The sequence below is a fragment of the Engraulis encrasicolus genome, unplaced genomic scaffold (genome assembly GCF_034702125.1).
Source record: "Engraulis encrasicolus isolate BLACKSEA-1 unplaced genomic scaffold, IST_EnEncr_1.0 scaffold_121_np1212, whole genome shotgun sequence".
Classification (NCBI taxonomy): Eukaryota; Metazoa; Chordata; class Actinopteri; order Clupeiformes; family Engraulidae; genus Engraulis; species Engraulis encrasicolus.
In genome coordinates this window covers 1-67,212 of record NW_026944702.1, presented here as the reverse complement: position 1 = coordinate 67,212, position 67,212 = coordinate 1, and the positions used below count along the sequence as shown (strand labels likewise).

At 42.6% G+C, this 67,212-nt stretch overlaps 2 protein-coding genes and 2 long non-coding RNA genes across 4 annotated transcripts; 2 read left to right on the top strand and 2 right to left on the bottom strand.

Annotated features, from left to right (window-relative positions):
* The first annotated feature begins 20,360 nt into the window (after positions 1–20,360).
* Positions 20,361–21,792, top strand: LOC134442156 (uncharacterized). Its single transcript, XR_010033327.1, has 3 exons — positions 20,361–20,613; positions 21,261–21,288; positions 21,656–21,792. It is a non-coding gene; the product is annotated as an uncharacterized LOC134442156 (long non-coding RNA).
* Positions 21,793–23,983: 2,191 nt separating this feature from the next.
* On the top strand, positions 23,984–57,234 carry LOC134442154 (fibronectin-like). The gene is made up of 20 exons (XM_063192438.1): positions 23,984–24,038; positions 24,320–24,413; positions 24,755–24,940; positions 28,459–28,572; positions 28,684–28,794; positions 40,968–41,078; positions 41,198–41,281; positions 41,592–41,907; positions 42,522–42,561; positions 42,919–43,182; positions 45,476–45,629; positions 46,309–46,454; positions 46,911–47,189; positions 47,382–47,684; positions 50,974–51,375; positions 52,512–52,763; positions 53,476–53,748; positions 53,944–54,078; positions 56,234–56,368; positions 56,593–57,234. The coding sequence occupies exons 3-20, from the start codon at positions 24,828–24,830 to the stop codon at positions 56,874–56,876; spliced, it is 3,516 nt and encodes a 1,171-aa protein (XP_063048508.1). The 5' UTR covers positions 23,984–24,038; positions 24,320–24,413; positions 24,755–24,827; the 3' UTR covers positions 56,877–57,234.
* Positions 57,235–59,020: 1,786 nt separating this feature from the next.
* On the bottom strand, positions 59,021–65,680 carry LOC134442153 (ubiquitin carboxyl-terminal hydrolase CYLD-like). The gene is made up of 5 exons (XM_063192437.1): positions 65,576–65,680; positions 64,659–64,767; positions 63,552–63,670; positions 61,521–61,779; positions 59,021–60,460 (listed from the first exon to the last, which is right to left on the bottom strand). Exons 1-5 carry the CDS (start codon positions 65,642–65,644, stop codon positions 60,276–60,278), a joined length of 741 nt encoding a protein of 246 aa, XP_063048507.1. The 5' UTR covers positions 65,645–65,680; the 3' UTR covers positions 59,021–60,275.
* Positions 65,681–65,707: 27 nt separating this feature from the next.
* Positions 65,708–66,937, bottom strand: LOC134442159 (uncharacterized). The gene is made up of 3 exons (XR_010033328.1): positions 66,848–66,937; positions 66,622–66,685; positions 65,708–65,780 (listed from the first exon to the last, which is right to left on the bottom strand). It is a non-coding gene; the product is annotated as an uncharacterized LOC134442159 (long non-coding RNA).
* Positions 66,938–67,212: the final 275 nt, after the last annotated feature.

The following is a 67,212-nucleotide window of genomic DNA, read 5'->3' as shown; positions in this document are numbered from 1 at the left end:
TGAGTCTGACATGCAACTCTTAACATGCGACTCTGAATCTGACTCTGACATGCGACTCTGACTCTGACATGCGACTCTGAGTCTGACTGTGATATGCGACTCTGAGTCTGAATCTGACATGCAACTCTGACTCTGACATGCAACTCTGACTCTGACACTGACACTAACATGCGACTCTGACTCTGACTCTGACATGCGACTCTGAGTCTGACTCTGACATGCGACTCTTAACATGTGACTCTCTGTATGAATCCGACATGTGACTCTGACACTGACATGCGACTCTGAGTCTGACTCTAACATGCTACTCTGAGTCTGACTCTGACACTGACATGCGACTCTGACATGCGACTCTGAGTCTGACTCTGACATGCGACTCTTAACATGCGACTCTGAGTCTGACTCTGACATGCGACTCTGACACTGACATGCGACTCTGACTCTGACTCTGACATGCGACTCTTAACATGCGACTCTGAGTCTGACTCTGAGTACGAGGATGTCCTAAAATGGACACCGTACCCTCGTGCTTTCAAACAAAGCTGTAAGGTGTAGGGCTTGAAAACAACCGCTATGAATTGGGACACCCCTTCAACAATCATGGAATGACACTCATAGCTGTCACTAATTCCATGCATTAGGTTGACGTTAATAGCAATTTTTTTTCATATGCGTTTCACAGAGAAAAGGCAAAAGGGCCATCAGTCATTAGGACAATGTTAAGCTTAGTAATGGAATAATTATTACCACTTCAAAACTGGTGTTGGAAAATCTCCGCGCGGAGGGGTGGAAAGGCGTTCGCCGTACCCCTACCCATCTGTCTGAACGTGAATCGGGATGCCACTACCCCTACACGTGGACGCGCAAAACGGAGGCAAAGGGGAAAGGTGTAGGGCTAAGGGGTGTAATGGGATTCACCGTTAGTCTTTCTGCCTTCGTTTTGTGGAGTGCCCGCAATTCAATTTCTGGTCACTAGGGGCGTCTAGATATATAAGAAGAATGAAAAAAATGTCTACTGTTCTCCCCTTTTATTAAGCAACGCTATAGAATGAGGGAGAAAAGAGTGTTTGTATTAAAGTTTTTGACAGCGGGGCATTCTGAAACGTCTTCCAGAAGGAAGGAGCTCATACTCCTGGTGTAGCACATGCAAAGGTCCAGAGCAATCTTGTCCACCATTCTGAGAGTATTAGTCGGGGAGGAACGGTAGCCTACCATGCACCCCCCCCACAACAAAATGCCATGTGATTTTTTTTGATCGTCAAGATGTCCTGAATAAGAATTTGAGTGGTAACAGTAATATAACTCACTCCCACTATACTTTTTCACATCATATTGTATATGACCCCAGAATGCTCAATGCATTCTAGTAGTACACTGCCAAGTCCTCTAGAGCCATGATTCAGTTGGTTATCATAGCTTATGATATACCATATGAAAGCTTGGAGTCTGCAGTATACATATATTAAACTGTATTTGGTGTAGCTTTTTGCATAGCAACGGTTGCTAGGCAAAGCATCTTCCTTAGCAACCAACATCAGTGACACAGTTCCTCTGTGATTACATTGTGCTATGATGTCTGGATCTAGACCACTTTTCCAAGGTTCAACATGACTTGTTTGAACCTCCAAGATGTCCTTAATAAGAATTTGAGTGGTAACAGTAATATAACTCATTCCTATTATACTCTTGTACATCATATTGTATATGACCCCAGTACGCTCTATACGTTTTAGTTCTATGTAGTAGTAAACTGCCAAGGCCTCTACAGCCATTTTGCAGTTGGTTATCATAGTTTGTTATATACAATATGAAACATTGGAGTGTGTAGTTTATGAACATTGTCATATTTTTGGTGTACTTATAACATTTGGGAAAATATACTTGGTGTAGTGGTATGATGTCTGAGAGCTCTGTTTTTTTTCCTTGATTCTTTAAATGACCAATTCTTACATATAAAGACCTTAAAAGGAAATATATTAACAATTTGGAAAAGTCCAAACCCTAATGTGATGTAAGCACTAACTACTTGAACTATTGACAATGTTGCAATCTGTACGGTCTGTGTCACTGTCACAGTCCATGCAAGTTGGTGCGCAAGACCACAAGACCCCAATAGAAGGAAACCAGTTGAATCATAAATAAAGTTTATTGAACATTTGGGGAAAGGTATAGTCCAAGGCGGAAAGTTCATTTACTGCTACTGTCAATGTCTGTGCTTGACCAATCACTTTCAATTTCACTCTCACTGCTACCACCACAGTGCACTTTACAGTGATACAGCTGGTGATGATGCTCTCAATGGTTCCTCTGTAGAAGGTGGTCATTATGGCTGGTGGGGCACTGGCATGCCTCAGTTTGCACAGGAAGTAGAGGCGTTACTGGGCTTTCTTGGCCAGTGATGCAGTGTTGGTGGTTCAGGAGAGGTCCTCGCTGATGTGCACTTCAAGGAATTTTGTGCTGCTCACCCTCTCCATAGCAGCACCATCGATGGTCAGTGGCAGGAGTTGGTGGTGACCTTTCTGGAAGTTGACAACAATCTCCTTTGTCTTGCTGACATTCAGTAGGAGGTTGTTGTCACTGCACCACTTGGCTAGGTGGTCCACCTCTGTCCTGTAGTGTTTCTCATCAATGATGGTGATGAGACTCGTCAGGGTTGTGTCATCTGCAAACTTCACCTGGTTGGTGCTGTGGGATATTTTGCAGTCGTGTGTGAGCAGGGTGAAGAGTAAAGGGCTTAGCACACACCCTAGTGGAGCTCCTGTGCTCAGCGTGATGGTGTCCGAAGTGTTGTTGCCAACATGCACTGCTTGTGGTCTCTCGCACAGGATGTTTAGCAGTCAGTTGCAGAGGGAGGTGCTGAGGCCCATGTTGTCCAGTTCGCATATCAGCTGTTGGGGTAGTAGAGTAGAGTAGAGTAGAGAGTAGAGAAACTTTATTGATCCCCAGGGGGAAATTCAGGTGTCAAGTAGCTACATAAAAACAAACACAGACACACACAGACACACAGACACACACACATATGAAGAGGTTCCAGATCTGGGCCAGCTCTGGCATCTCAGGCAGTCCAATCCCCAATAATGATGTCCTTCTTAGTGTCCTTTTGTATACTGTTAAACAGTTGAATGGCCCAAGGGACAAAGGACCTCCTTAGCCTGTCTGTCCTGCAGGTGAAAGCACGGAGTCTGTGACTGAACAGACTCAGTTGGTTAGTGAAGGTGGCGTTAAGGGGGTGATGCTGATTGTCCATAATAGAGTCCAGTCTGCTCAGTGTTCTGCTCTCAGCTGTTGAGGTGAGTGACTGCAGCTCCATGCCCACCACTGACCCCGCCTTCCTCACCAGTCTGTCAAGGCGTGCAGCATCTCTCTTCTTAATGCTTCCACCCCAGCAAGTCACAGCGTAGAAGAGCACACTGGCCATGACAGACTGGTAGAACATAAGCAGAAGTTGGCTGCAGACATTGAAGGACCTCAGCCTTCTTAGGAAATAGAGCCTGCTTTGGCCTTTCCTGTAAAGTGCTTCAGAATTTGTGGACCAGTCCAGCTTATTGTCAAGGTGCACTCCTAAGTACTTGTAAGTACAGACAGTCTCCACATTCTCTCCCCCAATAGAAACAGGCACCAAGGGCGGGGTGGAGCGCCTGAAATCGATCACCATTTCCTTGGTTTTGGTGGTGTTCAGGTGCAGCTGATTGTTTTGGCACCATCCTACAAAGTCATCCACCAATCCCCTGTACTCCTCTTCCTGACCGTCTCTTATACACCCCACAATTGCAGTGTCATCTGAAAACTTCTGCATGTGACATGTCCCAGAATTGTAGCTGAAGTCATTGGTATACAGGGTGAAGAGCACGGGGGAGAGAACCGTTCCTTGTGGCGCTCCTGTGCTGCTAATCACTGTCTCCGATGTTATGTCACCCATCCTCACAAACTGGGGCCGCTCTGTGAGGTAATCAGTTATCCAGGTCACCAGGCTAGGCTGCACTCCAATCCGCACCAATTTCTCTCTCAGCAGCAGTGGTTGTATGGTGTTGAATGCGCTGGAGAAGTCAATCGTTGAAGCAGGATGGAGATGACTTCTTTGGTACCCATATGATGGTGACGGCTTTGAAGCAGAAGGGGACAATGGCTTGTTGTAGTGAGGTGTTGAATATGTCAGTGGAGACATGCTTTAAAGTTCCTCAGCACAGTCTTTCAGCATCCGTCCAGGAATGTTGTCTGGGGCTGTTGCTTTGTGTGGGTTGATCCTGAGAGCCCTCTTCATGCTATCAACAGGTAGACACAGGTATTCTGTGGGTGGGTCTTGTTTTGTTCCTCGAAGTGTGTGAAAAAGCTGTTGAGGTCGTTCAGCAGGGATGTGTTGTTTTTGCACCTCCGAGGTGATGGCTTGTAGTCAGTGATAGCTTGGATGTCCTTCCATAGGCTCCGTGCATCTTTGCTTGTGTGTATTCTTGTTTTGCCTTTCTAATGCCTTGTGACAAGTTGGCCATAGCTGTTTTCAGGCCCGCTTTATCCCCAGCTCTGAAGGCTATGTCTCTTGCCCTCAGCAGCCTGTGGACGTCCCCTGTCAGCCATGGCTTCTGGTTGGCTCGAGTGATTATTGTTTTTGTGTCTGTGACGTCGTCTATGCATTTGGTGATGTAGGATGTGACTGTATCTTTATACTCCTCGATGTCTATTTGGTTGTTGTTGGTGGCAACTTGTTTAAAAATATCACAGTTATTTCAAAGCAGTTTTGGAGGGCGGATAAATCCCATCCCTAATTATGATGCGCTAATTAATTCTCAAAACCCTTTAAATAATTAAAAAACTACAATATTTTAATATATCATAATTGGCTAACATTGTGGAAGGGAGTCATTTAAAGAATCGAAAAAAAGCAGAGCTCTCAGACATCATATCATAAACCAAGTATATCTTCCCAAATGTCATAGGCCTACACTATACATATGTAATACTCATAAACTACACACTCCAAGCTTTCATATGGTACATAACAAGCTATGATAACCAACTGCAAAATGGCTGTAGAGGCCTTGGCAGTTCACTACTACATAGCAGTGTTAATTTTGTCAGCTTTTTTTTATTTAGTCGTAGTCTTAGTCACAATGACGAAAATCAATTTTAGTCTTAGTCATATTTTAGTCATTGCCTTCCCAATTTAGTCTTAGTCTTAGTCTAAATGACGAAAATCAATTTTAGTCTTAGTCAATTTTTAGTCATTTTCGTCATTTTAGTCAACACTGTACATTACAGAACTTCTCCACACACTTTTAACATATATCATTGACTGTAGAGAATAAACCTTCTCCACACACTGCTTCTCTTTTTAACATAATCACACTGTACAGAATAAAACGTCTTCACACACTGGTTCTCTTTTTCTCTATTTTATTTAATACCAGTGTTAATTTCGTCAGCTTTTTAAAATTTAGTCTTAGTCTTAGTCACAATGACGAAAATCAATTTTAGTCTTAGTCATATTTTAGTCATTGCCTTCCCAATTTAGTCTTAGTCTTAGTCTAAAAGACGAAAATCAAAAAAGGGCATTGACGAAATATTTTAGTCATAGTCATGGTTGACGAAATTAACACTGCTACATAGAACTAAAACGTGTAGAGCGTACTGGAGTCATATACAATATGATGTAAAAGAGTATAGTAGGAATGAGTTATATTACTGTTACCACTCAAATTCTTATTAAGGACATCTTGGAGGTTTAAACAAGTCATGTTGAACCTTGGAAAAGTGGTCTAGATCCAGACATCATAGCGCAATGTAATCACAGAGGAACTGTGTCACTGATGCTGGTTGTTAAGGAAGATGCTTTGCCTAGCAACCGTTGCTATGCAAAAAGTTACACTAAATACAGTTTTATATATGTATACTGCAGACTCCAAGCTTTCATATGGTATATCATAAGCTATGATAACCAACTGAATCATGGCTTTAGAGGACTTGGCAGTGTACTACTAGAATGCATTGAGCATTCTGGGGTCATATACAATATGATGTGAAAAAGAATAGTGGGAGTGAGTTATATTACTGTTACCACTCAAATTCTTATTCAGGACATCTTGACGATCAAAAAAAATCATATGGCGTTTTGTTGTGGGGGGGGTGCATGGTAGGCTACCGTTCCTCCCCGTCTATATGTTCCTTGCAACTTTCCAAGAAATGTCCCTCCAGGGTATGGCCTACCAGTTTGGAGCAAATGTTCAGCAGTCTGAGTATTTTGTTTTTCAGTTGGACAGAGAGGCCGCAGAACCAGACCACCCCTCCATACTGTAGAACGCTTTGGATGGTGGAAGTGTAGAATTGGTGTAAAATCTTCTTACTGGCACCAAAGGATCTCGGTCTTCTCCAGAAGTGTATTCCCTGCTGAACTTTGCTGCAAATAAAATCCACATGCTGTGCCCAGGAAAAAACACTGTCCACGTATACTCCAAGGTATTTGAATGATGCTGACTGTGTTATGGGTTTGTTTTGGATTATGACTGGTGCTGGTGTGTGTTGAACTGTGCCAAAAATGACCTCCTCTGTTTTGATGGGATTCAAAGTGAGGGCAGTCTGCTCACCCCATTGGACCACTCTCCTAACACTCTCGTGGTCTGGCGTCATCCCCTTTGTCATCAGTGCCACAAGTACAGCATCATCAGAGAATTTGATGACATACTGGTCAGGGTTATTGATGGTACAGTCGTTGGTGTAGATCGTGAAGAGCAGAGGAGAGCTCACACATCCTTGCGGTACTCCACTGCTCGTTGAGACCACAGGGGAGAGTGTGTTGTTGATTCTAACCAGCGGCTGCCTATGGGTTAGCAATGAGTGGTACCAATGGATGAGATACGGATTAATGTCTAACTGCTGCATTTTTGAGAGAAGTAGGTCTGGTCTGATGGTATTGAATGCAGAGGAGTAGTCAATGAACAGTGCTCTGGCATATGGTTTGTTATGGTTTGAGTCCAAATGTTTTAACATACTCTGTGTCAGTGTAGCAACAGCATCCTCAGTATTGCGGCCACACTTGTAGGCAAACTGGTATTGGTCTAATTTGCTCTGCACTGACCTGGAGAGTAAGGGGCAAATGATTCGTTCCAGTGATTTCATCAGGATCGACGTCAGGGGCCAGGGCCACAGGGCGGAAATCATTGCACTCCTTTGGACATGTTTTCTTTGGAAGTGGGATCACATGTGATGTTTTCCAAGCAGTGGGGACAGTGTGTGTGTCCAGTGATTGTTGGAAGATGGGCTGCCATGCAGGAGCAAGCTCATTGCTGTATGTGCTGTATGTATCTAGCAAGAGTTGCTGTTCATACAAGGAGAATGTTCAAAATGTGATGACATTGTAGTTCATAATAGCATTGTACTCTTGATGCTACTGATATACCCACAAATTCATGCACCATCAAAAGCCTGCAGCCAAGTATTAAATACACCACCACCACCATCCATGGGCCGTTCAGTGGAGCAAAGTGTTCAACTTTATAATATTTTAGTGCATAAAAGCCTTGTACTCTGAACAGCTGTTCCAAGCCCAGAGAGGCTAAGAATAGAATCAGTGACCACAACATCTGTTATTATAAAGTGGAGATCGCCAGATGGACTGCAAGGGCTTGTGCCCAATTAATATACATGTAGCATTGCATTCTATCAGTTGTTCTAAGCCTGGAGAAAACTAGTAATTTCAGTACTATAATCAATGGTTCAAGTGTAATTGTCCAATGTTTTCTAGGCATCCCCATCCCTGTGAACCTTGAAGTGGTGTCTGTGACTGCAACAGCTGCCAGTTTGAGATGGAGCATGCCCAGTGAGATGGATGGGATTCCACACAGTTTCCTGGTCTCCTGCCACAGCAAAGGGGCCGAGCCCCAGACCATCATCATCATCACAGAATTCTGCAGTGCAGTCATCACAGGCCTGACACCAGGCATTGGACATACTGTGTCCATCTTTACTATAGTTCAGGATGGGCGAAAAGGACAACCAGCAGTTAAGTCCATCATAACAGGTTAGTAATTGTGAATAAAATTACTATATCACCTTAACAATTTCACTGTATTACCTTATCAAATTGACCTGAAAGAACACACACAGAAACAGAGGTAGCATTTAAAATCTGCGAGCGACGATGGGTTATCTGCCCTTACAGATGGTACATTGAAAATGGCAGCCCACTCCACCCGAGACGTAGCCATGCTTTTATTTGGTCCTAAAAGCTAACGTCATCTTTCAAAGTTATCAATCTTCATGTCAACCTGGAAACATCTGGCTATCTGCCAGGACAATTGTAGGAAAAGTCCCTCTGACTTGGAAAGCAGGAAGGGCCAGCATCGCAGGGCCAGGAAACCCACAGACGCAGAGTCAGACAGAAATACAGAGAGGAAAAGCAGACAAGACAGAAAACAACTTAACTAGAGACCTATATCTATGAATTCAAATGGATATATTTTCATAAAATGTATAAATGCAGTCAATTTATTCACATATCCCTCCTGTTTATGAAAATTTAACCATTATTACTTAACAATCACCATGGCTTTTACGCATGGTGTGTAGAATGAAAATGTTAAAATATAAAGGTCATAGCCATTCAGAACCATTACACTGCGTTAGTCTGCTCCATATTAGTTAGGCTGGAATTTATAAACAGTTCCAAATTGTCTCAATTCTTTAACAAGGCTGTACCCATGCTTGTCCAGCAGTTTTTTTGTCATTCAGACAGAAGCACAAATACCTCCTCAACCTTGTTGTGGCAAAGATTGAGCACTAAAATGTACAACAGTCAGTCAATAAAATATGAAACTTCCTTCAAAGTTGACACTCTCGTTTACCCAAACTTTTTCCCCAAAGAAATTATGAATGGCCCCTTTATGGAACCACCCACTGTTTGCAAACCCATGTGAATGTTATTCAAACTTTTGTATGTGGCAAGACAGCCTTTAATGAATTCACTCCTGTAAAATCAGCATCAGTATGTTCCTCACTAAACGTTGAATGCAACTGTATGCAATTCACTTCAAAACCTAAAATCAGAACATATTCTGAGAATAATAAAGTAATCAGCCAATTAAATCAATGAAACAATAAAATAATGGAAAAGATTAACTCAGTGAAACAATTAGGTGTGCAGTATACCCCTAACCTGTCTTACTTGCAGAAGTGGTCACTAACTAATGTCCATAATGTCCATCTTGTTGTTGTTGTTGTTGCCAGACCAGTCTCTCTCTCTCTCTCTCTCTCTCTCTCTCTCGTGGCCACCCTTATGGGCAGCTGTCGTTGCTCCGTCAGATCCAGTCTTTGCATGTGTCCATAGCACCCCTCCAGATGAGGACTGTCCGAGCCTTGGAAACACTCGGCCGAGCCCTTTGAGGAGAAGGTATCACGAGACACCCCCTACAAATCCAGTACCGTTCAACTCAGTCTTTCAGCAATCTTTCGACGATCTCTGGTACATTTCTTTGGCACCAGTCCGTGGATGCTGGCATCAGCTCCTTGCCTGCATGGCACTGTGGCAAACCCTCAGCGACTCATTTGCACTCCTCCAGCCTTTCTCTAGCTGGCAGGATTCAGTCCTGGCATTTGTGCCCACACCTGCCATCAGGTCCAACTGACCTCAGCTCCTTGAACTCTGTCCATCGAAACTCCTGGAACGTCTCCTGACGCCCCTTTGTCACTTGAAACAACTCAGTCCACTTTCAATCAGAAAGAAACACCGTCCATTAATCCACAAAACTTTCAAAACGACAGTCGTTGATCCTCCGGAAACAGCAACAGATCATCTCAGCAGAGACAACCCTTTGATGACATCAGTCCAACTGTCCATGTGGAACTTTTTTCTCACTTGAGAGACAGCTCTGTCCTTGAGAGAGATTCTCAGAGAGGCAGAGAGATCATCCACTGGCAACCTTCCATGATGATTTTCTCCTCTTCGACCACTCCTCAATTTCCACCTGTAACTACAAACCAATGTTAGCACACACCCAAATTATTTCTCCGCTTTCAACAATCAGTGTCAGTGTATACACTAAACCTCAACCTATATGATGTTGTATGCATGTATGGTGCATTCTAGTGAACTTGTTCATGACCTATAACACTTCTTTTGGCAAAATAATTAAAATTGGACAATTTTTTGAGTTCGGCTATCGAAGGACCAAAACATGTGAATAAAATTACTATATCACCTTAACAATTTCACTGTATTACCTTATCAAATTGACCTGAAAGAACACACACAGAAACAGAGGTAGCATTTAAAATCTGCGAGCGACGATGGGTTATCTGCCCTTACAGATGGTACATTGAAAATGGCAGCCCACTCCACCCGAGACGTAGCCAGGCTTTTATTTGGTCCTAAAAGCTAACGTCATCGTTCAAAGTCAACCTGGAAACATCTGGCTATCTGCCAGGACAATTGTAGGAAAAGTCCCTCTGACTTGGAAAGCAGGAAGGGCCAGCATCGCAGGGCCAGGAAACCCACAGACGCAGAGTCAGACAGAAATACAGAGAGGAAAAGCAGACAAGACAGAAAACAACTTAACTAGAGACCTATATCTATGAATTCAAATGGATATATTTTCATAAAATGTATAAATGCAGTAAATTTATTCACAGTAATAATGATGCTGGGAAAGGTTTGAGAATTTTGATTTGTTGTTTGATATGTTGTGTAGCAATGCTGGGGGCATGGGGGTCGGGTCGTAATTTAAATCTGAGCACTATATATTAATATAAACAAATATTAGACAAAAGTTGGACATAAAGCATATCATCAGCATTTCTTTGGCACCAGACTGGTGGTCAGCATAAAAAAGCTTGGCACTGGTAAATTGTTGGATTGTTGGTCTTGAGTGACTTATGTTGTGTAGAGTAGAGTAGAGTAGAGCAACTTTTTGATCTATTTAACTCTTGAAGGTTTCCTCATCCAGGCAATATTACTGTACATCGCACTGTGTCTGTGCTGTTCTGTTTCTACAAACTCTAACTTCGGTGAAGTTGGGACAATTGGTAAACTGTGGATAAAATCAAAATGCTATCATTTTCAAAACATTCAAGCCAGTCATTAGATGGAGAATAGTGAAAAGACAAAATATTAAGTGTTAAAACCGAGAAGAAAATATTGTTTTGGGGGACATATGTACTCATTTCTAACTTGATAACTGCAACACGTCTTAAACAAGTTGAGATGGGGATCAGTGAAATGTAATAAACATCAAAATAAGATAAAACATCAAAGAAGAACATTTCTAAATGAATTGGACTAATGGAAAATATGAGGGAATAATTACCATAGTTATTACATACATTTTTGAATTCCCTTTGATTTACCATGATTGAGTGTATATAAGACATATTTTGGCATTAAAATCATTGTATAGGTTCATGACATCATGAAATATATATTGGCTGTAGTCTCACTCTAGCACTCCAAGAACTACAGCTATTTAAAATTGACCATATTAAGAATGTGCCAAGTGTGCAAATGATAGAGGGGTTTAATATTCTCCTATGCACCCGAGCTCACTTGAAATAGATCCAGAAGACATGGGAAACTGCCCTTTGGTTACAGACGTCCGCAGAAGTTAATTATTTTTTAAAATAATAACATCCTCTGCTACAATTAAAATGGAGCATCCAACTTGTGTTAGTGCTAACTTCAAAAGTCCGCCTCCATGATAGCATGGGGGGTGCAGTAGTGCATTGCTTAAGTTGTTCTCACTCATCTGTGGAGTTAAATACAGTGCTGATGTATTTAATGAATCACTGTAGCATGCTACATGCTACACGGATACATTGACTTTCACTAGCTTAGCGTCATGCTCCCTCTTTTAATTTGTCTTAAAGCAAGACAACGGCTTACATGGAAAATAAGACATTTTACCACCTTTATAAACCCCAGCCAACGATTTTAACTATATTAAGCCCCAAAATAGTGACATACCCCTTTAAGATGGTGAAATCATGTCCAGATTAGGAATTGACACTGTTTTTTTATATCAAATCATCTCATCGGTTAATGTGCGTAATTAACTGTGATGAGTTGTCTTTTGTTTTGTTTTTAGTCTCCCTCGAGATTTCCTGCCTTTCATTGTCACTGTCCCAACTCTTTTGAGACGTGTTGTTTTTATGTATTCATGAATATCCCCCAAAACAATAACTTTTGTCAGTTTTGAGGGCTGATATGTTTTCTTTGTGCCGTTCTCCATCTAATGAAAGAATCAGATGTTTTGAAAATGGCAGTATTTTGTTATTATTCACAATTAACCTTGTGTCCCAACTTCTATGGAATCGGGGTTTGTAGCAAGAGTTGCTGTTCACACAAGGAGAGTGTTCAGAATGGTGTATCATTGTTGTTCATAAAAGCCTTTTACCCTTGACAGTTGTTCCAAGACCAGAGAGTGTTGGAGTGGAATCAGTGACCACAACATCTGCTATGATAAAGTGGAGATCGCCAGATGGACTGCAAGAGCTTGCGCCCTATTTTCTACTCAGCATACAAAGTGTACATTTTAGAGTGTCATGTGACTACCACCATGTCCAAAATCTGAAGCCAGGCTCTGACTATACAGGCAAAATATGCACTGTTCTTAATGGCCGGAAGAGTCAACCTGTTCCAGTTGAAATCCTTACACGTGAGTGTCATCCTACTGTGTATACCGTAATTCAATAACTATACATGTGTAAGGATTGGTTGTTTCTGTATATATGCGCTGTGTTACATTGTGGTAAACTTACTAGCACTAGAAAATATTATTATATATCATATATTAGAAACGATATTTCATATCAGTGATATTAAGTATGTTTTTGTGACAGTTGTGCCACAACCGGAGGACCCCAAGGTGGACTCTAGGACAGCAACATCTGCCAAGATAAAATGGACGTCACCACATGAACTCATGAGCATGAAGTATTTCCAAAAGATTCCACACAGTTTCATAGTGAAAGTTAATGGCACTGTACTGAGTGACACAGAGTCGTCTAACACGGAAATCTCAAACCTGCAGCCAGGCACTGAATACACCGCCAGCATCTGTACTAAGCTTAATGGGAGGTATAGTGAACCTGTTCCCATTAAGTTCCATACAGGTGAGTGCCATTGGTTGTGCAATGTTGTGGTTGTGGAATGTAGACCCTGGTGGCATACAGATTCTGCCTATTTTAGTATGGAGTATGCATATTGGACATCTCGCAGTCACTTGTGATATGGTCCAATATGTCTGCAAACGAGGCATCATATCAAAGTTGATGACACGAGAGTTGGGCTGCTAAACTCTTGCCAATTGTATTTGAAGTCGTGCTTACAATAGTAGCTTGATAAAAGACTAACTTGCCCAAATTGCGATAATGCGTTTTTATGGCGTAGCCAAGAAGAGCTAGGCCAGGAGCTTGGGATTAAAAAATATAACATCCACATCTGTACAAATAGTTGACAGTTTTGTCATGCTTTTTTTAGGATTAGTTTTAGGCTGAGGGGTGTTTTGGTCTGGTCACAGTTTTTCTATTTTGCTTGTTTTTTTCTGTTGGTAAAACACAGGCATGAACATCCCTCACCTTTCCGCGAAATTCGCCGTTTTGAAATCAAAATGGGTCATTTCTGTGAATCGTGTAGATCCGAGGAGAAAATTTTAGGAGGGGGGGGTCGAGCGAGGAGAAGAGTGTAGCGCCAATTTACTGTATCATTGTGTAGCGCTCTATAGTCCATGAGCCAGACCATCGATCGCAATCGAAAGGGTGGGCAAAGTCTTGTTGGTATTTTATTATTGCTATATATGTCTAGTTTATGAATTGGTATGATAACCTTTGCAGAACAGTAGCTTTATCATATTTATCATGCATTTTTTATTTTAACCATTTTACACTAAAAACGCCTAGGCTAATTTGCTAATATCTTGATAAATTGAACATAAAAATGACTGTGAGGTAAATATATTTATAGGAAAAGTTTTAATACAAAATTCTTAGATAGTTCAAAGGGCACGTTACACATATTTCCCCACTTAATTTAGTTCAGACCCCCATTTTCACTGACTTTTCATTTAAAAATGAGGGTTTATTTCTCAAGAGTGAAAAAAAAACTTCTATGCATCACCACACAATTTTCCGAGTACATTACAATACAGGTGGGTTTTGTATTACAAGTTTCCTAAAAAGTGATCTTTCATTATTCAAACAAAGTATAATGTACTTAAATGTGAACTAATTTACATACACACTCGAATTTGATATGTAGACAAAGACCTATTGGATAAAGCAGAGACTACACTTTTTACATCGACTAAGGGTGTTTGGAGAGGATAAAGTCACTTTTTGTACCATGCTGTTGTTGAGAGTGTACTACACTATACAATCCGGTGCCATGCACAGACATTTTTGGGGGCAGGTGCTCAAGGTGGGGGCGGGGGGCATGTGGAACTTCCAGTTTCCTTGCTAGGTTAGAACAGGAGTGGGGGAGCCGTTTTCATTCGTGGGCCACTTCAAATTTTATAAAAGGCTGCACTATGAACACAAATCAGGATTTACCCCTGCAGTTTAGGCCTATATTGAAGGTGGACACCTTCACAACAGACCCCACCTCCTCTAGGTCCCCTGAAAACATAACTTAATTGTATTGCAAATTCAATTTCTAAGAGTTCTTTACAAAGCATGTCAAATTCCATGTGAAACTGCATAAGATTAAAATTACATCAGGGGCCGTAAACGGCCCTTGAGACATAAGTTAGATTCCCCACCCTTGTATTATAAACTATATTATATCAGTGGGAATTGTCACATGCTTTTGATCTCAAGAATTTCTACCGTAGATGATCATTCCAATATGGAACTCATTGTGACAAAATAACAAGAACTTTCAAAAAGGGCCTTTTTTTCGTCCAATACTGGGAAGGGGCAGGTGCTTTAGCACCACCAAGTCCGTTCCTAGATCTGTGCATGCCTATGATACGATCACTTGGGTTTGGAAATCCAACAGTAAAAGTAAAGACCCAAATCAACAGACTGACCCGCTCTGCACTGGGATCACCCCACCTTCCAAGCAACATACTATATGAAGAGTCCAGAGAGCAGGCCAGTAATGGGGAGTAACAGATTACATGTTTCATGATTACATTATTAACAATCAAAAAATTTAAGAGTTGCATTCCCTTACAGTTACTGCTTCAGTGTCTGGTAATTAAAGTACATTTACATGTGAAAATAAGTGGTGGTTTCTAGATTCATATGTTATGCTATTCTCAAATTTTGATCATTCCACACATTACCAGAAACCCAGAGAAAACACATAATGTGCATGCGTGCTGGTGTGGCAGTGGCTGTGTGTCTGTGCCTGACAGATGGAGTTGACTCTATGATTCTGCTTGCATTTGTCTCCTTCTGCTCAAATATCTACCTTCATATGGCTGTCCCTGCTGGTAACTCTTGTAATATCGTCTGGGTTTCCCAAAAACACTTAAGTAGTAATAAGTAGTACTTAAGTATGAGGCACCCTTTAGACAATAGCAGGGATAGACATCAATTCAAGTTTATACAATATCTTTTCTTGTCCATACATGCTTGAACATAACACATGTGTGAGGAAAAAGGCCTATATACACTTTTAGTGGTGATGTGTATATTCCTGATATACTGACAAGGGGCCGCCTCATACTTAAGTTCTTTAACCTACAGTAATTGCATTTGCTGAAATTACTGTAATTGAGTACTTTGATGAGTAACTTGTAATTTCCAAAGTAGTTATTAAAATGGGTGATTTTATTTTTACTCAAATTACAATTTGGCCCAAGTATTTTACTTATATCTCTATCTTGAGTACTGAGGAAGGCAAAATTGAAATAAAGGGGAACAGCTGTCAGACATGAAGGGAAATTGTGTGTTATTACCATTTACCATAAATGATCTATTTTGGACTAATCTATTGGATGACTCTAGGGCCCGCCGGCCCAATACCATTAGTCCGACAGCCCATAGATGGTACACAATAGAGTTGCAAGCAACTGGCTGAGAATAGTAGAGCACACACCAGGGACTAGATCTGAGGGAGTAGCAACGCAGCCTGAAAACTGTTTTTTAGAAGATATACAAGACTTATTATTTATTAACAAAACTTATTCATGAATTTAATCTCACAACTGGGAATGAAATGAAATCCACCAGACTATTTCCTTTGGTAGACTTCCCCGCCTTTGAAATTGAAGGTCCCAGACCCAAACACAATGAAATCCAGACCCCTAAATTCAGAGTAATGGGCTATTGTATCAATGAGCTGACCCTCGGCCTGCAACTTTGCCACAACAGGGCACACAGAATTTTGTTGTCACGATCGAAGCCAGGTTTTTGGAAGATGGCATGTGTAGAGATAGACAGAGGTCACGAAGGGTGCTATTTAAGGAAAGCGATAGAAAGACAAACTGAAAGTAACTAACTTCTACTCAAATTAAATGTTTAAAGTATTTTTTAAAAACGTTTACTCAAGTACACTTTTAAAGAGGTAATTTTACTTCTACTTTGAGTAGAATTTGAACCAAGTAATGGTATTTTACTGTTTTTACTTAATTACATTCTTTAGTATTCTTTCTACCTCTGATGGCCTCCTACTGCAAATGAGCCTGGCAACAGGCCAATTCACTCTTGGCTGAAAACGCTCAACTACATTATAACAACATTGCTAACAATGCAGGAAGTCTTAGGTAACCGATTAAGACTTGGCCATTACCATTTGGTGACAATAAGGTTATAACAGAGGGACTGCGGGTCGAGGTGCACCACATGACAGCCAGGGTACACCACGTGACAGTTTTCTTGAACTACTTGTACCCAGTGCGAATTTTCTAATGTAAGGGGGAAGAGGGTAGGGCTACAATAGAAAAATAATGTAAAGTAAATATAAAAAATAATCATAAAAACACAAAAGGACAGTGCAGGCCGTGGAAAGCTCAGAGCCTTAAAGCTCACGATGAGATCAGAGCTCTTTCAAATAGTTTTTCATAAGCTGGGACAGGACTTGGAGCTGTCCATGGATGTATTCATGAAGCATTTAGCTGCCAACTCTACATAGCATCGACAAATACGTAGAACATACATACAACCCGCTACCAGCTTTTCTGCACTCAGCATGGAGAGTGTGAATCAAGCCAACTTCCACCATGTGAGGACTGCCTCCTCAGGCATGCTATGTTTGCCAACTATCAGGCTGGCATCTTGAGAGCAAGTCTTCAGCAGCATCCACAAATCCCAAGAACACTTGACCATGGCTGGACCAACTATGAAAATGACCAGCTCACTATACAGTGAATGCGGCAATCTCCAGCACCTGAGGCAGTGCTACAACTGATGTCTTGCAAGTGCAGCCATCAATGTAAACTGCAGGATTGCCATTGCCAATGTCTGAGTAGTAGCTCAAAATGCACAACCCTCTAAAAACTTAAGACATGCGTATATCAGCATGAAGAGGATCATCATAGTGACATATTTACAGATGCTTACTGGACTGAGTCAGATCTTGAGGACTGAAATAATGCTCTTTAGCTTATTTTAATATGCTTAATGTGCATTTGTTCATGTTATTCTTGCTATTGCAGGACAAGTTTAATAAAAATAAAAAAAACGATTTCATATGTTGTCTTTTTTATCACATTTTCTCATTCACATATAGCTTAGGTGATTCTATTAGGTCTATTGGTATGGTCTAACAACCTTTTTTGGGTCTTGATTGAAGGGAAAGCATCTCTGAGGAAATGTAAGCACCCTGTGTGGTCAACAAACTGCATAATAACAAAGAACAACAATAGAGTTTTCACATTTCCGTTTTACTGGTCCACCATTTCAACGCATGATCTTTCACTAACTACCTATTTGCAATGGTTATCATGCAATATTAATGTACAGTATATGGTTATCACATGTTAGTATGTGTTTGTTCATTATGTTTTTTGGTGTTGTTTTGCTGTTGGGGGTAAAAGTAAAAAAGTTAAAAAAGTTAAAAAAACAAAAAAAAACAAAATCGGATTTAATATGTTATCCTTTTTATCACATTTTGTCATTCACACATTGCTGAGGTGATTCTATTAGGCCTATTAGTGTGGTCTAACAACCCCTGTAGGATCTTAATAGAAGGGAAAGCATCCCTGAGGTAATTCAAGCACCCTGTGTGGTCAACAAACTACATAATAGTAAAGAACCACAATACCGATTTTCACATTTCCATTTTACTGGTGCACCATTTCAACACATGATAACTACCAAAAAGCTACCTGTTTGCAATGGTTATCATGCCAAAATGTTTACTTGAGATGCCCAAGAAGTCAAAAAAACAGATTAGAACTTGCCCACCCGTTCGATTGCGAGAGGTCAATTTTTGGGTCCTGGCTCAAGGCCTACTACCGCAGAAAACTTCATAGGCCTACACTTTCAGGAGAGACAACTGACAATGACGTTTGACCAATCACCGCATTTGTTGCTGTCGGCACAGCCAATAACGTGAACGACCTCAATCTAAGTCCCGCCCTTCATATTTATCTTTGAAAGCGCAATTTAAAACAGGTGCCGCTTTGGTGGCTGCCGTGGTTGTAGCAAATATCTTTTTTAGTTCTAGATTAGAACATCTCTGATTATAGGAAAATGTCCAAACGATCTGTCTACACGTTTCCCAGAGAGATAGCTATTTGAGATCATGATTCTTGTTATGAGAACATCAGGACGCAAGCATTTCGAGTGGATGTTGTTAGCCACAGTGGTTAAGCTGATTTTCCTAATAATTTGAAACCGCATTTGCCCTGCCCACGTGAAAAAGTATTTATTCTCAAAAGAGCTCCAAAGCTTGGGTAGGCCTACGGCACGTTTTCCTGACGGTTATGTGGGTCTGTGCGCTACGAAATGGCGAAAGTATAGGCGCTACGGGGAAGAAGCTCATGACTACGCGGAGCATCCAACATCATGCTTCGAATCATATGCTGCGGCTTCTTATAGCACGCACGAGAGGGAGAGGGAGAAAGAGCGAAGCCTAACTTAGTCAATCGGTTGACACGGGACAACTTGTTATAGGAATCATGCCACGTTTTTTTTTAATCCCTTGGTAGCCTACATTTAAATCACATGACAAATCTACCGATTTATATTTAGTCAAATAGTCAAACAGTTTTTTTTCACGGTCAAATTTGGAGCTTTCCTATTATTTTTTTCATAGGGAAACATATACTAGGTGAATGGACTAAAATGTGAGTAGTTTTGGATACAATTTCAGTAGTTCATCCAAACTGTGACAAAGATTTTTTTGTATTACAAGTTGTCTGAAATATGATGATTAACTGTTCAAACGAGATCACAACCAGGCAAGCGTTGAGGGGACATTGGATAGTGAGGAGGGGTGCTTATGCCATTGGGGGCATTAGTCTATTTTATTTATTTTTAAGGGGGGCTTTGGCAGGGTTTTTGATGAGGTCAATGGGGTGTTAGGAAGCGTATGATGAGGTCAAGGGGGAATTTATTTTTTAAAAAGGCTGAGAACCAAAACCCATTCGATCTGTCTGTCTGTCTGTCTGTCTGTCTGTCTGTCTGTCTGTCTGTCTGTCTGTCTGTCTGTCTGTCTGTCTGTCTATCTATCTATCTATCTATCTATCTATCTATCTATCTATCTATCTATCTATCTATCTGCCTGCCCCCCTCATCAGACATGACAGCATGACAATCATGAAGTAACAAAGATGGTTGGCAGTTCTTCTTATGTTCACTGTCCCTGGGTCGCTACAGTATGCTCAAAATTCATCATTTAAATACGGTTTTAGCTACATTTCTCCCATGGGAGACCATGCCCCCAGACCCCCCTAGTATGAAACACTGTCCCTCAAAAACGCCACTGCACACCACACCTGCGTGCATGGGGGCGCTGGGGGGGGGAAGTGGTACAGATTCTAAGGGCCCAAGCACTGAGAGGGGCCCTTAAGGGGGCCCAAAATTCAAATCTTTCATGGGGCCCAGCATTTCTGGCAGCGCCCCTGCCTGCGTGCTGCAGCACACGCGCCGCTCCGTGCCACCGCGCCACCGCGCCACGCCGCCCCTTTCTCACCTTTTTCACCCCTGACCCGTTTTCATGCCTGAAAACATTTCTTTACTGACAGATTAGGGATGGGTTTGGTCTGGTCACAGTTAAGCACTCCAGACATAACGTTTTGAGTTAATTAGGAATATACAGTAGAGGCTAAACCACTCTTTATGCTCATATCAACACAACAGTTAAAGGTTATAGAAATGCTTGAAATTCATGGTGTGGGTATGTAAATGTTCATGAAAAAAGACTGTTGAACCCCATATAATGTGAGGTATAATTTATATGCAAGGCTCATTTTATGCTATTTTCCCTCACAGCTGTCCCACGCCCAGAGAATCCAACAGTGGATTCAGTGTCCACAACATCAGCTATGATTAAATGGCTTCCACCACATGAACTGGGTGGTACAAACCCTTCTTACAAAGTCCAAGTAGAAGGTGTTCAAGCCATGACTGCAATTGCATGCAACATAGACATACTAAACTTGAAGCCAAACACAACATATACTGTTTATGTCTGCACTGTCCTGAATGATCAACTGAGTGAAGCTGTGCCTGTGAAAGTGAAAACTGGTAAGAGCTCTTATGAAAAGTATATGATAATGCATGGCAACAGCAGATCTCGTTAGCGCTTGATCTGAAGGACATGGAAAGCCATGCTGTAAACTTTGACCTGGGTTTGGAAATCCAAACATAGAACTAGGAGGGAGTTCAAGATATATTAGGGGTCAGCCGTGGCCTAGTGGTTAGAGAGTTGGTCTTTCAATCGAGGGGTTGCCGGTTCGATTCCCCCCTGAGCTCTCCATACATCTCCATCCATGGCTGAAGTGCCCTTGAGTAAGGCACCTAACCCCACACTGCTCCAGGGACCAGGTAACCAATACCCTGATAAATAATAGTTGTAAGTCGTTTTGAATAAATGAAAGCGTCAGCCAAGTGAAATATACTGTAATGTAATGTAATGCAATATTATCAGTCAAATGAAAGCTCACAGTTTGTTTACAATGTCACTTAATTTACTTGATTATAGTGTCATGAGCTTCTTCAATTGATGTCATGACATGCTAGGTGATAATGTGCTTATTTGTAAAGGTGTGGTGAATGGTAAAGCCATCTTAAACATCTTAATGAATTTCATTTATTGTTTTTATTTTAATTTATTATTATTATTTTCATTTGCGGTTTATATATGTAAAAAAAATACTTTCCCTACTATACAGGATCCCTTACTGCAAAAGCCACGTCATGGTAAGTTATTTCACGTTCTTCTTCTTATTTTTTTTTTTAATGTTATGACCTCAGCATTATACATATACACGTACCTAATAGTATATTATATAAAGGCATTAGTAATGGTCCTGAAGTGACCTCTATCAAGAAAATGAATTAAATATGTTTTAGTATAATATGCACTGGAACACTATTCCCATGCTACTGCCAATGCCACAAGCATCTGTGCTAAGATGGATATTTTGTTGACTTACTTTCATAAATGTAAAAGTGTAACTATTAAATCAAATGTACAAAAGGCTTCAATTTAGGTGAAGCTAATTATTGATAGTGATGGGGAAATTAATTTAGTTTTTTTGGTACCTTAACACATCTAATTGTTTAGGTTTGGACTATGAGTTGTACACCAAGAGCTGACAAGAAATCCAAATGAGTCCCACCCTGACAAGAAATCCATGACAAGAACTCTGAATCCAAACACACAGTTTGTTTCCATGTTTTTTGTAGTCTGTGTTAAAGAGTCAGTGATGTCACGTGTGTCATCTGGGGGTGGAGATTATACCGCATGTATATTGCAAGGACCTTACATGCTTCAATCAGTAAAAAAAATGCATCCATACAGTGTGTATGGGGGTGTACATATATGTGTATGGGCAGTCGTGGATAAGCGGTTAGGGCATCAGACTTGTATCCCAAAGGTTGCCGGTTCGACTTCCGAACTGCCAGGTTGGTGGGGTAGTCCTCCTCCATGACTGAGGTACCCTGAGCATGGTACCGTCCCGCCGCACTGCTCCCTTGGGGCGCCATTGGAGGCTGCCCCCTTGCACGGGTGAGGCATAAATGCAATTTCGTTGTGTGCAGTGTGCAGTGAACACTTGTGCTGTGGAGTGCTGTGTCACTCCACTCGAGTGCTGTGTCACTCCACTACTAAATTTGCTTTAAGTCTTTTGTATACTCTGTGTGCATTGGGACTATCATTGTGTAAATTGTACAATTTAAAAAATATGCATTCTCTGCATACTGCATGTGACACGCTTTGAAATGAAAACTATAAACTATTGTAGACTGCAATAAAATATGGATTAATAATATGTATTAATTAATATGAACAAGAATAAAGTTTACAGTAGACTCAGTGTCATGCACTTTTGTACAGCATTTATCATATCAATCTACAGTATTTAACCCAGCAACTGTAACATTGCAATTGATTGGGGAGACTGTTGGGTTTCATTGAGGACATTACTGTCTAGTGGTTAGGGGGGTGGTCTTTGGATCGGATGGTTGTGGGTTATAACCCCACCTTCCCGATGCTACGACTGCCTGGTTCAAGGCGGCCACAGCATGAAGGGAGACCACGCAGTAGCGTCAAGTTTACATGGTATTTAATGTTTTACACATGCACAAAATGCTAATTAATGGTGCATTAATGCATTCATGGTGACGGCCAGCTTGGGAGAGCAGCTGAATGCCTGACGTGGAGAAGCGCAGAGAGAGAGAGATAGCCAGCAGAGAGAAGCGCAGCCCTTTCTATTGAGGCCGCAATCACCACCCACCCGGACCTGTCGTCCTCCCACTCCAGCACTGGAAACAAAGCACAGGCTAGAAAGGCGTAATTCAGTCAAAACACAGGCCATTCCTAACACCAGGAAGAGGATTGTTTCCCTCTACTGTATAGGTCAGGCTTTCCCAAAGTTACCCATGACAAGGCCCCTCTACAGTATTAGATTCCAGCCAATAGGTAGGGAGTTGGACTGCAGATCACATGGTCGCAGGTTCAAACCCTACTCTTACCAATCTTTTCCTCTCACCACGGCTGAAATACCCTTGTGCAAGGCACCTATTCCCACACTGCTCCAGGGATTGTAACTAATACAAAGTTGCTTTGGATAAGTGTAATGTAATGTAAACATCTATTCTCACTCAAAGTGACTAGTGTGGCGTTCAAAATTTTTTGGCCGGTAATATAAGCAAAACACAGAAGGATATTTGATGTCTTAGTTTTCTTCCTGGAAGAAGACTCATAGCTATTAAAATTGAACTTTTTTCCAGATCAATACTATTGTAATCCCAGCTGTTTATTTGTTGAAATTAAAAGTAGGTTTGTAGATTCTTAACCATAGAGGTAGAAAATAACACTAGAGAGGACACAGCAATTTGCGACAGCACTGGGAAATGGCAGCTGGAGCTTCCCAACTTCCGTAGGTAGTGTAGGTAACTTCAGGCAATGCAAATCAATGGAGAACACGCCCACCCCTGTCAAGAAATTAACTAAAACTGTGTAAATATGAAGTAACACTTTAATCAAAGACCAGATTTGAAATGTCAGGCTAAATATCTACTTAAATCATATGAGTCGATAAAATACATTTAAAAATCAAATAATATCTTTTATGAACATAGTTAGCAACATACTTCAACTATTGTCCTTGTATAGTGTGTTGATGGACATTTTCACATGATTAAGCCATTTTTGACAGAGGTGAGCCTCGTTCTCCGTTAATTTCCATTTCTCTGATCTACCTACAGATAATGGCCGCTACAGATTGCCGTAAAAAAGGGGGCGGGGTCCTCTCTAGTGTTATTTTCTACCTCTATGTTCTTAACTGAAATCACAAAGGCCCCTTTACCTAGCTGTGAAATAAATGCTGCCACCTTGTGGCACCCTTCTGTCCTTGCACACAGCGGTCAATTGCTTTCAGTTTCATTTCCTGAAAATTCTTTGGAGTACAGGAAGAAAAGCTATGCTATTGTTCTAACCCGTGAAGGTAAGTTGGCATGATGCGGTGAAAACAATAATGTTCTAACCATATTTTCTGTCAGAACATTAACATTGGTCATATAGTAGAGGCCATGATATGAGGTATCATTAGAAGAAAATAGAATTAGTAACAGTTTACAGTAGTAACAATTCGGTCTTTAAAGAAAAGCCTGCTCACTGCTTCATTGGGAAGATATTAGAAATGTTATGCAACTTCAGTTGCACTGTTCTAACCCTGTGCTTCCTAAGACCAAGTTTTGGTTTTATCTGCATGTTATACACATCCAGGTGGAAAATCCAGTTTAATGGATATGCCGGTCTTTTAGGCCTGCAACTGAAGGCTGTCTTTTAGGGGAATTCCCTTGGATCACCTGGCTTACGGGTATGAAATGTGTTGTAGCCCGCTTTTTTCTTGATATGTTGTATTAATACAGGTATAATTGTGTTACGAAGCACTCTTGAGCACTTACAATGACATTTCTCCTCCTCCTCCTCCTTCTTCTCCTCATGATTTTATCACTTTATTATCATAATATTGGAAAAACTTGATGATAATATGTGTTAAGTCACATATTGTTGTTGCTGTGGTTGAAATATTATGATCATAGCCTCATATTTTCAGGTACTGTATTATGCAGATAAGAGACATGTGTAATGACAATATCCACTACATGCCTTCATAGTTCAACAGCAACCTCATATCTTTACTTCTTCATTTTTCAGTACTGTAGGCCCTATCCTGACAAGAGTACTTCATAGTCACCTTGACGGTGGCGGTCCATGAAATAACTCCATCATGAGTAGCCAGTGTGAGGCTGAGGATGCCGCCAAAGAGACCTCCCCAGAGCCGATGGATGAAGTCACCTCAGCACACAATGGGAGTCAGTACAAGGACCCAAATCCCAACAGGTCTGTACATGCGCACCCCTGTGAGTTCAGCGAAACTGAACACACAAGGAGAGGTCAATCCCACACAGTAAATTCTGCAGTGCTCATTTAACACTTAGAGAGTTTATTTGACATCATTTTGACATAAATGAACTCTGTAAGTGTTGAATTAACACTGCAACATTTACTGTGCAGCAAGCCGAAACAAATGGCAGATCTGATGTGACCCGTCTGGTGATTGGATGAGAAGAATCTTTCTATCAGTTAGCTTGAAAACAAAACTCGAATTATTTTGGCAAGGCTATAAAGACTAATGAATACCCTATCTGTTTTGCAAACAAGGTATACAAGTGGCATCCCTATATGTAGTGACTTTATAGAACTTGAGAAGCAAAAATGAAATTATTTTGGAAATTTTATTTTTATTTTAATTTGAATTTCATTTATTTTAGGTTGAAAAAAAATAAAAACTACCTGTTGATTTCTTCATATCCCTCTTTTCCACTGCCATTTTTCTGATAGGCCTACAGCTCGACACAGCGCGACTCCACTGCCACTTTTTGCCTCATAATGAGCTGTGTCGTGCCAAATTGAAAAGCAAAAAGAGGCAATAGTGAACTACTTACTATATATACCACATCTGTCTTCAAAATAATGTGTTGACAAGTTGGCCCATACTGTAGCTACTGTATTTGCCTATTGTAGCTTAATAATAAACACCTGAAATTAAGTGCTCAGGGTGTCAGGCTTGTAGGCCAAGGGTTGCAGGGTTTTATTTCTGACCTGCCAAGTTGTTGGTGAGGGGGAGCTGATTATTAATAATAATAATAATAATAATAATAATAATAATAATAATAATAATAATAATAATAATAATAATAATTGTATTTGTATAGCACTGTGTCATACAAGGCATGTAACTCAAAGTGCTTAACAAATGGAAAAAAAAAACATTTTTAGAGATAGATTTAAAAGGAGAGGTATAGAGGAGAGGCAGAAAAAGCAGGAAGGCAGAGGAAGAAGAGATAGACAGAGAATGTAGAGTCATAAGGTCAACGTAGGATAGGACCAGGATTCTTAGATGTGTAAGGTCCATAGTGGCTGGGCCTATCATAAGTCATAGATAGTCACACAGAGATTGGGCGCTCAGGTGCGGCCCCTGGTGGCATCAGGGGTGAGGAAAAACTCCCTTTCGCTTGATTCATAGTTTGTAAGGGGGAAAAAAAAGCTCAGTGAAGTCTGAGAAAAAAAGAGACCCCCTATAGTCAGGAAGAAACCTCAGGCAGAGACCAGCGGCCACCTAGGGGAGCCCCCTGCCAGGGCTGGTTGCGAGTAGTAAGGGCGCTGCGGCAGCTGGGACACTATGACGCCTTGGCAGCTAGGAGTTGGCAAGGATGAAGAGGTGGGTCTTCAGCTGCTTCTTAAAGGAGTCGACGGAGGTGGCTGATCGGATCTCGATGGGGAGGGCGTTCCATCTCTTGGGCGCATAGCAGGCAAACGCGGCGTCGCCGATCTTCTTCTGCGGGGGGGGTGGGGGTCCTTAGCAGCTTGGCATCAGTGGACCTGAGAGCTCGAGCAGGGGCATAAAAAGAGAGCATGTCTGAGATATAGCTAGGGGCAAGTCCATTTAATGCTTTAAATACTGTGAGCAGAATCTTAAAGTCGATTCTGTATGAGACAGGTAACCAGTGCAGGTCTGCCAAGACAGGAGAGATGTGCTCTCTCATTCTGGTTCTTGTTAGGATTCTTGCCGCAGAATTTTGAATGAGTTGCAATTTGTCAATTAATTTTTTTGGGAGACCAGAGAAGAGAGCATTGCAGTAGTCTATCCTACTGGTGACAAAGGCATGAATAAGTTTCTCAGCGTCTTGTTGGGGGGCCAAGCCGCGCACTTTGTTAACATTTCTAAGATGGAAAAAAGCAGATTTTGTTATCTTGTTGATGTGAGGCTCAAAGCTCAAATCCGAGTCTATGACCACACCTAATTAACCAGAGCTGTCCCCATCCTCCTCCATGATTGAGGTACCCTGAGAAAGGCACTGTCCCCCCATACTGCTCCCTTGTGGTGGCGTTTGAGGTGGTCCCCTTGCATGGATGAGGCATGAATGTAATTCCGTAGTGTGCCACGTCTGGTGTGTGGAACAACGACAATGGGGCTTTTCAAATTAGGAAATAGACTTGGCAGGTCCAGTATATCGCCATACTGTATGTTGTTGTCTATTTTTCGTGGGTACTCAACACATTGTTGTATATTAGAAAGGTGACGCCTATTGAAGGCATACTATTCCATGTATTGGGCCTACGCATGTACTGTATACTTGGCCAATAATGCTGATTCTAGCTCTTATTGTTGTTGGCAGTCCAAAAACATCTCAATATTAGCCCACTCGGTAACACTTTACTTAAAGTCCATATCTATAGCGCATTATAAGTGCATTTATAACAAATTATAATGCACATTATAATTATTTACAACGTATTATGACTACACTCAGAATGTGTCATGATGCCATATATTAACAGTTATGAATAACCATGAATCTAGCTTATAATGCTTTAAATAAATCCAAGGGTGTCATGAGTGCTCATGACTGGCTATAAACTACAGACTGCCTGATGGGGCTTATAGTAGGCTACAGTATGAATATCTATACCCCTCTATGCACAGACCTGGATGATAAACTGTTATAAGGGCTCATAAGCTCATGCTATAATGTCCCATGTGAGATCACAAGTCGTCAATGTGTGCTCTAAGTAAAGTGGAGTTCATATGGATGCATCTATAATGACTGTATAATGCACATCTATAATGCATCATAATGTACTGTAAGCCTCATCAGGCAGCCTGTAGTTTATATCAAGTCATGAGCACTCATAACACCCTTGGATTTATAAAGCATTATAAGCAAGATTCATGGTTTTTCATTACTGTTAACATAAAACATCATGAATCATCATGGATGTAGTCGTAATGCGTTGTAAGTAATTACAATGTGCATTATAATTTGTTATAAATGTGCTCATAATGCGCTATAGATATGGGCTTCATAGAAAGTGTTACTACCCACTCTTCTTTGTAAAGGCACTCCAAATCTCCTGTGCAAAATCCTTCTCAGATCACCCAACAGATGGTTGATTGGATATAGGTCTGAACTCTTTCTGGGCCATCCCAAAACCTCAATATTATTCTGGTGAAGCTGTTATTTTGTGCTGTAATTAAAGCAAAAGGGGCCGCAACAAAGTATCAGTTTAGGGGCATGCATAGGTATGCAACCATGTTATTTCATTTTCTATTTTATTCCCTTTAAAGGTTTGAGTTTGTTTTACAAATGCATTCTGCAGGTTACTGGTTTTAATGCTGTGAATTTATAAGTCTGCCATTTTGTTACATAAAAAACTGGCATTTGAGGGTGTGTGTAGACATTTTATAGCCACAGTATGTTTGAAATTATGTATGAATGACTTAAACATGGCCCTCTATGTGTTACTTGTTGCTAATGCCGTGATTCTATGTTGTTGACAATTTTTGTTGTTGGCAGTGTTCAAGGGGGGGAATACAATGTTGAGCGTGCGCCAAGTGTCCTGTCCATTAAGAGCGACCGCTCAATGGGACTTCCTGGAAACTTTAAAGGAGAATTTACACCAGACATAAAGTATGTACATATATTAAAATATATTTATTTTATATTAATTGTTAGACTTATGCCTATTATTATTGGCTGTTAATACTGATTGATGGTTTTAATTCTGATTGCTGTTAACAGTGTTCCTGAGGGATTCAGTGATGAGCGTGCTCCAAGTGTGCTGTCCATGAAAAATGACCGCTCAATGGGACTTCCAGGAAATTTTAAAGGAGATTTTACGCCAAACATAAAGTATGTATAATGAAATATATGAATGTTATATTCATTTGTTGATTCTACTTATTTATGCATTATTGACCATTAATGCTGATTAATGGTTCTGGACCGCATTTCCGCATTTCTCGAAAGCATCCTTGCTAAACACTTAGCAACTTACTTGGTTCCCAATGGGAAATTGGATTGCAAACACTTAAGTTACTTAGTTAGTAATAGTGCAGCAAATACCTAAAACAATCTTTCACTTGGTGATGCAAGCATCAAATTTGGTTCAGAGGTGCTTCAGACCCTACTCTTTTAGAAAAGGTCGCTATCCAGGTGAAAAAACAAAATGGCGGCCATTTTCCAAGATGGCCGCCAATTGAACTGCTTTTAAATGGCTTTTATATATATTTTGATTGACTGATCATATTTTGAATATCTATGTATGGAAATATATTATGTTGAGCATGGAAATGTCAATTATACATATATTGAAAATTATAGTATTTTCATAATTACATGTAAATAACTGAATGATTCTATATATTACAAAAACAGAAGTAGGCCTATAATGATTACATGTTGTTTGGGTGGGAAAACTCTCTGATGCACATGTTGGATTAGTTCTTTTTAGTCCTCACATTTGCAGGAACATAACTGTACAGTTGAGGCTAAAGCAATAGCATTTGCATCTTCCTCGTCAGTCAGTCTTGCATCCACATTTTGTCAGTTGCTGGCAACTCTCCGCAATTGCAGGAAGCTTTGACCAGAGAACTTTCAGGCCTCACCATCTTTTTGCCACCCCCAGTTGGCAGGGCTTTCAATTTGCATTTCACACACAGTAGCCTGGCCCCATATACAGGCAGTTTGGAAGGCGGACCGTTTTACATGCTGGACAAGGGATGCACTTGTCGGTGGAATGGCATCATAGGATCTTTGTTTCCGAGCAAACAAGTCCAGTCTTACCTCATCAACCTGCACTGCAGTGCTGTTCTTGTCATACATATTGATGACAAACCTCTGAAGAAGGTTCAGGTCCGTATCTTCAATTACTGCTGGGTATGAAATGCTTTTGGATTTCTCTGGCCCAAGATTCAACACCATGTCATGAATTGGCAGCCACCTGATGGAATGACCATGGCCGAATTCGATCCACATCATCTCTAATCCTGCATCCTGAAGAATTGCAAAATTGCTGACTGCAACACTGCAATACCACCTCCTCCACCCAATCTTTATATATCTAACCTGATAGGCAGCAGATTGATCTCTTGAAATTGTGGTATGTTTGTGGCTAGCATGGAATAGCCATCAGAACTACAGCTGTATGGTAGGGGGAGACTTCAACTCCTCTTTTGTATCTTTCTGACAGAGGGAGCACTTCTTCCAGTCTGTTGTAGTAGTCAAGTCAAGTCGGTTTTATTGTCAATTTCTTTACATGCACTGGTCATACAAAGAATTTAAATTACATTTCTTACTTTCCCATGCAGACATAGACATGGACTTTAGGTGTGGACTTAGACAATTAGACATAGACACATACATTACACCTATGTACCTATACAATACCCTTACAGACATAAAGTACAAGACTGGGCAACAGCAGACATACATAGAATATGTATTAAGAAGAGGTATTGTTGTGCATTTTCTGTTATGTCCTATTGTGACGATTCTGACATGGTGATAGTAGCATTGTGAAATAATGATAAATATAAAGTAAGCAATTGTAATGTGCAATATTTACAACTAGTTGGTAGCTAGTTTTCCTCTAAAGTCATTAAGTAACAGGCATGAAGCAGCAGCAACATGTGTGTGCATGTTTGTGTGTGCTTTTGAGTTAGTTCAGTGTTTTTGTGTGTGTGTGTGTGTGTGTGTGTGTGTGTGTGTGTGTGTGTGTGTGTGTGTGTGTGTGTGTGTGTGTGTGTGTGTGTGTGTGTGTGTGTGTGTGTGTGTGTGTGTGTTTTGAGTTAGTGCAAGTAGAATGTGCAATCACAATTCAGTGTTGAGGGGGGGCTATCAGTGATAGGAGGGCGGGTTAAGAGTTCAGCATGCTGATTGCTTGGTGTAGGAAGGTCTTTGCCAGCCTGGTGGTACGGGAGTAGGGAGGAGAGTGGCGCTCCAATGATCTTCTTCGCTGTGTTCACAATGCCCTGGAGTGTCTTCCTGTTTTGCTCCGTGCAACCTCCTCCCCACACTGTGATGCAGCTGGTCAGGATACTCTTGATGGTTCCTCTGTAGAATGCTGTCATGGTGGAGGGTGCCTTCTTCAGTTTGCGCAAGAAGTAGAGGGGCTGTTGGGCCTTATTCACCAGTGATAATGTGTTTGTGGTCCAGGAGAGGTCGTCGCTGATGTGCACTCCAAGGAATTTTGTGCTGCTCCTGTAACAGAGTTGAAAATACTGTTGAGAAACATATAGTTTTTATGAGTTTTGCCATTATTGAGCAGAATATTGTTCGTTGGAGACACCTTGTGGCACTTCGGAGAACTGCAGGTCTGTTGCGTTTTGACCCTCTGGGGTTCCCGTAGCCGAGTCAGAAAAGCGATTCCCTGGCTCGGGTAAGTTTACTATTTAATGCGCTCTGTTTTCAATTATTGTTTCCTCTTCGTAAAATGCAATGTAAACTGTGTACTTGATGTATCTTATTAATGATGTAATTGTGTACACGCTGTGGGGATATGCAGGAAATGTACTAAGTTGTAAAGAAAGTTATTTACATTTTCTATTAACCACGAGGCTCTTTTGGGAGATTAGCATCTTCCTACACCAGCAGTAGATGTGTTAGCATAGTGTTCGTTTTGTGGATGAATTATGCAAGTATGCATGAGAATTCACATCATATTTACCTCTACTATGTATCACTGTTATATGGCACTGTATATGCATGTATTCTGGTGGTATGGTACTTTAGAATTCCGAATGTTTGATCGGTTTTCCGAACCGCATTGATTCCATGCCTGAGCATTCTGCTTGCCTGTCTCCCTCTCGTGAACTTAATGTTACTTTTATTTTTATTGTACAGATGCTGCAGTAATGCCATTTTCTCTGTCAAAGGTATGTCTCCAGTTGTGAATTGTATTTTGTTTTATTGCTGTTAAAATGTTGCCAGAAAAGCGATTCCCTGGCTCGGATGCTGCAGTAATGCCATTTTCTCTGTCAAAGGAAATAAACTGCCGTCCAAAGAAAGTCCGCCTCCTGTGCCTGCTTGAGTCCGTTTCACTGGTGCCGTGACCTGTCGATCATCTGGATCAGCCTGACGCTGATCACCGTGGATGCTGCGTGGAGTTTCCAGCTCAAGTGTGCGAGATCAAGTTTGGTCAGAGTTGTTTTCATATATCTCATATTACTGTTTTTTTTCCCTCTTTGTTCTTTCTATTTTTTTCTTCTTCTTCTTCTCTTTTGATTTAAACACAACGCGTAGATCAGTATGGCAGAGGGAGCGGATCATAGTGATGAGCCAAATATGTTCAATACTCCTGTTTTGCAAATGGGTAGGGGTGGTTTGGGTCTGTGGCAGCGGAGTGTTAGTGGTGTTGTGGGACATGGGTTGGATAGGAAAGAGGTGGGTTTTTCTCCATTAGTAGCTGACAGCGGTAGGGGAACAGGGTTAAGTTGTAACCTGGGTGGTTCTCCTGTTGGGCAGTTTATGGAGGGGGAGCATCTCACATCCACACCCAACAGCGTTGACACTGCTGCTATTAGCCACCTCACTGACATGGTAGGACAGTTAGGGGCCCAGATAGGTGAATCCATTGTGGCCAAATTACTGTCTGCTGGTGCAGTCACCTTAAACAGTGGAGTTCAGAGCACCACATCGCCCAAAACATCAGTCACACACACAAGTACTGATTCTCACACTGCTACGCAGACAGACTCACAAGTCACAGTACATGTAAAATCAGACAAAGAGCCTGAGTTCTTCAGAGGTGCCGCTTCTGACAAGTACCCTGTCCAGGACTGGATTGACATAATGAAAGCTTATCTCAGAAAACAGAGATGTCCTGTGGAAGAGCAGGCTGAAGAGATATTGGGGAAGTTAATGGGCAAAGCAAAAGACGTTGTGAGAGTTGCCCTGCGTAGTGATTCGAGCCTAAATGTGAGACAGAAACCTGACCTCATCTATGATATGCTCATGCAGTATTTCAGCGACTCTTCATCATGCCTCCCGCTGGCAGATTTTTACTCCACCTTACCTAAACCCGGGGAGAGTCCAGTCGACTATTGGCTGAGAGTGAACAAGGCCGCTGAGCTGGCTGCTGATGGTCTCCGCAGACAAGGCCGAGGTATGGAGAACCAAAGTGAGGAGGTGGCACGCATGTTTGTCAAGCACTGTTCAGACCCCGAGCTCTCCTCAATCTTTAAGTGTAAGCCTATTCAGGAGTGGAATACAAAAGACATCCAGTTGAGAATTGATGACTATCAGAGAGAGCAGCGATCTTCTGGCAAGATACGTAGTGATGCGCAGGTAAAGAGTCACACCGCCACTCTTGTTGACATGCAGCACGATGCAGCATTATACAGTCAGCCCTTGCCTGGTCAGAGTCATGCTCAGTACTCCACCCCCCACAGTCTCTCTCCCCCGCCAGCTGCCGCTGTTGCTAGCCCTACTTATCACATGCCGTGCCCCCCTCCCATCACTGCTCAGAGTCAGATATATCCCCCCAGTCAGACGCACTGCCCACCCATGTGTTCTCCCACATCAGCTGTGTTTCAGAACAGTCAGGCGTCAGAGGATAGTATTCTGAATCGCATGGTGGCCATGATGGAGCAGATGATGAATACAGTACAGAGACGTGGTGGTCCCCCCCGTGGTCGTGGATTCCAAGGTGGCCGTCGTGAGAAGGCCTGCCGTGTCTGCAATGACAGTAAGCACTCAACTGTCACCCACTGCAAGTCAGAAAGACTGTGCTTTAACTGCTTCGCTCCTGGTCATACGAAGGCAGCATGCAACATGCCTGCCCCAGAGCCCCGGCCTGCGGGAAACTAGATGGCCTGTATTCGATGGGAGGCAGTATGGGTCGTAATTCAAACTCCCGCTCTGATGATTACTCTGATGCAGAAAACATTTATGCAGCTTGCAAGCTCTCATGCACTGACTCTAAGAATGTTATCTTTCAGAACACTCAAGTTGTAAATGGCAGTGACAGTCTTTTCTACACTCCTGTGATTGTTAGCAAAACAGTGACGCTGAATGCTATGCTTGACAGTGGCTCCATGGCCTGTACCATCAGCGAAGATGCTGTGACGAGACTTAGAGAAGCAGGGGTGGTAACATCGAAAGACCATTTCAGCACAGATGTCGTACTGATTGGCTGTGGGGGTCGTCGTGTCAAACCTGAGTCAGCTGTGCATGTGCAGATGGAAGTGTATGGCTGCAAAATTGAGGTACCCACTCTTGTTGTACAGGGCCAGCATGATGACTTGATTCTGGGCACTAATGTCATAAAACACATTCTCCAAAAATACAAGGGCTGTGATGCCTACTGGAAGGCTGTGTCGGCACCCTGCCCTGCTGGAGACACAGAGTCTGAGCGCTACCTGTCCATGCTAGCGGGTCTGGACCGTTGGAGAGGTGAGGATGTCCCCTACAGAATAGGCACTGTCAGGAGCAACTCAGCTGTGTGCCTGGAGCCTGGCCGTGAGTACCTGCTATGGGGAAGACTACCCAGGTCTACCGCAGTGTCCCCTGGAAGCACAGTTATGACAGAGTTAACGACATGCCGCTCAGCTCCAAGAGGTGTTCTCGTTGCGAGAATGGTCACGTCGCTATGGCAAGACAGATGGGTCCCAATAAAAGTCATCAACACCTCTGACAAGTCCGTCTTAGTCAGACGAAATGCCAAATTGGCTGATGTTTTCCCTTGCATTGCACTGGAGGACATGGACGACACCACCACTGACGTTCCCCTGGCCAGTTGTTCCCTCAGAACTGCCACTGCAAACGTTGAGTGCTCTGCTGACAATAAATTACGATCAGTTGGATTGACTGACATTGACTTAGCCCCCTGTGATGTAACTGAGCAGTGCAAGGATAGGCTGACGGACTTAGTTGTCCGCTATAATGATATCTTCTCACGCCACCATCTCGACTGTGGAGAGGCAACAGGCTTCGTTCATCGCATTCACCTGTCAGATCACCGGCCATTTCGACTCCCATTCAGGCGGGTTCCGCCAAGCCAGTATCAGAAGCTTCGTCAGGTGCTGAATGAAATGGAGGAGAAGGAGATAATTAGGAAATCCACCAGTGAGTACGCATCTCCTCTAGTGCTGGTGTGGAAAAAGAACGGAGATCTCCGTGTCTGCACAGATTTTCGCTGGTTGAACAAGCGCACTTTTAAAGATGCGCACCCCTTGCCTCATCAGGCCGACTGCCTGGGTGCTCTCGGTGGCAATGCACTTTTTAGCACCATGGACCTTACGTCCGGGTTTTACAATATGCCGCTTCATGAAGACGACAAGAAATACTCTGCCTTTACCACTCCAATGGGCTTATACGAGTACAATCGCTTACCACAAGGTCTATGCAATAGCCCTGGCAGCTTTATGCGTATGATGACATGCATTTTTGGGGACCAGAATTATTTAAGCTTGCTTTGCTACTTAGATGACCTGCTGGTCTTTGCCCCTGATGAAGCAAGTGCTCTGGAACGCTTGGAGATGGTGTTCAGCAGACTGCGTAGTCACAATCTCAAGTTAGCCCCCAAAAAGTGCTTTTTCCTACGAAAATCTGTGAAGTTCCTTGGGCATGTTGTAGATGAGACTGGTGTATCCACTGACCCCAGTAAGATTGAGGGTATCATGAAGATGTCACGTGGGGACCTGATGGAAGCAGATGGAGTGACTCCCTCAGCAAAACGGATCAGATCCTTCCTGGGGATGGTCAATTACTACCAGCACTTCGTGCCAAATTACTCTGCCATTGCCAAGCCCCTCTTCTCTCTCTTGTCTGGTCAGAAGTGCAAAAGAGGCAGGAAAACAACGACAAAAGCCAGAACCCAGAGCAGGAGGTTGAGTGCTGTGGACTGGACTGGTGAAATGGAAGAAGCGTTCCAAAGTTTGAAACAGTCACTGGCCGAATCAGTTGTCCTGGCCCACCCTGATTTCAGTCGCCCCCTTATGCTGTCTGTCGATGCTTCCCTGGATGGCATAGGAGCTGTGCTGTCTCAGATAAAGGAGGGAGAGACCAGGGCGAGACCCATTGCCTTTGCCAGTAAATCACTGTCACAGTCACAGAAGAATTACCCAGCACACCGCTTAGAGTTCCTGGCCATGAAGTGGGCTATCACTGATAAGTTCAGTCATTGGCTAAAAGGTCACAGATTCACAGTGTGGACAGATAACAATCCGTTGACTCACATCATGACGAAGCCGAAACTGGACTGCTGTGAGCAACGCTGGGTTGCGAAGTTAGCCGGCTACAACTTCGACATTAAATATGTTCCTGGCCCAAAGAATGTGGTGGCTGATGCCTGTAGCCGTCCGCCTTTCGTGAAGGAGAGAATCAGTCACAGACTACTCCAGGAGCCATACAACAGTCTGCTGTCTGAAGTCCAGGGAGTGACATGCGGCTCTGTTCAAGACACCTTCCGCAGCTCCAGTCATGACGATTCACATCAAGGTGTTGGCCAGGTTGACACATCCCCTTTTACAGCCCCTTTGCATGTCCAGACCATGTCCGTTGGCACAGACGAAATGTCTGCCTTTCTGCAGTCGCACAACCAATGGGAGACTGGGGCTAGAACACGTGCTATTGAGGCCCTCCATCATGTGCCGCAACTGATCCCTGATGGGCAAGATTCATTACCTGCTTTCACGGAGGCGGAGCTGCGTGATGCGCAACTTGGGGACAGAACTCTCTCGCGTGTCCTGCACTATGTGGAACGACGTCGCAGACCCTCCAGGAGAGAGCGAGCATATGAATCAACTACAGTCATACGGTATTTAAAGCACTGGGAGAAACTCGTCTTAAGTAATGGAATACTTTACAACCTGTCAAGGGACCAAGTCACAAAGTTCAAGCGTCACCAATATGTTGTCCCAGGCTCTCTTAAAGCTGATGTCCTGAGGGGTGTCCATGAGGATGCTGGTCATCAGGGCCAGTTCAGAAGTCTTGGGCTTGCCAGGCAGCGGTTCTTTTGGCTCAGTCTCGATAGGGATGTGAGAGACCATGTCCGCAATTGCAAACGTTGCATTGTCAGCAAGACAGCTGAACCTGTTGACAGGGCCCCCCTGGAAAGCATTACTTCTACCAGGCCACTCCAACTGGTCTGTATCGACTTCTGGTCGGCTGAAGATTCTCACAACAAATCTGTTGACGTTTTGGTCATAACTGACCATTTTACCAGATTAGCCCAAGCTTTTGCCTGCCGAGACCAATCAGCCAAGCAGGTAGCGAAAGTCCTCTGGGAGAAATATTTCTGTGTCTTTGGACTCCCAGAGAGGATCCACAGTGACCAAGGACCAAGCTTTGAGAGCGAGCTGGTCGCGGAGCTTTTACAGCTGTCTGGGGTGCGCAAGTCTCACACCACCCCATACCACCCCATGGGAAATGGCAGTGTGGAACGTTTTAATAGAACTCTTGGCAACATGATCCGCGCCCTTACCCCAGACAACAAAGTCACTTGGCCAAGACGACTTCAGACACTGACATTCATGTACAACAGCACAGTTCATGAGACGACAGGGTATGCCCCTTTTTATTTAATGTTCGGACGTACTCCACGCTTGCCTGTTGATGTGCTGTTTCGTACAGTCTTGAACGATCCTGACGTAGTCAGTTACGACAAGTATGTTGCGTCCCTAGAGAAAGATCTGAAGGACGCCATGTTGATAGCACAGGAACATGCCAAAAAGGAACAACAACGTCACACAGTGCTCTACAACAGACGGGTGAAAGGCCCAACCATTGCTGTAGGTGACCGTGTACTTGTTGCAAACAAGAGAGAAAGAGGGAAGAGAAAGGTGGCGGATCGATGGGAATCAACCATCTACACTGTTGTAAACATAAATAGTGACACTCACACTTACAAAATTCAGGACACGATCACTGGACAGGAGAGGGTCGTCCACCGTAACCTGTTGATGCTGGTGAATTTCCTGCCCGTGGGTGGCACAAGCACTCCTGATTCCTCACCCTCTCCTCAGTTCTCAGATTCACATGGGGCCTCATCTGCTGTAGAGAACAGCTCCTTGCATAGCGAACATGCTGAATATCCTGGCCATGACTCTACTCTGGAACTTCAGGTGCACAGCGACAGTGCGCAGCAGTCGACTGTCCCAGAGCCGACAAACAGTGCGAGAAGAACTGTCGAATGGATTGCTCAGTCGCCCTTCCCGGAGAGCTCGCATGGGAGATCAGAGAGTGAAGGAGTCTCTAGTGACATGGAGTTGAGTGTGGACTGCACAGAAGATCAGTCTGTTGCCCCCATCTATACACCGGCACCTGACACTGGCGACACTGTTGCTACCGGTGACTCAAGAAAAATGTCCATTAGTTGTGGCTCAGATGCAGAGACGTTCACGCACACACACAATGACAGGGAGTCAGTAACAACGCACAAGTCCGATGTTAGTCACACACAGAGTGACACAGTAGCTTCAGGTCCGTTGTCTAACAATCCCAGTTTCCCCACACGGCTGAGATCTAGGTTTGGTCGCATTATCAAACCAGTTAACAGACTGATACACACAATGTCACGACAGGCCATTTCTCACACACACCCCTTAGTGCAGACCATTTCTAGGTCCTCCGTAGCTTAGTTTTCCCCACTGTGGATTATGAACTCTATGTCTTATTCCACTTCTTTTTTTTGTTTTGTTTTGTAGTGGCCTTGGAGAAACAGAGGGGGTGGGTCTTGTGGGGTGTAGAAGGCACCCTGCTGCCAGTTGATTGGTGGGATTCTTTAATCTTCCTCCATGTCATCCTCCTTGGATACCTTGTGGTTGGCTGCCCTAGTTTTTGGCGACCCTCCTTACGGTGTGTAGATTTCCCTCTGCATGTAGTTTATGGCTGCTGCTCTAATTTGGCAAAATTCAGGGGAGGTGGGTGTAACAGAGTTGAAAATACTGTTGAGAAATATATAGTTTTTATGAGTTTTGCCATTATTGAGCAGAATATTGTTCGTTGGAGACACCTTGTGGCACTTCGGAGAACTGCAGGTCTGTTGCGTTTTGACCCTCTGGGGTTCCCGTAGCCGAGTCAGAAAAGCGATTCCCTGGCTCGGGTAAGTTTACTATTTAATGCGCTCTGTTTTCAATTATTGTTTCCTCTTCGTAAAATGCAATGTAAACTGTGTACTTGATGTATCTTATTAATGATGTAATTGTGTACACGCTGTGGGGATATGCAGGAAATGTACTAAGTTGTAAAGAAAGTTATTTACATTTTCTATTAACCACAAGGCTCTTTTGGGAGATTAGCATCTTCCTACACCTGCAGTAGATGCGTTAGCATAGTGTTCGTTTTGTGGATGAATTATGCAAGTATGCATGAGAATTCACATCATATTTACCTCTACTATGTATCACTGTTATATGGCACTGTATATGCATGTATTCTGGTGGCATGGTACTTTAGAATTCCGAATGTTTGATCAGTTTTCCGAACCGCAATGATTCCATGCCTGAGCATTCTGCTTGCCTGTCTCCCTCTCGTGAACTTAATGTTACTTTTATTGTTATTGTACAGATGCTGCAGTAATGCCATTTTCTCTGTCAAAGGTATGTCTCCAGTTGTGAATTGTATTTTGTTTTATTGCTGTTAAAATGTTGCCAGAAAAGCGATTCCCTGGCTCGGATGCTGCAGTAATGCCATTTTCTCTGTCAAAGGAAATAAACTGCCGTCCAAAGAAAGTCCGCCTCCTGTGCCTGCTTGAGTCCGTTTCACTCCCTCTCTCCACAACATGGAGATGGTCAGTGGTAGCAGTTGTTTTTGGCCCCTCTGAAAGTTGACAACCATGGCCTTGGCTACTTCTTCTCTGTAGTGAGTCTCGTCACCCTTAGTGATGAGGCCCACCAGTGTTGTGTCGTACGCAAACTTCATCAGATGGTTAGTGCTGTGGGTCGTTGTGCTGTCATGTGGCAGCGTGAACAGCAGGGGGGGTGAGCACACAACCTTGCGGAGCCCCAGTGCTCAGGGTCAGGGTGCTTGAGGTGTTGTTCCCGACACGTACTGCTGCTCAATTGATTTTTAGCAGACATCTTGTGTAATGCGGTTAAAGGCCGACGGCCTATCCTTTTACCACCCAACCGTACAAAAAGCACATTGAGATATGGCTAATCGTTATAGTCCTGGTCAGACCAGAATCGTGGTACCTGATCTGAAGTCTATGAAAATCAGGCAACTTCTGCCCTACACTCAGCCCGATCGTTCATCCAGAGTCATTTAAGTCCCGTGCGATCTGTACACCATCCGGGTAACTGAAGCCCCGTTACCCTCGGCTCGGCTCTCCCGCGCTGGCACATCCTGTCAATTCAGGTGCGGCTATCTAACTAAATTTCTACAACTAACTACATTTCTAGTTAAGCTATATACAGGGTCTTATTAGATAGCATTTGGGAGACTATAAATACTAAAAACTAAAGTGAGTATACTACTAAAAGAGTAAACTACAACTACAGCTATTGTACTACAAACCGACACTGAACTCCATGCTTAGTCTCACACCAGTGATGTCACCAGTGTGCCCTGGTTGTGCTATAACATCACTCTAATACAGAATAATGTAAACAAAATTGTTTTTACGACATAGTATTCCAACAGTGATGGCAAGGTTAGTATGTATTATTGAATACCTGCTATCGGACAGCTGTATATCATAAATATGCATTTTCAGTCACGTAAGAGCTGCCATTTTGAAAAGTGGTGGCCATTTTGTGATGAAATATTGATACTATTAAGTTGTCTAGGTCAGAATTCATACATTTTAATATTTCCATCACTCAGATGTCTTGATTACTTGGCATTCTATGACGAAAACAGTTTTTTTCACCTTTAATGAGGCGGCCATCTTGAAAAATGGCCGCCATCTTGTTTTTTCACCTGGATAGCGACCTTTTCTGGGAGAGTAGGCCCTGGAGAACCTGTGTACCTGATTTGGTGCTTGCATCACCAAGTGAAAGATTCTTATGGAATATTGACTTAAAAGGCCTCACTATAATGACGTTGTTGAGAAACACACACCTGATTCTGATTGCCTTTGACAGTGTTCCAGAGGGATTTAATAATGGGCCTGTGCCAAGTGTGCTGTCCATGAAGAGTGACCGCTCAATGGGACTCCCAGGAAACTTTAAAGGAGATATTACCCCAGACACAAAGTATGAATATGTTTACATCTGTATTAATTGTACATTTGTCATATGATGATCATCAATGGCATTACTTAAATGACATTGCGTAATAGAACATATTTTGGTTATTTGTTTTCTGTTTGCAGAATTAATCTGGACCAGTTTGAGTCTTCAAGCATAGTATCGTCTGCAGTGACATCTAGCGTCAGTGAACAGTGGTTATCTTCAGGGTACTGTACACTCTTTAAGAATTCACTCTTCACCACACCGCAGAAACCATCTCGTCCATTTCTATTGTCTGTGGACAGAAATCCTCACTTGCAAAACCTGGTTAACATCCTTACAGGATATTAGTGTCAAGCAGGCTTGCATTACAATAACAAACTTGTCCTAAGAAACGCTACTTTTACCGACCTCAGTGGACATGATCCCACTTCTAAATTTAGAAACGGCAGTTTTATACTTTTTAAAAACAAATGTAACATTTAACATATATTTTCTTTTCACAACAGACTAACACATATTCACTCCTCTCTTCAGAGTATACCACCAGGCAATTCTCCCTGAGGGAGTCCAGTGTGACGTCTGTTCTAAGAAAGCGGCGAAGTCCTGTCTCACCTGCAGTGCTTCGTTCTGTGAGGACCACATCAAGATCCACTACACAGCTCCGGCCATGCAGAGACATAAGCTGATCCAGGCCACCAGAGACCTGGAGGAGCGACTGTGTCAACTGCACAGCAGGCACCTGGAGCTGCTCTGTCAGACGGACAAAACCCTGATCTGTGCCTTGTGTTCCGTCGAGGAGCATAAAGGACATGACATTACCGCAGATCGGTGGGAGATAAACAATATTCAAGTGCGTAAAACCAAACGCATAATGCATTGAATGATAATGGTGAACACAGTCATATTAATGAAATGATGATGACCGTAGATAGACAGTAGACCTTAAGGACCAGTTTGGTCAATTTCAATATGCTGTTGTATTGCTCACGCTACCCTTGACTTGTCAGTACCTGGTGATGCCACATTTTTTGGCTAAGCCCTTTCCGAGATATGAGCTATTCTAATGGGGGCAGCGTTTGTTTACATTTTTTTTTTTTAATTAACATAGGCCTACTCCAAATATTTTCCCAAAAGGAAACGCTGTTTGCTAGTTGTCTGCTGATGTTGTATAATCTTTCGGATGTTTTTGGAAATAAATAAAAATGTTTTTTTGAAATGTAAACAAAGCGCTGCCCCCATTACAATGACCAAGATCTCGGAAAAAGAAGAAAAAAAACAAACCTCAGGTACTGACAAGTCCAGTCAAGTTCAAGCATTACAACTGCATGTTGAAATTGACTGAACTGGTCCTTTAAGACTGGAGACAATAAAGACTTCTACCTTGTTGTATTAATGTGCATTAATATGATTTCTATTACTGATATTACAATTACTGATATTGTCTTTGTTTCTTTTCTACTGTAGATTGTTCACATGAAGGAACCAGAGTGGGAAATAAGAAATGGTAAATCCCATATTTTCTAGAGTAAAAATATAAAGTAGATAGGCAGAAAAGGAAAAAAAGTCTTTACTGTACAGTATCTGTCCTCTATGTTATGTTGATACTAAAACCAAGACCATTATATGGCACAGCACAGTAGGATACTGTTTCCGTTAGTTATTACATTTATTGAAAATGTTACACCCTTTGTGTGTGTGTGTGTGTGTGTGTGTGTGTGTGTGTGTGTGTGTGTGTGTGTGTGTGTGTGTTTGTGTGTGTATGTGTGTGTCTGTGTGTGCGTGCAACTAGTAGTACAACTGGCCCTTTAAAAATCTTGCAGTACCGTAGATGGTACAACTGACCTTTTTCCACATGTCACAGAACTAGCTCCTCCTGGACCAATCAAATTCAGCTCTGTGAAGGCTGACTCGGTCACCTTGAGCTGGTCTGGACCAGAGAGCCATGCGGGCTATCAGAAGTTCAGGGTCTCAATGGATGGCCCTCGAGAGCAGCGCAGCCTTGAGGTGACAGATTTAGAACTGCTCGTCCAAGGTCTTACTCCGCATGAGAAATACGACTTCAAGGTTGCGTCCATCCACGGAGAATACATTCAGAGCACATGGGTGACCACATCTGTGTGCACAGGTAAAAACTGCAGCTCCGCTTTTGTTTTAATTTCAGCCTTGACATGAATTACACATCAACAACTTTACCAGCGTCAGTTATCTTTAGTTTGTCTGGGATTACACATTGAAAACCATAAGCATTACCTTAGATTTATAAATTCTGTGTTTGAAGAGTTCAGATGCAAAACCCCCTAAGTGCCTTTTCAGAAAGTAATCTTAATTAATTTTTATTTAATTCAAAGCTTTCAAAATTGCATTTTTTATCTTGTATATGTAATATAACTATTTATATATATTATCAAGTACATGAATGTAAACCAAAACCAACAACAGGGTTTTCTAAAAATATAGAAGTGCAGGTCTTCAGAAATGGAGTTAGGGGGTTTTCCATCTGAACTCTTTGTTTATAAATCTCTGCATATTTGTAAAACAGCGTCTTAAAAAGAGCATCTGACTCCTAGGTGACCCCACACTCAAGCAGCTTTACTGGATCCAATTAAGGGTCACGCCCTATGTAGCAGAGCGGAGGTTAACTGTTTTTTTTTTTTTTAGAAAGGTTGTAGATTGTAATTTTATATTAAATCCCTTCTACGCCAGTCCATTATGACAGTGAGTTGACCAACTCACATAAAGGTACACTGATTCGATGAGGACCACAGAGACGAGATGAAGCAGAGGGACAGTAACTTCTCTTTTAATAATGCAGTCTTATGCACAACACATCTTAAAACGGTGTGCGCTACATAGCGCACTTACATGTGGCAGGGCAAGTACACCCATACCAGTATGAGCCAAAATGGCCAGTGTTTCCCAATAACTAACCTACAGCTCCTGGTGATACACAGCACACAGTTATCACAGCACACATATGGTTAGTAGATACATAAGGCACCGCAACACACACTATTTATAACACACAGTAGCACACTGTTACTTTACACTGTTAGTAATTTACAGGAAGTTGAGGGGTATGGGGCACCTCGGCACTGACATGACCCGGTTACCGGTGAGGCGTACCAGAAAAGAAAGAAACAATTCCATACAATTACTGAAAATAAAACAAAAAGGACAGACAGATCATCACCCTCCACGCACAGTTGGAAGGTCGAAAATAAAGAAATACCCCAATCCCCACACTCACACCTGCACGCACACAGGCAACAACTTGCGCGCCCCGTCAGTCACTGCGCGTGGCCAAACACTAGACTGCGTGCACGCACTCTCGCAGACACACGCTGTCATTCAGATGCAGTCTTCACGTTAGTTGACGTCGAACAAAACGGCAGCTCGCCACAGCTGACAGCCCAAGCCGGAGATCAGGTCACCTGCACACATAATGCACCACACAGCACATGAACACACATTCCCTCCATGATTCATAATAACCGTAATAGTTCAGGGACATACCACAATCAGGGGACTCAAGTCATCCCGGGCTGAAGCAGGCAAAAGGCTGGCGGTGACACCGACAGATTCCTAGTAAAATAAGGGAGGCAAATTAAGTACATAGAATTTGGCTATGCCTACTACATGCGACAGAGAAAGGAACGGCTACATACCGACATCCACACCAACAGGTGAACTAATTACAGCAGTGCATCTAGAAAGCTCCCGTTCCGGAGCGCATTCCATGCCACGGCCACCTTTTTACGCATGAATTACAGGCTTGAACGCCCATATAATAACTACTTCACCTCGGCGAAAGTCGCCATCAAACAAGAAAATCTGCCACTCCTTCAGAGCTGTCGATGCCACAGTTTTAAAGAAACGCCGCTCCTGCCAATTGGTGCCCATAATTGGTCACATGACTCCCAGCACGCAAACAGACTGCTGGGACTTGAAGGCGCAAATGCCCAATATGTTACAACAAAATCCTACTCCTCACATACAAATCACTCCATGCACTTGCTTCCCAGTACCTCTCTGATCACCTCTAGCATTACTCCCAATCAAGGTCCCTGAAGTTCCCTGGCAAGGACCAGCTTGTCATTCCCCGCTCCAGGCTAAGGACCTTTGGTGACCTTCTGTGTCACTGCCCCCACCCTTTGGAACAGTCTATCTCCCCATATCCGCCAAGCCCCCACAATGGTTTCATTCAAAAAGCCCCTCAAATCACATTTATTCACTGAGGCCTATATGGTCCTTAACTCCCCACCCCCCCCCATTCTTTTCACAACCAAATCAGAATTTGGTTTCATTTTTTCATTTTATATTAATTCTAGGAATGGCGATGAGCACCCAGACGTAGCTTCCAAAAAATACTGTATCCCGGGCCACTGAGGTTTGTTGTGTCATTTATTTTCTCTCTGTAGTGGTCCCAGTTCCGAAGGGCCTAGCTGTGACAGCCATTGGTGAGACATCCATCCATGTGACATGGAAGCAGCCTGATGGAACTGATCACATTTCATATCGGGTGACCCTCCGCAGGAACCATGGGCTAGCGGTTAAGGAGTCGGACACCGAAAGGTTGGTGATGATGGTTGTGAATGTCCAGCTATTTTCTGGGTACCCTAAGTATAGTATCGCCCCCATGCACTAGTGGTGTGGATTGGCACTGCCCTCACGATCCGATTCGATCACGATTCGGGAGGTAGCGATTCGATTGGATTCAATTCTATGCGATTCGATCCGATTCAATTCTACAATGCATTGCAATGCATTGCAATGCATTACATTTCTACTGAAAGCAAAGCAAATGTTTCATCAGTCATGATGAGGCAATACAAGTAGTCAGATACTGAGCAACAATTTATTGGCTGTTTTCTGTATCAGTCTGGATCAGTCTGTATCAGTCTTGCAATGCTTTGAAGTACTTTTATTTCATTTGACATTCATTTGCTCCCGAAATACCCACGGAAGTAATTGAAACTTTAAAAAATTGCCGGATCGATTCTGGAAATTGCAGGATCGATTCTGGACCGCCCATGCCCCGCTTTGGATTGCATCACCGAATCGATCATTGTTGACACCACTACCATGCACTGTTCCCTTGTCAGGCTGCTCCCCTGCTCTGGGTTAGGCAAAAAGGGAATTGCTTTGTTTGTAGAGCTGGGTATTGTGTGTTGTTATGTGCTGTCTATTTGGGGGACAAAAGTGGAACACTCACTTTCTTCACATATGTTTCTTCTTCCACTTTCACCCGTAGCCGTGAGGATGTGCTGACCATTTCCACCAAAGCTCTTGAATGCTCCTTCTCAGAGCTGCTGCCAGCGACCCACTACACCATCGAAGTGTCCAGTGTGCTGAAGAGTGGACATGAGAGTGAGCTGGTCGCTAAAAGCTGCCACACAGGTATGAATAACCAGTCATTAATTGTGTGATGGTAATATTGCACATTTAGGAAATGGGTTTGTAGTTACTGCATGCATGTACACTGTACATTACATCACAGACTTATTACTTATTACTTACTCTTCAAACTTTTTGTCTACCTCAACCCCCAGGATATGGTCGCATTATGTGTATGTTTCCCTCGACTTTGACTGGTCTTAATGTCTAGTGTGTGTGTGTGTGTGTGTGTGTGTGTGTGTGTGTGTGTGTGTGTGTGTGTGTGTGTGTGTGTGTTGCAGTTTTCATTATGTGCATTGTGCATTATGTTCATGTGTAAGCTAATTGACACATTAATTTCCTCCTTGGGATCAATAAAGTATCTCTACTCTTTTCTACTACTGCATGTTTTTTTCTCCCAATTCAGGATGATAAAACTCATACCTGACACATTCAGTAATCGTCCCATTATCCTTGCAGAGATTCCTGTGCCAGAGAATCTGATGATTGAATCATATACAACAACTACAGTAAATCTCAGTTGGAGCCTGTCAGACAAGATGGATCAGGTCCCTCACAAATTCCTCGTCTCCTTCTACCCGCTTGGAAAGAGTGAGCCAGAGACAAAGACAATTTCTGTTGATTCATGCCACGAGGTCATCACAGGTCTTGAGGGATACACAAGCTACAGCATATCTGTATTCACCATTGTTGAAAATGTTGGGAAGAGTAAAGAGGCCTTGACTTACGCCATAACTGGTAAGATAGTGAATGGAGTCGTAAGTAGAATTCATGGTACTGCCAGAAAGTGGTACGGTGGTATCGTTAACTGCTGCAAAATCACAATTCAAAATGTATTACGCAGATTGACTAGTTTTTGTTCTTTATTGTTTTTGCCATCTTTTACGTTACTTTTGTCATGGAATTCATTAACATTTTATCTCCACGTAGATGTCTTGCCTGTTACAGATTTGACTGTCAGCCAACATATTTCAACTGCTTCAATCAACTGGACTCATCAGCAGAGATTTTGGTATCACCAAGCCTACACCTTTGTTTCCTGCCATAGTGATGAATCTGATCTCGTGTCTACAACCACTCAAGATGGGCGCACTCAGTTCTACGATTTAAAACCAAATACAGAATACACTGTCACGGTCATTGCCATGGCCGTTTCTTTCTCTGACCTATCATGTCATAGGCCTACCATTGATGGGATAAAAGGCAATCCTGTCTCCATTTCATTTGTTACAAGTAAGATTGTTACAGAAGTCTTTCTTCTCTTTTTGTGCAAAATTGAACTTGTATAAACACCTTAACGCACATTTGGTCCCTTTGCTGAGTTTTATGCAATACAGTAGAGTACATCCTCAAAGATTTTTTGATGTTTGCTGCTGGCTGCATTATTTGGCTAATTTAGATTTTGTCCCAACCTGGACTCCGTTTCTCGATTCTTGTCGTTGCTAACCGTCTTAAGTCGGTCTTGAGTTGGTCGTAGGTTGATCTTGAGTTGATCTTAAGTTGGTTTTCAGTTGGTCTTTAGACGCAAGACCGACCGAAGTCGCGACCACCCTTTGGACGTACGTACGTACGTTCTCAGACACGAGGAAGTCTTCGGAAATGCTTGGAGTGTCTCGCCTCAGCTCGGCTGCATTGGTCGCAATCAAAGTAGTGACGGCGTCATGATTCACGTGGCTGTCAGATACAATAATTACAACGCTATCAAAGTCCACAAATCTTTGTCAACACAACCGTGCCCTCAAAACCATCCCTCTTCGACAGCAGAAACCAAATAATGCATTACATGTCACAATGTCTTATATTTTATTCCGGTTTTGCTAAATCAATTTACGATAAGTCTTCAGTAACTTCTCTCAGAAACCAGTGGTTGGTGGATGAGTGGTTGTCATGCCTTGCCGGAGGGTAATAGCAATGATTCTAGACCCGAAGGGATAAATGTATGCATGGACTTTTAAATCTCTAACATCCATAATATTCTCCTCTGAGTCCGCTTGAGTTCTAATTTTCACAATATGTTGTCGCAGTAGGAAACAAATACCCACGCGCGCACAACGTGGTCGGATTGCGCACACATTGTGAACATTTCTACTATGTCATTGTTGTCTATAGACTACGCTACACGAACTCCAACCCATCGCAACCCTGGGAAAAAAATGCAGCTTAATGAAATAATGTGAGGATAGCCTACTCTGAAAGGCATGCGACATCACATTGGGATCATTTTACTTTGCACATTTAGCCTACTTTACGCGGCCACCTGGTTACTCTGCGGGAGGCAGAGGGTTGAGAATATGGACACACACACGCGCGCGCACACACGCGCGCGCACACACACTTGTCGCGCTGTCTTTGGGTCTCTGTTGTGGGTCAAATATATGTCTAACCGTTGTTATCCATATCTCTAGCTTGAAGTGACTCAAGGCGCTTGCTGGAGAAAGCTCAGTCTTACTGTAGTTGATCAGATGTAGGCTATTTGTTTAAGCTTAAACTCTGTAAACCCCAAGGGATGCCTTCGGGCTGGCCTCTGACACTGCCAACACCCGAACGCATGTAGAAGAACTCTAAGTGCGAGACAACAGCGAGGTCCTTCCCCACGCAGAGTGGACAGTTCAATGATGTTTGAAATGATAACTGAAAGGAATCGATCATTCTAAAATATATATTTGTTTGTTTATGTCGTCTTCCTGCCTGCACGCCCTTACGCGCAAAATAGGCTACAAGAAAAATAATTGCCATTATGACCTTTACGCGTAAAGATGTGCAGGAAGGGATGATGCACGGAGGGTCCGTCAAACACAGTACACATGACATCTCCATGAAAGTCGTTAAATACTTGTCAACGCAATCATGTCACCGAAATCCATCCCCAATAACCAAATGTCGGTCTACCTATCACTGTAGCATAATCACTCCAAATAACTACACAGAAATGGCCGGTGAAAGCGTGATGGCATGTATACTATCCTAATTCTCACTTGCTGGTGGAGTGGTAACTGGTAACATATCCATTTCGGCTGAATTTTAAATTAAGCGCAGGTGCCTTATCTGCACAACAGTATATCCAGTATATCCACTTCCACTCATCTCTCTCTCTCTCTCTCTCTGTGTGTGTGTGTGTGTGTGTGCGCGCGCGCATCCAGGCTGGCGTGCGCGCAATTCGGGCATATTCGCAACTCTCTGCCTCCTCTCCCTCGTGCGCAGTGACAGTGGACCGTGTGGCTGACGCCATTGCGAAGTTATTTGGCGCGATTTTATTGTGCAGTGATATGTACAGCGACATTTGGTTATTTGGGTGGATTTTGGGGGCATGATTGTCTTCACAGGTATTTAACGACTTTCATAAAGATGTCATGTGTAGCCTACTGTGTTTGACGCACCTTTCAATCTTCCTGCACATCTTCAGGCACAATGCTCTTAATGGCAATTATTTTTCTTGTGGCCTACGTTGGACGTAAGGACTTGCTGGCAGGAAGACGGCATACACAACCAAATATATTTAAAATTGTCTAATCATTGGACATTTTGTGTGGTAAAAGTTAGACGCTTGTGCACTTGGTGGCAGTAATCAATCACTGTCACTTGAACTCTGCCTGAACCAAGACCAACTTAAGAACAACTTAAGACCAACTCAAGACCAAGCCGGAAGACTGTCTTACGAGCGACTTAAGACCTTGGTTACAACGTTGGTCTTAAGAACGAACAAAATGGCTATCGTCGTTAGCAAAGGCACTGTCGAGAAACGACCCCCTGCTTTAGAATGGCTGTCTATGGGCATATCCAATTCTGTCCTTAAAACCACCCATAACAGTTATTTTGAAACACGTGCAATTCACTGAGTGGTTAGTAGTGTTCATCATTATTCCACAAGTTCCGTGTTGAAATATATCTTCCGTTGTGTTTTACTTAGCGTTTTGTTTCTTACAATTACAAAATGCCAAAGATGCTTTGGTGTGAAATGTGTCCTAGCAAATGCCTAAATGAACACATTAGTTGGCCATCAGTTGCAGTATCAGCCTCTTCAACCACATGTGTGCACAGCAAAGTGCTTGATAACAGCCAGCCTGATGCTGTTCTGGAATAGTACAGGAGCAGCACACTGTTTGGCTATCTGCCAAAGCAAACCTGCAAAGGTGTACAAAAAAAATTGAGAGCAACTTTCTCACAATAAGTCAAATGACCATTCTAGTCAAATGACCATTCATCTCCTGAGGGTTGTAGACATGAAAGTACTGTTGCTGTTTTAGTCGTTATGGGATATGGCAAAGTTGCCATTATGATTCACGTGTCTTGACAGTATCATGTGTAACCTATGAATCATTTTTCCAACTTTGCCAAATATTGACATGTGCATTATGTACAGAATACTGTGTATGCATGATGTTAATTCCTACATTGCCGGACACATTTACTTTGAAAAGTATTCTATATTATATTATATTATATTATATTATATTATATTATATTATATTATATTATATTATATTATATTCACACATTATATTTTGTTACTTACCATTCACAGGTCTTCCTCCTCCTGGGCCAATACAGTTCACTTCAGTGAAGACAGACTCTTTGTCTTTTACCTGGGGACTTCCTAAAGGCCTGACCAGCTGTCCAAAATTCAAAGTGTCTTTGTGCTCTATCTCCGAAGAAAATGCACGAAACACCCCTGCCGAAGAGTATTATAGACCGATTCGTTCGTCATGGTCACGACGCCGCTCCTGCGAATTGGTGGTGCCCATTATTAGTCACAGACAACATTGTAATGAGAAAGTGTATGATTATGACTGTATGATCATTGGGCATGGCTTGCGTGCAACATTTGATAGAATTTGTGCTGGGAAAGAGTATAAAGTTACCGTGGCGACCCTCAGTGAAGAAGGAAAGAAACAAAGTACTGATGTGTTCGCATTAACACAGACAGGTAATTTGTCATTTTTAATATTTAATAAATGTGTAAATTTCTGCTTTCATGGCTAGTGGACATCTTTGAACCAAGGACTGAAATGTATAAATGAACTTAAAAAAAATAATAATATTCAGAAATACTTCGTAACTCATTGTACACTGCCCAGCCAAAAAAAGTTGCCACCATCAACAACAAGCTCTAATATGTTGTTGGAACGACTTTATGTTTGATAGTGACACACTTTTACTGTTGTATTTTTTTTATAAGTCTGCAATGTCAAAAAATATATTTCCATCAAGTTTTGCATTGATATTACACCGATATTGCCTCTTACAGATGTAATTACAAAACTAGTTTATGTTATTACAAAGTTGAGACCATGTAGTATCATGCCACTTGTCTTGTAGTACTTCTACATTATACAACTCTGGCATTGATGGTATAGCATGTGCACTATTCAAAGCCTTCTCCTGCACATGACAAGAATTCTCAACAAGATTTGGACTCTTGGAATCCCGGAAGTGTAACATTGAATTATTCTTGTTACATCAGTGAACAAAATCCATTGATGGAATAAACCTGGCCATTCACAAGTATAATCAAGAAGATAGTTGACCACATTCTTTGAGCACGTACTGTTGCTGACCCTTGCACTGACACTAAATGTCTAAGTGATTGTTCGAGAAGGGTGAAATCGTTGGCATCTGCAGACAATTTTTCCCCCACAAACTGTTTAAGAAATGAAACGCAACGCATTACAGCCTGATGCTTCAAGGAGCATGAGACATTAGAACATGGAGTCCAGACCATGACCCTGTTGAGAATCCTTGGGATGTGCTGGAGAAAGGCCTTGCACAGCATGTAGATTCCATCATCATCAATACAAGATCAAATGTGTGCCAGAGTGTGTAACCTTTTTTTGGTGTCAACTTTTTTGGCAGGGCGCAGTGTCTATCTGTTTCTAAATGAGCTTCCTGAATTTGAATGTTTTCTTGTCTGGCTAACTCTGCAACAATCAATCATAATTATTGCTTTGTAATACATGTGTACATTTTAGCTTTCCTGGTTAGTGGACATGTTTGAACTAATGAGTCAAATGTATGTATTTGTAACATTTCTAACATTTTCAAATGAAATGTTTTCTTCTGAAGCCATTCCAGCACCAGTTGACCTGATTGTAAATGTGGAGGCGCTCTCAGTAACATGGCAAAATCCCTCTGAAGCATTTGGGACCTCTTACCAGCTGAGAGTCATCAAAGATGGAGAGTGTCTCGATATGATTAGAACCACATCTTCCACTTGGACTCTCACTGATCTGTGTTTTGAGACAGAGTATTCCATTGAACTTTCAACTCTGTTGCATGGCCGTCAGAGCAAGCCATTGTCTAAAACCTTTAAGTTAGGTAAGTTGACTCAGCATTTTCATATGTGAACACTTAAGTGAAAATACCCTGAAATAAGTGAATGAAAAATGTTAAGACAAATTTGCATGACGGAACACAGGTGGTTCTAGTTTGTACTTTATGTTTGAGAGGTGGGGTGGGGACTTTGGGCCGTTATTCAGTCAGGAATTTGGAACATGAAGTTATTTGAAGAGAGATGGGGTAGGGTTGGGACATGACCCGAGCCAGACTGGAACCTGGGTACCCATGTGCAACTGACTGTATATGGTAGGGGTGTGTCAGAGTAGTGTATTTTTTTCTCTCTCTCTCTATAGTAACTGTACACAAGTTATTCAGTGAAGTTACTGAAGGAAACTATGGCAGGTTTTGTTTTTTACTTCTACTTTTCTACTAATCTTACAAGAGCACAAAAAGTCACTAGATGAAATGTCTATTCATCATAGACGGCCAAAAGTGGTTGACTAAATTGGCAGCACTGAATTGATATATTAACCCCTTAGCGCAGAGCCTTTGTTATAACCTTTACTGTCACCAAAATTGTAATGGCTATGTTGTAATGTGTTACTTAAGGCCCTTAGTAATGTCATAGCAATGTTGTTATGATGTAGTTCAGTATGTCCAGTGAATAGTGAAAAGGCCCGCCGACGACCCCATCTGCACCAAGAGGCTACGTACCATATCATAATTTTCATATTCTTTTCTCTTTGTTTAGTGACTCCTACTCCACAGGATATTGACATTGTTTCCGTGTCAGAGACATCTGCTGAGCTCGATTGGAGCATGCCCAGTGGGATGACACAGATTCCACACAGTTTCCTGGTCTCCTACCACAGCAGACGGGAAGATCCCCAGACCATCACCACACAGTCATGCAACGCAGTCATCACTGGCCTGACACCAGACACTGAGTACACAGTCAGTGTCTCAACCAAATTGCATAAGCAGGGACACACAAGCCAACCGGCTACTATCACTATGCACACAGGTACGATGCAACGGTTGTTGAATGTATTTTGATTGGAAATCACCTCTATTCTAACAGCTTTTCTCACATCATCGTTTTGGTATATTATATTGTGCAAAGTCTGTCTGTCTATCTGTCCGCCCCTGCCTGCCAGTGGGAATGTCTCCAGTTGTATTTGTGTTGTGTGTCTGAAAAGGGGATGTCTAAATTCCACAGATCCTCCTCCCCCTGGACCACTCAAGGTGTCCTCTGTGTCCTCAGACTCTGTGAGTCTCTGCTGGGAGCGCCCTGCAGGGTTGGCAGGATCACAGAGATTCAAAGTCTCCTACACCGAAATACTGACAGCAACAGGTGACCTCTCTTAGACACTTCTCTTCACCACTAGACATTTCTGCATAATATACATACGTATAGAGTATAGAGTATGCATATTTTGTACTGGTTGGTTGGTCTGGTGCAGGGTTGTCAAATGCATTTCAGCTCAGAAACTGAGAAACTTATTCATGCCTTTGTCACCAGTAGGATAGACTACTGCAATGCTCTTTTCTCTGGTCTCCCAAAAAAATTAATTGACAAATTGCAACTCATTCAAAATTCTGCGGCAAGAATCCTAACAAGAACCAGAATGAGAGAGCACATCTCTCCTGTCTTGGCAGACCTGCACTGGTTACCTGTCTCATACAGAATCGACTTTAAGATTCTGCTCACAGTATTTAAAGCATTAAATGGACTTGCCCCTAGCTATATCTCAGACATGCTCTCTTTTTATGCCCCTGCTCGAGCTCTCAGGTCCACTGATGCCAAGCTGCTAAGGACCCCCACCCCCCCGCAGAAGAAGATCGGCGACGCCGCGTTTGCCTGCTATGCGCCCAAGAGATGGAACACCCTCCCCATCGACATCCGATCAGCCACCTCCGTCGACTCCTTTAAGAAGCAGCTGAAGACCCACCTCTTCATCCTTGCCAACTCCTAGCTGCCAAGACGTCATAGTGTCCCAGCCGCCGCAGCGCCCTTACTACTCGCAATCCAGCCCTGGCAGGGGGCTCCCCTAGGTGGCCGCTGGTCTCTGCCTGAGGTTTCTTCCTGACTACAGGGGGTCTTTTTTTCTCAGACCTCACTGAGCTTTTTTTCCCCCTCACAAACTATGAATCAAGCGAAAGGGAGTTTTTCCTCACCCCTGATGCCACCAGGGGCCGCACCTGAGCGCCCAATCTCTGTGTGACTATCTATGACTTATGATAGGCCCAGCCACTATGGACCTTACACATCTAAGAATCCTGGTCCTAACCTACGTTGACCTTATGACTCTACATTCTCTGTCTATCTCTTCTTCCTCTGCCTTCCTGCTTTTTCTGCCTCTCCTCTATACCTCTCCATTTAAATCTATCTCTCCTCTCCTTTTAAATCTATCTCTAACAATGTTTTTTCCCATTTGTTAAGCACTTTGAGTTACATGCCTTGTATGACACAGTGCTATACAAATACAATTATTATTATTATTATTATTATTATTATTATTGTTACAGCCAATACGATCTGAAGTGGGCCGAACTAATTGTGCATGACACGCTAAATATTGCAAAATCACATTTTTCACGGAAATGTTGCAAAAATGTAGGGTAAACACCAATTGGAATCGGACTGCTCGTAAGTCATCTCGAGGTGAAATGGGCTCGAGGGCCCCCCGGGCCTTGTGTTTGACACCCCTGGTCTAGGAGCCCTATCACACGAGATGCGTCGAGTTTCCACAAAATTAAAATAATCTATAACGGTAGTGGTGCCGTTACGATAAAGCCCCAATTTTTGTGGTTGGGCCACTCTTCCGCGGCCAATGCATTTGAATGGGCTGTCCGACTCGTGGTTGATTTACGATTGATGGACCTGTCAAGCCTCCAGGAAGATGACAGGAATGATGACATTGAATACACCAGTGATTTCTCGGACACCACATTGCATCGGAAAACACACTGTCCAACTTAATTTGTTTTATTTCACAGTGTGATGGGGCATACATGCTAATTTATCCCTTCACTAATAATCTTTCCTCTAATCAGTTTTCTGTCGGAATTGGGCCATCAATCGTAAATCAACCACGAGTCGGACAGCCCATTCAAATGCATTGGCCACGGAAGTGTGGCCCAACCACGAATAACGGGGCATTATCGTGACGAAACCACGAACGTTATAGATTATAGATAAGCGATTCATGGCTATAGTGGATGGCTATCATGGATATAGTGTGCAATACAGTTGGGTATAGCGACACAGCATAAGGGATAATGGTGGATGGGCCATGGATCTCTTAATCAGAGCCCCGTTGTCTATCTGCCTCTTACATTACACCACTAGTATGTGTACTGTATATCCCAGGCCTAACTTGTTCCCTCCCCTTTTTGTAAGTGAAATGTCATACAGGTTTTATCACCAAATATGAATACATCAATGTATTCCACCTTGGTTGTAATGAAGTCGTAATGATGTTGTAATGAATTCTTCCCTTTTCCAGTGTCAAGTATTATGGTGCCTGGCTTGAAGGTTTGCATCCTAGACCTCCTGCCAGGAGAGGGGTATGAATTTGCAGTGTCAACTGTCAGTGACAGCGGGAGAGAAAGTGGCACGGTGACAGCCACCACCTGTACAGGTGTGCCTTCTCTCTCTCTCACTCATTCACTCACTCGCGCGCGCGCACACACACACACACAGAAAGTCCATTTTTGTTGCAACCTAAGTGAAAATCAAGATCAATCAAGTTGCAATATGCAATGTGAACAATGTCTCAAATTATTCTTTCTGTCTGTGCTCTCTCTCTCTCTCTCTCTCTCTCTCTCTCTCTCTCTCTCTCTCTCTCTCTCTCTTTGTCTGCAGATGTCCCTGTTCCGGAGGACTTAAGTGTTGAGCTGAGGGGAAATTCTGTTGCAGTGACCTGGAGAAGGCCACCACGACTGGACGAAGTGTCATATCTGCTGACGCTGGGCAGTGAGGGGCAGTGTGACCAGGCCATCTGGACAAAGTCTCTCACATACTCGTTTACTAATTTGCCGTTTGGCCCAGAGTATAGTGTCATGGTCTGTTCTGTCCTTGCAAATGGCAGACAGAGCAAACATGTGTCTGATGTCATTTGCCAAACTAAGAGGCCTAGACTTGTGTGACTTATTTTCTAATAGTGATAATGTCTTGCCTGCTTTTGTATATAGGAAGAACACTTGAGGGCTGATAGTTTTCACATAGAGTCTCAAAAATATCCATGGAAATCAACAAATCCAAGAAACTGATTGATGTTCTTGAGTATTTTGTACATGGTTTTGCAAGAATATATCCATTTATAATAGAGATGCTCCGGATCCTGATTTTTACGATCCTGCCGGATACCGAATCCACTGCTTAAGAACCTGCTGGATTCGGAACCGGATACCGGATCCTACAAAAGGTTTGAAAAGATGTAGTCTACACACGTCGCACACGTGGGCCCTTTTTATTACGTTGGCTCAAACTATTTTTTAGACTCATTGGCTTATTGCCACACTGCCTGCAATGGCTGCTTCCAAAGGGCTTTTACTCCATGCAGTGATTGGGTGTGAAAGACTGACTGAAAAGCCTAGGCTAGAGATGCACCAGACCCTGATTTTTAGGCAACATGCCGGATACCGGATCCACTGCTTAAGATCCTGCCGGACCCGGATCCTGTGAAAAACCCTATTATCCTGCCAGATCCGGAACCGGAACCGGATCCGGTGCATCTGTAATTTATAATCACTATGAATATGTAGGCCTATGTAGATTGTGTAGTCTTGCAGCAAGTGTATTACTGTACATACAGTATACTTTCTTGATATTGTAGTTTTATTTGTGAATGTTTACTGTCTTGTGCTGCTTGTGCTGGGAACCATGTGAGGGTGGGCCCAATGTTTTTTTCTTTGTAGTTTGATTGACAGCTCTCTGCTGCTGAGAGCTGTGTGAGGCGGGCTCAGCAATGTGGAGAAGCTCAGCACTAATTAGTTGCGTTTGCAACCACGCACCTACGTTACCGACCACTACGAGATCTGCTTGGTCTTAAAATGGTGGGCATAAATGCTCAGCAACCAACATGAAATATCAGAAATATCCAACGTGACTTCCAAAATATAAAATGCTACTGTCTGCTTGCTTCGCAGTTCAGCTAGATGAAGGCCAATCAGGACATTTTACTGATGACATTGAGAAGCTCCCATGCCAGCGCAGCCAGGGTAAAGTAACTGCACCGCTGTGCAAAAAAAAAAATCTAGATTGCTCCACATGGTCACAGTGTGCCTGCGCGCTGCACAGATCTGTGCAAAATAAAGCATCAAAAACGAGCCCATTTTCTAGTAGTTGTCTGTGCCTGTCCTTTGCTACACCCTTAACAAATGCACTACTCTGTTCTTTTGTTTTACTGACCTGAAGAAGGCACTCATGCCGCTACACGTGGGCCTTGTTTGTACGACTTGTCATAGTAATAAAGACATTTTGATTTTCAGTGCCTTGGATTTTTTTCCCCTCATTTTTGAACTTGGATGTACAATACCTTGAACTAATGAGCACTCAAACCCAAGAAGCCTAGAAACAGTCAGAGGTGTCAAAAGTAAAAGTGAAATAAAGAAACCGTTTCCTTCCAACACAAGTAACTTATCTGAGTAACAAGTAGACCTGTGTACTTGTCTTACGATCAGCTAACTCTGCACTGGTTGGATCAAGTTTGTGGTGGGTCCTTGTTAGGTTTTCAGTGTTTTTCAGTAACACAATATCTATCACAATACACTATCTCATTAGGTACAGTGGAGTAAATGGTGTAACAGTTATGTAATGCCATGTGCTAGTGTTGTAATTACACCACTAAAGTACTTTTACTTTTGACACCTCTGGAAACAGTTGGGATAAAAGCACACCATGTTCTACAAAGTCTATTGTACAAACATTGGAAGTAGGCCTAAAGCCTCTATTATAGATCTGTTGTTTACTGACATTCCAACACGCCTGTCTAGGCCTGGGTCCGTTACATACTCAAATCGTGTTTTTTTTTTCTTGAGTCAATTTCAGAGATTTTCAAACGATTAACAACAGATTAGAAGTAGAAATCTGAGACAGTTACTGTGTTTGCACTGTGTGCACAAGATATTTTGTGTTGAGGCCCAATGTTGGATGACCGCTTATTTCTCAAGGTCCACCTAAAACAGGAAGGTGACCCTGCCTTTAAAGTGGCAGCCCCATGGCTCTGGTGGAGAGGATCCTCTTCTGATTCCACGTTACTCACTTGATGCCAATGATGATGAAGCGTTCACTACCATTGATGCTCAAGTGATGCTTAAGCGAGTTAATTCAGTTTTTATAGTGTGGAGCTGACATGGGCACAAAATTCAAGTTTCTGTGGGTCTTGAAAAACGCCCAAATTGCTGAAGCTGCTCAGTTGGATAATTCAGAAATGGCTGGCATTGAGTTATGCATTTTCTTCCTAGTTTCTTACTTTTTGTGCATTTATGCTTCATGTTATTTTGTCACGTTATTTATGCATTTATGCTCCATGTTATTTTATTGTGTGTCTGAAGTCTTTACATTGTGCCTAGCTGTCTTTGTTTATTGGGAAACCTTAGTCTTCTCCTTGCAGCTATTATGAGACGCCCAACAACCTAACAATGGCGTCATAATGATGTGTCAGAATAGATGCTAACCAAACCACACAAACATTGGAAATAACCACATAGTTTTTATGTTCTCACAAGAGGGAATGTACACAAATCATGTTTATACACAGTAGAAAAAGTGCTATCTTTAATCATTCCCTTGCCTTTTATAACATTCAACAGTGCACAATGTCACATTATATTTCGTTTTTTTACACCACGTTGAAAATTAAACAAATGTACAGAACTACAAAATCATTCTTTCCTTTATAAAAAAAAAATAAATACAAAAAAGAACAAGGTTGGGATATTGTGATGTAACTACTGTACATGTAACTAACTGACACATATCTTATTTCTCTTGTACTGTATACCATGTATTCATAATGTAATGTGCAAAAAGAAGAGTTGTACGGTATATCATATATTAATAATGTATATCATATATTAATAATGTAATTTTCAAAAAGAAGACTTGTACTGCAATACTGGAACTGGCCATTCCCCAGTAACCAACATTTATCGTTTGTTCCCTGTGGCAAACATTAAGGCAGACCATAACTGCTGTGTGTGTGTTGAATGCATCACCTGTAAAGGTTGATCTCTGCACAACAATAAAGGCACATGTTTTGAATGAATAACATGAAGACATCTCTTGACAGCGATAAAGGCACAGGTGTGTGTGTGTGTGTGTGTGTCTGTGGTTGATGAATGTATAATTTGGAATGGTCATCTTGGTTGTGCGTGTTTGTGTGGTGTGTGTGTATGTGTGTTGAATACATCACAAGTAAAGGCTGATCTTAGAACAGTGGTAAAGGCACCCGATTGTGTGTGTGTGTGTGTGTTTGTATGGCTGATCTCAGGACCGTGGTAATGGCACATTGTCTGTGTCTGTGTCTGTGTGTATTGAATGCATCACTTGTAGAGGCTGATCTCAGGACAGTGGTAAAGGCACATGTAGGAGTCACAGAGGAGTCTTCGGACAGTGTCCTTCAGGGAGGCGGGGTCAAGACGCCTCACCTCCTCTTCTGATAGGCTGAGGTAGCGACCCACCTCTGGGCACGCTCGCACCTGAGGCACGTTGAAACCGTTCTCCCCACCTGTGACACACAAACAGATTTTTTGTTTTACATTCTGTAGGGTGTATAATTCACTCCTGGGTTAAACCAGGGGTTCTCAATTTTTATTTTTATTTTCAGTCAGGAACCCCTTATGTAGCAGAAACTATTCAAAGTTCCCCCTCATAATCATACCCAGGGGTTTCCGACAGGGGGACAAAGGGGACAGTTGTCCTGGGCCCAGGGAGAGAGGGGGCCCAGAATTGGGTCCTCATTACATTGTATGTATTGGGTGGGGGGGCCCTTTCAGATGACTTTGTCCTGGGCTATCAAATCAAAAACATACTACACATTTCATTTTCGTGAGAGGTCTGGGTCTGGTCCTCCCACAGAGAAAAAGTGTATTTCTTAAATGTGGTTTCCTGCATTTTAACGTCCCCTGTCCCGTATCAGCTCAATACGGAACCCGTGCTTTAAATACTTCCAGACCTCCTTTGTCATTTTTTTTTTGCATATAACTCAGTGACTCAAGTCATAGTTCTTATCATCCTTTCCTGACGCTTGTGGACTAATGATGCCTCGACGTCATTGATGATTAAACTTTAATTCAAGATCGTGCAAAACCACAATCCAAATGTCAGTATCTCATTTTCGATTGGAATGTTGACGGGAAACCTATCCCAAAAGTTGCTCTGTTGTTGTTGGGCTGACAGCAGGGTATCTTGTTTTCTCCATGGCAGACACAGAGGCAAGAGGCCACAAGCAACAGGAAAGGATGGGAGGAAGTAATTTGACGTTCAGCCATGGGTCCATTTCAATATGCAACCTCCAGTCCTCTTGTATTGCTTATGGCCTCGTGCTTCGTCGACACTTCGCAGTGTCCCCACTGTAAGCCTTGGCACAACAACTTTTGGGGGACTTATCACCCATTAAACATCCCGATTGCAAGTGAGAAAATGACCTTTGAATTGCGCTTTTACAAGATTTCGAAGAAGAAAAAAAATCATCAATGACGTCATGCATCGCATCACAAGATCACAAGGCTAGGATGGGAGGTTCGATGTTGAAAAGGACCCCAAATGGTTTCGTGCGTCCACCTTACCTTCTCGGTCCGCCATGCTGTCGAAGAAGAGCCAGTCGGTGGGCTGTGGCCCGTAGCGTACGAAGCTGACGTAGTGGCTCGTCTCAATGCAGGTGACGGCGAACAGCTCCAGTCGCTGACGGCTTCCCCCCAGTGGCCCCTCCCATTCCCTGCTGCTACTGCTGTTGCCGTTAAGCCCCTCCCATGTCTCCGCCCACGGGCACTGCGGCGTCCTGACTCGCTCCGGCTGGTGTGAAATGCGCTTCTTATGGGTGTGCACCTGCATAAGAGACACACAGGGGGTGGGTTGGGATGTGTGTTTGTGTGTGTTTACAGAGGACAGTTAGACAAACGTGTGTGTGTGTGTGTGTGTGTGTGTGTGTGTGTGTGTGTGTGTGCGTCAGTGTTGGGAGTAACTCGTTACAAAAGTAACTAATTACTGTAATGCATTACCTTTTTGAGTAACGCAGTAATGTAACTGATTACAGGGGAAAAAATCGGTAATATGTCCTCGTTACAATGCAAGTAACTTGTAACAAGTAACAATGCAAGTACGCATTTTTTCACCTAAATTTTGTGTGGGTATTTTGTTTTCTTTATACAATGTTCGCGGATCACCGTGAGATCAGCTATTGCCTAGGATAGCCTACGTCCGCGCAGAGATTTTAAAGTTTCACGCAGAACATTGCTTCCTCTTTCACGCTTCGTCTCTCGAAATGGCAGGCTGACAAAGGATGATCGATCCAGAAGATCCAGCTTGCTCGACTCCATTGAAAATAAGGACGGCAAGAACATTTTAAGTTAAATGCACACTGTACTTGAAACCCAAACCGCTTTCCACGTCGAAAAACAGTAGCCTACAAACAATTTGACGATTTGAAGAGGTGCCATAGCACCACCAAATTAGTCAGGAAAGGAGGGGATGCATCCCATTCGCACGAGACAGGGACACGGCAGGGTAGGCTATCCGACGGGGGGGATGAGTATGTTGCACCCCCCTCACTTTTGTTCAACTAAACATCACTAAAATTGAAATAAATCAATTTGAAATAAAATATTATAGGCCTCTTGGCTCATTAATGCTTATTATATTTCATTGTCTTCAGCTGTACTTATCAAACCTCAACTCCACTATCGTCCTTGGCATTGTTCAACAACGTTTATGACAAAATCTGGCGCATGTGGGGGGTTGGGGGGTCGGACATAAAAAAAAAAAGAAATTGAAAAAAAAATTGGAAATAAAAAAAAAAATCCGACCGGACGATGACCAAACCTGACAACCAACCGGAACCAAACTTTTATTTTTCTTAGGCCTTATTGTATGTGGGTAAGACGCAATTCCTGAAAATGTTGGTTTTCAGTCTGCAGGCTTCCAAAACGACTTGTGGATGGCAGGTGAAAGTCATGCCACCTCATAGATTTGCACTGTAGATTGCCAAATCCTTATTTCCAGTAATTTTGGCTAAAGTAACTAAAAGTAATGCAAAAGTAGTGTAATGCCTTACTTTTAAAAAAAGTAATGTTGTAATGTAAGGCATTACTTTTAAATGACAGTAACATGTAATAAGTAGTGCATTACAATTTTTGAGTAACTTTCCCAACAGTGTGTTCTGACAAACTTCGTTCGTGCAACTTTGCATCAGTCAGTGTGTATTTCAATGCAATGTATTTCAATGTATGTTCAAGCAAGCAACTGCCTCACAGGGATGAACATTGTATGTGTCTGAAATGCATGCTTCAACCAACTTGCCTAAATTGATTGAGTCATAACCAAACAATGAGAGAGGAGAAGGACAGGGGGCACAATGAAAACTGATCTTTGTATCCATGTGTGCACATATGAGAATGACTACAGAGAGAGAGATGGAGAGAGAGACAGAGCGAGAGAGAGAGAGGGAGAGAGACAGAGAGTGAGTAAGTGAGTGGATTAGGGAATGCAAGAATGAGATAGAGGAAGAGAGTGAGCATGCATCTGGATGCAAAACTGAGTGAGAAACTTAATCAGCGAAAATATATGTGTCTGTGTGTGTATGTGTGTGTGTGTGTACAGACCTGTGTGTTACAGGTATGGCAGAACTGTTTGAGGCGTCCGGGTGTGATGTCCTGATCCTCGTAGCATTGCACACACTCCCAATGAGCCAGAGACTGGCAGATACTACACTGCCGCAGAGCTACACATACACACACGCATAAACATACACATACACACACGCATAAACATACACAATATTAGCACTTTGAATAGTATGTTTTGGCTTATAAACCCTACCACTTGCTTGGGCTTGTTTGTACATTTTATCATCATGTAGCGATTATGTAAGGGTTAACGTTCGGCGAGAAGGTCGCTACCGTGGAATAGCAGCACGACAGAGAGAATCTTTAGACCCCGACGCGGAGCGGAGGGGTCTTGTTCTCTCTGAAGTCCTGCTATTCCACAAAGCGACCGACTCGCCGAAAGTTAACCCGCTTATTATATGGATATACTTAAATGACTCACACATGGCGGGGACATTTCTTTAGGCCTATTTAATGTTAAGATTGTTGCTGCGCAAAACAAAACAGTGCCGTTGTGGAACACCGCTAGGCAACAGCTAGGTAGCCAGGACAACAGGTGTTGTCTATCACAGCAGCTGATTAGAGTCTTGTTGAAAAGTCGCTTTAGCAGTGAAAAGTCTTGTTGCCATTGACAGCGGTCTGTTATAGACCAACCCGTCCGTTATCGAAAAATAACAGACGTGCGAACGTTGGGGAGCCCCGTTGAAATGAATGGAGCATTCGACCGATGACGTCACAACCATATAATACATTATTATAAATGTCTGTTAGGCGCACATACATTGACGTATGCCTAATTCACATATAGATGTGTATGCAAAGCTTGTGGGTTGTTTTGTTTTGTTTTTCTTAACCTGTGGATTTTTTCCCCCCATGTTTTATTTCTGGTCTCTGATGCTGACTCTGCAGGTACTGACAGTCATTATTTATATAGTAGTATGGTCATAAACAATTGAGAAGATTTATTTCACAATTCATTTTGTTAATCAATTTAATTATTTCATTTGACATTTATTTGACTAACAACATACAAACGTTCTCACTCTAAATAATAAACAACCTCTACACATATTGAAGAAATACAAGCAGGCAGGGAGTACTTACACTCATCCAGCAGGTCTGTGATGTCCAGGGTGAGAGAGGGCAGGATGGCATCAAACATCTTGAAGTCCTTCCCAAACCTGGGCATGAGCAGAGGCAAACAGGAGGGAGCCTGGAAACAAACACAGAGGAGACTCATCGCACAACACGATACAATAGAATAACACAAACAACTATTCTATATTAAAAATGATAACTCCATTTTAAATCAACATTTATACCCTATGTTACAATATTATCATGGTGAATATTTTTCTAACAGACATATATTTCCAGCTTGCATAGCATCTCAGATCACATTTATGTGAATAAAAACATCAATGCAATACAATATACAGGGGGAATCAACTATGAACAACAGCAGTGTTAGCCATTCAGCAGCACAGAGCATAAACAGAATACCTGTGGGTCTATTGTTTAGATATCTGCACTGCTGTACAGTGCAACACTTTTTCTAATTACAAACGAGCCTAATAAGAGCTCAGTGAGAACCGAGAGTAACTCCATCAGTCTTTCAGGTTAAAGGGACACTGTGTGAGATTTTTAGTTGTTTATTTCCAGAATTCATGCTGCCCATTCACTAATGTTACCTTTTTCATGAATACTTACCACCACCATCAAATTTTAAGTATTCATTATGACTGGAAATAGCCATTTTTAGCTGCAAAAAATGACTCTACTTGGACCATACTAGAAAATATTTGTTTATTACTCAGTAAACTTTCATGTAAATATCAAATTTGGTGATAGCCAAACCAGTTTCAATTAAATAATAGTTGCAGTACCTTTTTTTGACCATTTCCTGCACAGTGTCCCTTTAAAGGAGTTCTAGCGACAGTAGGTCATTCAACCATCAGGTTAAAGGAGTTCTTGCGACAGAACCTCATAGACCAATCAGGTTAAAGGATAGTGTGGGTTACCTCAGTAAACTTGAGCCCTGAGTGGATGAAGGAGGCCTCCAGGAGGGCCTGTACGCTAGCCACCCTCATGTGGCCGCTGGGTGGGGAGAGGGGGATGGGGGAGAGGGGCGCTGGAGAGAGGGAGGGAGAGAGGGGGGAGGACGGGGTGGTGGAGGGAGGGAAGAGCTGGTAGATGTGGCACTGCTGAGGCTGATGGTTCATAGACCTGGAGAGAGAGAGAGAGAGAGAGAGAGAGAGAGAGAGAGAGCGAGCGCGAGCGAGAGAGAGAGAGAGAGAGAGAGAGAGAGAGAGAGAGAGAGAGAGAGAGAGAGAGAGAGAGAGAGAGAGAGAGAGAGAGAGAGAGAGAGAGAGAGAGAGAGAGAGAGAGAGAGAGAGAGAGAGAGATTCAGGATTTATAATTATGTCATTTCTATATTACAAAAACAAATGTAAAATATTTTTAGGTCATTTTAATTTTTACTCATTATGCACCACAATTTTGTTCCTGGTTAGTACAGTACTCTGTGTGTGTGTGTGTGTGTGTGTGTGTGTGTGTGTGTGTGTGTGTGTGTGTGTGTGTGTGTGTGTGTGTGTGTGTGTGTGTGTGTGTGTGTGTGCGTACGTGTGCGTGCGTGTGCGTGAAGAAAAAAACAGAACAAAATTCAGAGAAAGAACAAGAAGACAAAAAGAGAGAGGAAAAAAAAGACACAGGCAGAGAGATGACGCAAATGACACAAAGGCCATCAGTGGTGTGGTGTGGTGTGGTGTGGTGTGGTGTCTCGGGGAGAGGACAAACGGGTCTGTGGTCTCGGCCCCAGGGAGAGAGGGAGGACCAAGAATTGATTCCTTATTATATTGCATATATTGAGTGAGGGGGGCCGTTCAGATGACTTGGTCACGGGCCCGACCAAAGCTTTCAGCTACCATGGTGGGGTGGTGTGGTGTGGTGTGGTGTGGTGCGATGCAATGTGTCAGACTGGTGGTGAGGTGAGGGGAGGTAAAGGGAGGTGTGGCGCAATGTGATGTCTATGGGGGGAGGAGATGTCTTGGGTGTCAGCTTGTGCTACCTGATCCTCAGGAGTGGCTCCATGCGCAGGAGCTGGAAAAGCTTGTTCAGGAACTCCTCAGGGTCTGCAGGGACAGGAAGAGAGATTTAAAAGATTTCAGGACACAGGACACACACACGCATTACGCAATTTACAACCACTACAGCTATAGTACCACACACACACACACACAGACACAGACACACACAGAGAGACACACAGAGAGACACACAGACACACACGTCACCTTTCTCTTGATTGGTAAAGCCAGCGTCTGTGGTTTCGGCCTCCAGTAGTTTACGCAGAGCCATTGTCTTGCTGGCACACACATAGCCATTCCTGCACATGAAGACACCGTCAGTATAACGCATATAGCACAGCAGAGTCAGTGGTGTGTAGTCTACGTAGAACGCGGGTATACGGAGTATACCCACTTCTAAATTTCAGGGATTTCAGTATACCCACTTAAAATTGATTTATCCATTGTTTTGAATAGCACAAATATATACAGTATACCCACTTCTAAAAATCTCAAATATACAGTATACCCACCATAAAAAAGTAGAATACACCACTGAGCAGAGTATATCAGCACATAAGGCAAGGCGATTT

Bases quoted from the DNA above. Each gene is read 5' to 3' on its own strand.
- LOC134442153 (XM_063192437.1), bottom strand. From the start codon at position 65,644: ATGAGGGTGGCTAGCGTACAGGCCCTCCTGGAGGCCTCCTTCATCCAC. The intron at 64,768-65,575 runs GTAACCCACACT...GTTTGTTTCCAG, and splicing joins CAGGGCTCAAGTTTACTGAG to GCTCCCTCCTGTTTGCCTCT. The intron at 63,671-64,658 runs GTAAGTACTCCC...GTGTATGTGTAG, and splicing joins CACAGACCTGCTGGATGAGT to CTCTGCGGCAGTGTAGTATC.
- LOC134442154 (XM_063192438.1), top strand. From the start codon at position 24,828: ATGAGTAGCCAGTGTGAGGCTGAGGATGCCGCCAAAGAGACCTCCCCA. The intron at 41,079-41,197 runs GTATGAATATGT...TTCTGTTTGCAG, and splicing joins GATATTACCCCAGACACAAA to AATTAATCTGGACCAGTTTG. The intron at 47,685-50,973 runs GTAAGATTGTTA...TACCATTCACAG, and splicing joins CTCCATTTCATTTGTTACAA to GTCTTCCTCCTCCTGGGCCA.